Below are 72,089 nucleotides of genomic sequence, written 5' to 3' on the forward strand. Positions count from 1 at the left end.
GAGGTCAAGGAATAGACAATAGAGTTAGAACTTAGGAGCTGATCTTTGGATTTGACTGCAACCTTTGACTTTATTTGATCATTTCAGTAAAAACTAACGTTCATATTTCTCTTTTTGATTATAATACTGATGAACGTTCAAAACAAAGCACTTTGGCAACTTACCACATACCAACGTTTTAAAATGCTTAATAAGCACCGTAACTTTCATGATATAATTTATTGGTCATAATCGGTTGTTTCCGTGAACTGCCGACTGTTGTGTGACGGCAAATGCTGCGGCTGCAAGGCATTGTGGGTCAGCAGTTTCTCCTCTCCTTTCGGTGAGGGAGATCCAGTGGTTCCTAACCTAAAGGAGGTTATAAAGGAAGTTTGAAACCTCCTTTCCTATAATCTAGACTAAGGTTGCGTTCCGATAATCCAAAAATCAGCTCCTAAAGTCTAACCCTATCTCCTATTCCTTGACCTCTGAGTGAAACGTCATGGGGTTAAGGGATAGTGGATAGGAGAATTCAAAAGGACTGCGGTACTTTCGAGAATCCGAATGCACTTTCACTATCCGACGTGTTTATGATGCGCCAGCGGACGTCATGAATGTGCGTCTGCTGCTGTGGGGAAACTATGGAAACTACAGTTTTCTGAAGCGGACCACAACATGGATGTTTATTAAGAATGAGGGAGTACTGTAAACTCATCTAGAGACTCTGTACCGTGCTCTGATGCTGTTGTTTTATGCTTTATGAACGTGGACAACCGAGAAACATATTCTTCATGACCAAAGTTGGAATTGAAATAAAAAGGAAAGTGAAACTTTTATGCTCGTCACCCTCTCCCTCCGGTCCACATTAATACAAATGATCCCAATACGTATGATTGTATGAACTATGAAAAGATCTTAAAATCAATACAAATGTATTTATTATAAACGTTAGTCCTTAACACCTATCAATGTGTATATCACCATTCAAACATCTTTTAAAAGTTGAACAAACTCCACACAGCTCAGTAAAGACTGAAATGTTGACTTTATTTGATCATTTCAGTAAAAACTAACGTTCATATTTCTCTTTTTGATTATAATACTGATGAACGTTCAGAACAAAGCACTTTGGCAACTTACCATTAAAATGCTTAATAAGCACCGTAACGTTCATGATATCATTTCTCGGTCATAATCGGTTGTTTCCGTGAACGGTCGACTGTTGAGTGAGGCAAATGCTGCGGCTGCAATGCATTGTGGGGCAGCATTTTCTCCTCTCCTTTCCTCAAGGGAGGTTCAGTGGTTCCTATAAACTAAAGGAGGTTATAAAGGAAGTTTGAAACCTCCTTTCCTTTCATTTGGAGAATTCGAACGGCACTTATCATGGCTGCCACTGAGGGACTTCCGGGTCATTTCACTCGGTTAGGAAGGTTCTTAAGGCCCAAACCGCCCCCTACACCCTAGCCCAGTGGTCTGCAACCTTTTTGACCAAAAGAGCCATTTTGCTCCTTTTTCCCCAAACATTTTTTGTCTGGAGCCGCAAAACATATTTCATAGCTTGATAGCTAAGTTGTATTTATTGTTATATCAGACAAAAACTACAGTTTTTTTGCATTTATTAGGCTATTTATTACATTATATAAAACTGTTAACCTCTAATAAGAAACAAAGAACTCCTATAAGGAGAATTACAAATAATACACAGGCCTACTTTAAAATAAATTAAACACAGCACTTGGGGAGTCCTCTGCACATTTGAAGGAAAAAAAAATATTATTAAAATGGGCCCACTTTGAAATAAATAAAACATATAGCTGCACCCTAAAACGAGTTAAAGGTAGGGTAGGTAAGAATGGAGAAACCAGCTCGTGTGCGCTAGAATTTGAAGATACACAACCGGAAAAAATAGGCCTCTTCCTTCAGACTTTCTTACAGATTCCCTCCTCCAACACACACGAACGCGCATCATCAATGAGGCCACGAGATAAGTTTGTGCAATGTGCACAGATGGAAGGCTTACAGGCAGGTAGGCCATCCAGTTATTTTAGCCGGGTCGGCTAAAATGATTGGTCGTGCTTTTTACAGCGCTATGGCTTCCAGAGATACATTTTTGTATGTATTTATTGTCAAAGCATTTAATATATTCATTGCTATCGGGACGTTAAGAGCATTCCATGGAATATAACAAAAAGTGGTTTCTGAAATAAATTACATACCCCATTGAATTATGACTGAAGATTGTCAGCTGTCTTCCTCTCCCTTGTTGTTCCTCGATACGTAAAGGCTGCAGCACCGTTGACAACTTCTCTCTACATATCAAACATACCGGTAAACCAGCATCGTTTGCTGTGAAAGCATATAACTCTGTCCACACAGAATTAAATCCTGTGTTCCTCCGGTACTTTTCTTTGATTTATCCATAGTTCGCTCATCGAGCCGGGGTCCCCGCTTGAGCGCCTCCAAGAAAAGGCGCTCACGCAGGATGTGACGCATATTTTAGTTGACCTAATTAAAACCGTTTTGTTTTTTATTTATGTGTCACAGTATCACCTCAAAATACAAGATAAGAAACATTTCCAACCGTGCAACAAAATATAAATAGTCCTACAACTACTTTTATTTTATTTCCTTCTTATTTTTGTCTAAGCTCAAGGGAGCCAGAGCAGAGGGCTTAAAGGGCCGCATGCGGCCCGTGGGCTGCGGGTTGCCGACCCCTGCCCTAGCCCTACACCCTACTCCTACACCCGTTACGTCTACACTACAGGCATCAAAAAATGCTTTCAACGCTTCGCCCATTCACTTGAATGGGGTGACGTAGAAGATTTTTAATCTTCGCCGAACTGCATTGTGGGGAGCATGGCATGGCTTTGCAAGCATCACGAGCATCTATCGGCATCAAAAGTTGAACAATGTTCAACTTTTGAGGCTCGATGCTTGGCATCAGCCAATCAAATTCCGTTTATGCAAATCCCGCCAGTGCAAGCTCAGCCAATCCAACCGCGTGCAAGCTGGGAGAGCCAGACCGCAGTTCATTTCCTCATATTCCAAACGAGATATTACGGTAGCAAATCAGCCGGTTCTTTACGACCGGAACTATTTACCGGGATACAAACCGGAGGAACCAGGCATGGAGGGAGGTGGCAGAGACAGTGGGTGAAACTGATAGTTTTTCCGCCTGTTTGGAGAGTTTATATCCAGTTTACTTCGTTTTAACATTGCTATTGCTTTGTATGTCGGGGGCGGGAGATTCATGTGATTGGTTGCTCGCAAAAAATCGCCAAGCTTCAGACACGCCCAGCTTCAAGATTTTTTCATGCCTGTAGTGTAGATGGGCCGTAACGCTCCGTTTGCGTGTTCACGCGGAGGGTCCACCATATTGAGGGCTGTTCCAAACCAACGAGTGTGGAGCGGTATGGAGGGGGAGTGGGCTATCAAGCCCTCAAACAGCGAGTCTGCAGCGGTGCTGACTTGAGACCGGTCTCTACCTGAGCGGAGTCACGCTGTGTGTGTCCGTCAGGAAACACGCTGTTTACATGTTCCAGCAAACATCCACTGATAAACTCCAAAGTTAACAACCTCATGATAACCTCATATGTTTTAACTTAGGATCATACCTGTGTTTAGTCTAGAAAAAGGTAAATGTGTGCATTTTATTATAAAGTTGTGTATATTTACAGACTGTAGCAAAAACTAAGAAGCTTAGAAACATCAGGTTTAAAACTAAAAGAGCTTTACAAAAAAGCAACACAATGAAATATGTTTGGAGTTTTATTTGAGTTATTAATTTACATGTTTTGTCTAAGAGATGCTGATTTGAAACCGTTGTTACATACGGTTACGGCATTTCCTGTTTCTGCCGGAGATAGGGGAGTCCGTCCCAAAGCTTGCCGCTGTATTTACTCCCTCGATCTGACAGGAGGGAGCCTCGTTGAGCTCCGAGTGTGGCTACAGACGGAGTTCACTCCGTCACGGAGGGGTAGGGTCGAGGGAGTGGTTTCTTCTTCTTCTTCTTTTCTTTAATGGCGAATCGCTTCCACTTGGAGCATATATCAGCACCTACTGTTTAGTTACTAAATGTTCATACTAAATCCTTGTCCTCAGACCAGTGCTTTTGAGGAATTTGAAGATCAGCTTGTTTGCTTCATTTCTTGATTTACTTTCAAATATTGCCTTGAAATCCATGTCCTTGATGTTGAGTTGTTCCAGTGCAGTTTTCAGAATGAATCTTTGTCTGTTATAGTCCGGGCAGCTAAAAAATACATGATGTATTGTCTCTGGTTGTTGGCAACCATCACAATTGCCATTTGGATGTTTTCCAATCAGATGCAGTGATGAGTTTAGTCCAGAGTGTCCCAATTTTATCCTGCTGTTGATGCTCTGCTCTCTTCTACTACTACCCCACGTGCTTCCTGTTCCTACTTCCCTTTGTATCTGATATAAATGTCTTCCTTTGGTGTTACTGTCCCATAGTTTTTGCCATTGTTGCTTGATAACCACTTTAGTAAAAGATTTGACTTCTGCTCTACTGATGGGTACACTAATATCAATCTGGTTTGCTTTCAAACCACATTTTGCCAGTTGATCCACTACTTCATTCCCTCTAATGCCCACATGCGCTGGAACCCACACAAATTGAACAACAATTCCCAGATGAACTAACCTAAACATGCTTTGTAAAATTTCATGTAAAATATCCTGACGACATTCTGAAGAGAAGTTGTTTATACTCTCCAGAGCTGCACTGGAGTCAGAGCAAATGACCACTCGCATTGGCTGTATTTCCTCTACCCACTGAAGTGCTAGAGAGATAGCCATCATCTCTACTGTATATACTGCAATGTGATCACTTGTACGCTTTCCCACTTTGACTTTTAACTCAGGAACATAAAATGCACAACTCGTTAAACCATTTTCTGGATTTTTGGATCCATCAGTAAATATTTTTATAAAGTGCCCATATTGTTCATGTAGAACAGTGTTCACATAAGCCTGTACATTGAATTTGTTTTTCATTGAATGTACCCGTTTCAATAGTGATAAATCTACTATAGGTTGAGGTAGCAACCATGGTGGAACAGCTGATAACAACACCGTCGGACTAATATTCCATTCCTTAACTTTGAATTCCTTACATATTTCCGAAACACAAAAACAAAAACTTTCTTTTTTTATTTTGTTACTTTCCCAACTTGTTTGTACAGTTTGTTTAGTAGGGTGAGTATCTTTATGACCCTGTAGATTTGCCCAGTAATTAACAATTAACTGCTTTCTCCTCAAAGAAATAGGTACTTCTCCGACCTCTACCTGAAGTGCCGACACTGGTGTAGATCTGATTGCCCCACAGCATATCCTTAGTGCTTGTGCCTGGACTCTATCTAATTTTTGAAGAGAAGAGTATGCAGCTGACCCATACACTATTAGTCCGTATTCTATGGCTGATCTAATTAAGGCCGTGTATACGTTCCTCAAAGCAGCTTTATCAGCCCCCCACTTAGTGCCTGCCAAGCACCTCATAACATTTAAAACCCTTTTACATTTATCTACGACTTTATCAATGTGAGTACTCCATGTGACTCTCTCGTCCAACCATATTCCCAGAAATTTAAATGTCTTCACTTTCTTTAGATCTTGTCCATAAAGTTTTAACCTAACCTCCTCACCTATCCTTTTCCTCGTAAAAAATAAAGTTTCAGTTTTTTCCACCGACAATCTAAACCCCCATGTCAGAGACCAGCTTTCAATTTCCCTAATGGCTTCCTGAATCTTAGCTACAATATATTTTACATTTCTGCCCCTTTTCCAAATAGCTCCATCATCTGCAAAAAGTGACTTACCAATATCAGATCCTACTTGTGTATATACAGGACTGTCTCAGAAAATTAGAATATTGTGATAAAGTTCTTTATTTTCTGTAATGCAATTAAAAAAACAAAAATGTCATACATTCTGGATTCATTACAAATCAACTGAAATATTGCAAGCCTTTTATTATTTTAATATTGCTGATTATGGCATACAGCTTAAGAAAACTCAAAAATCCTATCTCAAAAAATTAGAATAGTTCCTCAGACCAAGTAAAAAAAAAAGATTTATAACAGCAAAACACAATCAAACATTTGAAAATGTCCATTAATGCACTCAGTACTTGGTTGGGAATCCTTTTGCACGGATTACTGCATCAATGCGGCGTGGCATGGAGGCAATCAGCCTGTGGCATTGCTGAGGTGTTATGGATGCCCAGGATGCTTCAATAGCGGCCTTTAGCTCATTAGCATTGTTGGGTCTGGTGTCTTTCAGCTTCTTCTTCACAATACCCCACATATTCTCTATGGGGTTCAGGTCAGGGGAATTTGCAGGCCAATCGAGGACAGTAATGCCATGGTCAGTACACCAGTTACTGGTGGTTTTGGCACTGTGGGCAGGTGCCAGATCATGCTGGAAAATGAATTCCTCATCTCCATAGAGCTTTTCAGCAGACGGAAGCATGTAGTGCTCTAAAATCTCTTGGTACACAGCTGCATTTACTCTGGGCTTGATGAAACACAGTGGACCAACACCAGCAGCTGACATGGCTCCCCAAACCATCGCTGACTGTGGGAACTTCACACTGGATTTCAAGCAACTTGGATTTTGCTCCTCTCCAGCCTTTCTCCAGACTCTGGCGCCTTGACTTCCAAATGAAATACAAAACTTGCTTTCGTCTGAAAAGAGGACTTTGGACCACTGTGCAACTGTCCAGTGCTTCTTTTCCTTAGCCCAAGTCAGACGCCTCTTCCGTTGTCTTGAGTTCAGAAGTGGCTTGACCATGGGAATACGGCTATTGTAGCCCATTTCCCGGACACGTCTGTGAACAGTGACTTTTGATACCTGGACTCCAGCTTCAGTCCACTGTCTTTGAAGCTCCCCCAAATTCTGGAAGCGACTCTTCTTCACAATGCTGTTAAGGCTGCGGTCATCTCTCTTGGTTGTGCAGCGTTTCCTGCCACATTTCCCCCTTCCAACAGACTTTTTGTGGATGTGCTTTGAAACTGCACTCTGTGAACAGCTTGCTCTTTGAGAAATTTCTTTTTGTGTCTTACCCTCCTGATGGAGGGTGTCAATGACGGTCCTCTGGACAGCAGTCAGATCAGCAGTCTTCCCCATACTTGTGATTTAGTTTACTGAACCAAGCTGAGTGTTTTTCAAGGCTCAGGAAACCCTTGCAGGTGTTTCGAGTTAATTAGACGATTCAAGTGATTCGTTGAACACCCTACTAGTATACTTTTTCATGATATTCTAATATTTAGAGATAGGATATTTGAGTTTTCTTAAGCTGTATGCCATAATCAGCAATATTAAAATAATAAAAGGCTTGCAATATTTCAGTTGATTTGTAATGAATCCAGAATGTATGACATTTTTGTTTGTTTTTTTAAATTGCATTACAGAAAATAAAGAACTTTATCACAATATTCTAATTTTCTGAGACAGTCCTGTATATCATTGATCATGATAGAAAATAAAAGAGGACTGATGACACTCCCCTGCGGGGTAAGAGGGAGTGGTTTGGGATTGGGCCTAAGCTAAATGGACTATTCGACTTCAGCCCCCGCCTCCAGTCCTTATTATACATCCATGGTGGAGATGGGAGAAATGTCTGAAACAAACTAGATTTGTCGAGAGGGAAAAGCGACAGATGAAGAGCTTTGGGTGGACATTATTCAAATAAATTCAAAGGCTTTAATGTCACAGTGTAGCTACAGTGTAGAAATGGCAACAAAACTGCCATTGACACGCCCTTACCAGTCAAAACTCCACACCACATTTTTCTAAACCAATGAGATGACTGATGAGCATGAGTGACATACATTTGGACCAATCTGGGAAATGGTAGAATTCTTTTGGAGCAATCGGGAAACGCTAAATTGCAACACTCCCGCCTCTCCGGTTAGTTCGTAGCTGGATCATTACAGAGTAACGTCTTTGTCTTTTTCGGTTGTTTGGAATTTTTTTATTCAACCAAAATGAGGGAAATTGTGCACCTCCAGGCAGGCCAGTGTGGAAATCAGATTGGCGCTAAGGTAATAGTAGTTTAGGTTTCAAAGTGAATTCTTAACTCATTCATAAAATGCGCGGATGTTTCATTTAGTTTGGGCGGGCCGGTTAGCATACTTAGCAAAAATGCTATCGATAGCTACATACTTGACAATCGAAGTCATGCAAATGATCAGGTAATTTGACCGTTGTTGTGTTTTATTCTCTTCTAGTTTTGGGAAGTCATAAGCGACGAGCATGGCATCGACCCGACTGGGTCATACTGTGGGGACAGCGACCTGCAGTTGGATCGCATCAACGTGTATTACAACGAGGCTTCAGGTTAGCTTTGCTTTAGCACCGAGCTATCTTTGGTAGCCATTTCCAGGATACGGCAAGAAGTCAACAAAACCTCAAGATAATAATACTGTCCCAAACAACAATGCAGCTTTAACTTATTATAATATACATGAATTAGCGAGTGACTTTGTTTGTATTCTGTTATTAATTGTAGCCGTTTGCTGTAAAAACACTGAACTGTATTAACATGCCTACAACAATTATTACATTACATGTCACTTGTTAAACGCTTTTTTCCAAAGCGACCTACATACTCAATACTGTGGACAATCCCCACAGGAGTATTTTGGGGTGAAGTGTCTTGCCCAGGGACACAACGACATGCTGACTCCAGTGGGGTTTTAACCTGTACACCAACGCACAACCCACTTTGCCTGACGCCTCCTGTGATTATTATGAAACAAATTATATAATAATTAAGCTTACAATATATTTTTTGCGGTGTCTGCTCATAATTTCAAAGGCAAAGTATGTTATTAAACATAAAATAAAGACGAACAGGGTTTTGTTTGAATAACAATGTAGCAATCGAAAAAGTACAAATGTTCAATTTAAATAAAAACAAAATAGGATAATTTGTCTCTCTTGTGTTTGGATCACCAGGTGGAAAGTATGTCCCCCGGGCAGTGCTGGTGGACTTGGAGCCTGGTACCATGGACTCAGTGAGGTCCGGTCCCTTTGGCCAGATCTTTAGACCAGACAACTTTGTCTTTGGTAAGGATGTAAAACAATTCTTGTTTTAACTTGGGTTGATAAAGTTGGATTTTGTTGGGAGAGTAGAACTTTAGAACTATCATTCCTTTCTTGTATTGCTTCCTTGTGTATGCACTGCTCACTGACATTAAATTGTGTTTGCAATTATAACGAAGCCCTAATATTTTGTAGATTTAGGATGTGTTACCACATGTTATAGAGTTGTGTGCTTGCATGTGACACAGGCCAGAGCGGAGCTGGTAATAACTGGGCTAAAGGTCACTACACTGAGGGAGCCGAGCTGGTGGACTCTGTCCTGGATGTGGTGAGGAAGGAGGCGGAGGGCTGCGACTGCCTGCAGGGCTTCCAGCTCACACACTCCCTGGGTGGAGGGACCGGTTCAGGCATGGGCACGCTGCTCATCAGCAAAATCCGAGAAGAGTATCCAGACCGCATCATGAACACTTTCAGCGTGGTGCCTTCGCCTAAGGTGCTTATAATACACCAAAATACTCCAACATTAACTATTTACCTCATCTTACTTATGCTTTAATGCTGCTCCCTCTTCCTCCTCTCACTCCAGGTTTCAGACACAGTGGTGGAGCCATACAACGCCACCCTCTCGGTCCACCAGCTGGTGGAGAACACAGATGAGACCTTCTGCATTGATAATGAGGCGCTGTATGACATCTGCTTCCGCACGCTGAAGCTCACCACGCCATCCTACGGAGACCTCAACCACCTCGTCTCAGCCACCATGAGCGGGGTGACCACCTGTCTGCGCTTCCCCGGCCAGCTCAATGCTGATCTTAGGAAACTGGCCGTCAACATGGTGCCCTTCCCCAGACTGCACTTCTTCATGCCCGGCTTCGCCCCCCTGACCAGCCGAGGCAGCCAGCAGTACAGGTAGAGAGACTGTCGGACCCTCAAGCTGTATTTTGACTGTCATTACATCATTTTTACATTATACTCTTGTACAATTCAATTTCGCAAAGGTTCTCTTGTTTCAGCAAATAAAACAAAAATATTTAATAGCTGTAATGATCACATATCCTTCAATTGTCCCACTGCGGCGGCTTTTGCAACGTGTCAACAGCTAATAGACCCACAATTTTAAATGGTAATATTTTTTAAAAACTGAGTAAAGGACATTTTTGCAAGTTTAAAGGTGACCTATCATGCAAAATGCACTTTTGTACGTCTTTTATACATGAATGTGTCCCAGGAAACGCACCAAGTGTCAGAAAACACAACCCTCTCTATTTCCCTCCATACCCAAATCTCTTAAAAAGGGTCTGCAACGGATCTGATACAGACTGATATAGATTTGAACACTTCTATGACGTCACAGAAGTGGCGCCACGGCTATTGGGCCAACTCCACCAATCAGGAGGAGACAGTCACGGACATTGCCGTTCGAAAGTGCTTGAGACGCTGTAGTACATATGCCAGGCCTGTAGATGGTGCTGTTCTCACAGAATCAGCCCATGCAAAGACATTGTTAAATTGAGCAAAATGAGGAATGGCTAAAATGCATGATCCGTTTGGTATTTTGAAAAATAAAAAGTATAAATATGCCTTGTATAGGTATGGTCCTACACTATACTATTCAAATATAGCATGATAGGTCCACTTTAACTCAACTCAAGTTTGACCTCAATTTCCTTCCGTAATTCCAGCAAGGATGTTTGGCTATGAATGGAATGCGAGTGAAAGGACTAACTGGCACATGCTACATGTATAACACTCACCCTTTTTTCATGCTTTTTCTTTATTACAACACCACACATGTTTTTGTTTTATACCCCCCTAAAATACATGTATATGCTAGTATTTTAAATGAGATTAAGGCAATTACTTTTTTGAATGGATTGACACCATTTAAATTAACACTTTTACTAATGCATTTAAAATAAACAATAATCGTATGGTCTGCCTTCCTACAGGTCGTTGACGGTTCCTGAGCTCACCCAGCAGATGTTCGACTCCAAGAACATGATGGCTGCCTGCGACCCGCGCCACGGCCGCTACCTCACAGTCGCCGCCATCTTCAGAGGCCGCATGTCCATGAAGGAAGTGGACGAGCAGATGTTGAACGTGCAGAACAAGAACAGCAGCTATTTTGTTGAATGGATCCCAAACAACGTGAAGACTGCCGTCTGCGACATTCCTCCCCGTGGCCTCAAGATGGCTGCCACCTTCATCGGCAACAGCACGGCCATCCAGGAGCTGTTCAAGCGCATCTCAGAGCAGTTCACCGCCATGTTCCGCCGCAAGGCCTTCCTCCACTGGTGAGTGATAGAGGGTTGACGGATTGATCACCTTAATTTTTTTTCAAGATGCATGGTTTGGCCAAATAAATGTCAAGAAAGATTGAAAGTTTTATGCAGTGAGTAATATTTCCTTGTTTCAGGTACACTGGCGAGGGCATGGATGAGATGGAGTTCACAGAGGCTGAGAGCAACATGAACGACCTGGTGTCTGAGTACCAGCAGTACCAGGACGCCACCGCTGAGGAGGAGGGCGAGTTTGAGGATGAAGGCGAAGAGGAGCTGGCATAGAAGCTAAGCCCAAAAGCATCAGTGTAGAATTATTGACAATTGGATTTTAATCAATAAAACTACAGTTTCAAGGAATCGCACAGTAGTTCCTCTGAATGTCGCACGATTATAACAGTTCTTGTCCAGCCTTGTTTTTTTAAATGTCTTTGTTTTGTTCTCAACCGTCTGTTCTTCCTTCCTGCTTTGGATATCAATGTTTTTATCTTGTCTTGTATTTTCTGTTCACTCTTTTCAAAGATGCAAGGTAACAAGATTTGTTATGAAGGAGAACGTAACAGTGCCCAGTTCAAGGCACTCATCAGACTCACATTCAGATGTGACAAATCCTATTTGATATGGAGCTTAATTGTTTTGAAGGAACTGGTCATTGTTACAATATTCCTAGTGTGCATGTACTGCGATGTTATTACAACAAAAGCAAAGATTAATTTCAATAAAATATCTATCTGGTACTACATTGTGGTGTTTCTGAACTGAACTATGACCAATGCTTTGTTTACTGAAATATAGTGATCTTATTTATTAGTGTTTAGTGACTATCTAAATAACCAACAATTTAGCCGCTGAGTGGCAACATACAGAGAGTTCTGTCCGTGAAAGGTCAGACAAGGAAGGTATTGATAGGATATGCCTCCATCAGTGGATTGGAAAGCATTAAACATGCATTCAGAAACAAGAAAAGACATAGTACTGGAAAGATCACAAGCACTTCAGAGAATCTCATTGGCATGAGTAGTCTCCTATTTCATCTGGATTTCTCCACATTGGGTTAGAGGGAAATTAGATAACAAATAAATATGCAAAGTTGGCGACATGGAAGAGACAAATGAGTATGAAGTTTAGCAAGGCTGAGATCACAAGCATCATCAAATCCCAAATGAAAAAGAAATGGCGGGATGAGTGGGATAGAGGAGTAAAGGGCAGACATTTTTATAATTTTCAAATGATAGTTGGAGAAACAAATGAAGTCAACAAGGCAGACAGGGCTAAATAGCACATTAGTCATTCAGGGGATGTGGCATACAGGGCAGTATTTAGGTTTTTCAAAAGGACGGAGTATATTCACACTCCACTCCACAAGGTGGCGGTAAAGGCACCTAAAGCAAGCTGTTTGCTAACCGCCATTGACACGCCCTAACCAGTCAAAACTCCACACCATATTTTCTAAACCAATGAGATGACTGATGAGCAAGAGTGACATACATTTGGACCAATCTGGGAAACGGTAGATTTATTTTTGGACGAATCGGGAACGGTAAATTGCAACACTCCCGCCTTTCCGGTTAGTTCCTAGCTGGATCACTCACTACAGAGTAACGCCTTTGTCTTTTTCGGTCGTTTGGAATTTTTTAATTCAACCAAAATGAGGGAAATTGTGCACCTCCAGGCAGGCCAGTGTGGAAATCAGATTGGTGCCAAGGTAATTATAGTTTATATGTAAAAGTGAATTATTAACTCATTCATAAAATGCATGGATGTTGCATTTAGTTTGGGCGGGCCGGTTAGCGGGCGGCCGGTTAGCGTACTTAGCAAAAATGCTAACGATAGCTACATACTTAGAAAGCTAAGTCATGCTATGTATCAGGTCATTTGACCGTTGTGTTTTATTCTCTTCTAGTTTTGGGAAGTCATAAGCGACGAACATGGCATCGACCCAACCGGGTCATACCACGGCGACAGCGACCTGCAGCTGGATCGCATCAACGTGTATTACAACGAGGCTTCAGGTTAGTTTTGCTTTAGCACATAGCTACCTTTGGTAGCTCCGCCCAGGGCCGGTCCTTAGCATTGGCGTTAAAGATGTTCGCCTAGGGCGCCAGATCTGGGGATGGGGCGCTGCGCTGGCAGCTCTGGGAGGGGGAAAAACATTTTTGACCGGTGTTGCTCATTCTAATTTTCGGCCTTGATGTAACAACAATCATAATTAAGTAAATTAAACACTCTTTTCACCCCGGTTATACTTTTCATTTTCCCTGTACGATGGGCGCTGTAACGGCCCGTCCACACAGCGGCGTGCGTTGAAGCTTCAACGCTTCTGCCCATTCACTTTGAATGGGGTGACGTCATGCTTCGCCGAACTGCATTGTGGGATCAAAGTGTAGCTTTTCTCGCGGTGCTCGCTGCAAAAGTTGAGCAATGTTCAACCTTTGAAGCTTCGACGGAAGCGTCAGCCAATCGAATCATATGCTAGTACAAGCTATAGCCCAGTGGTGGGGAACCTTTTTCCTCTCAAGGGCCATTTCAATTGTTTCAACATCCTCCGAGGGCCGTGCAAATGATTGACCTCTGCTTAAAAATACTAAAATCACAGCCCATTCATTTCGCCTTTCTTTCATGCTGTGCAAAAAACAACCTCTTAATCCAGATATCTTACCATGACTCGCGTATGCATTCACGTGCACGGTTGTGGCATGACCACCAAAACAGAAAGATATGGACACAAGATGTGTGCAACTGCAAATTTATTTAGTTTCCTATACATGTGAACATGATTTGAGTGGTGAATGTTAAAGTTAAAAGCATCAATCTGGTGCACTTTGAGAGCAAAATTAGGAGATCTATGGATACATCTCTCAACATCCATATGAAACAGAACTGTAAGCAGATATTTATTTTTCTTTATGGATATTTTACAAATCACTCCTTTCAAACTGTATTCTTGTTTATTAATAACAACTTTTACTGTCATAAAAAGGTTTCCCGCGGGGTCTTAAATTTGATAATCTGAATTTAAGGCCTTAAAAAGGTCTTAAATATGACCAAAAAAATAAGAAAGGTCTTAAATATGATTTAGAAGGTCTTAAAAATGATGGGATTTGAGAGGTACTTCTGTGTTGCGATCGCGTCTAAAATGTGGTTTGGAGAAAATGTCCGGGCTGCAAAGTAACCAGTACGGTAATAGCCTTTCAGTTCCCCCCAACACTTTCTATTGAAATAAATCAACATGGAACCAGTAATCACTGACTTTGTTTCCCCCGGCCCCTTATCGGAGAACACCCAGCTAGTAACCTAGCAACCAAGCTTCAGCTAGCGGCAGTCAGAAACTCATGTCTCTTCGAATCTACTTACAAATAAAATATGGGGAAGTGTAAGTTCAACCGTATTTGGTTGGAAAACTTCTAATTTAGTGCTTGGTTGAAACCAGTGGAGGGGAACGTGTTTGAAGCCCGCTGCACCTTTTGCAAAAGAAATTAGCGTGTGTTTTGCTAATGTAGCGTTAGCTAGTGCAGCGTTAGCTAGTGCAGCAGCTCCCGCAACAACACCGGGGGACCTCCAGCGACGTTTGGGTCTACGTCGTCAACCCTAAAAGTGGAGGTGATGCTAAATACAGTAGTTAAACACCAATCATACAACAGCAACAATGAAAGATTGTAGCCAAGGCAGCAGAGCTCTGAATATAGCTATTGTTACTCTCTCTCTCACACACACACACACACACACACACACACACACACACACACACACACACACACACACACACACACACACACACACACACACACACACACACTAGGGCTGCTCGATTATGGCAAAAATCATAATCACGATTATATTTGGTCAATAATTGATATCACGATTATTAAATAATTTGAACAGTATCTTTTTAACTGTTGACTACCCTGAATGTATAATTCAACTGAAAAACCAATACTAAATTAAATAACTTACATATTTAAATAAATAATATCAAAATAATAAACACCAATAAACAAGATCAACCAATGTTTTGGAGCGCACTTCCACAAGCTACTAAACATAAATAAATATGATAAATACAAATAAATGAGACTAAAATGAATTAGATCAAATGTGTTGTAGTGCACTGTCACAACCTAGCAAAGCTAAATAATAATTTTTTTCGATTATGTTGTTTTTGTAATTGTGGCAGGTCAAAATTGTAATTGCGATTTTAAAATATGATTAATTGCACAGCCCTAACACGCACACAGAGACACACACACTTTTTGGCACAGTTCTGTGCTGTTATGTTCAGTCATTGTTTTTATGTTGAACATGAATTCATTTACTTTGTAAGTAATTATGGGACGTATTTCTTCTTTCATAGCAATTTTCCTTCATACTTTCTTGCCGTGAAATAGGTCTTAAATTCTATTCAAAGTGGTCTTAAAAAGGTCTTAAAAAGTCTTAAATTTGAGTTGGCGAAACCTGCAGGAACCCTGCATATAGTATTTTATACCTGTTTACTTTATTCTCTTATTTTCTTATAATGATCATATAAAGATGTGCCTTTACCTCACTGGTTGTAGAAAAGGCTTCTTATATTTGTTAGCATAGCTAGCTAACCAGATGCTAATAACAACAAAGTTATGTATGACAGATGAACAGATTGCCACTGGGCTTTCAACTAAAGTCACAGCCACGCAAAAACAGCGGCATGTGTACGGCTCCTTATGGGTACTGCAATTTTTGGGAGTGGCGTTCTGGTGCTCTCCGTCAGAACTGCACCCCTATCAGCCGAGACATATACCACGTGATGACACGTTAGGCTCGTGTTGTGTTCAAGGACCCTGACCTTGACTAGGAAAAACAGGCACTTGCTTGTTTAACTTTTTTGCGGTCTAGATTTCTCTTTTTTCTTTTTTTTTGCGTGTGTTTATAAACTACCTCGAGGGCCGTACCAAATTATCTCGCGGGTCTGAGGTTCCCCACCCCTGCTCTAGCCAATCAAACCGCTGCTTGTGTGTCCGGGGCGGGAGATTCAGGTCAGTGTTTCCCACAGAATTTGACTCTATTTGTGAGGGCACCGCACCGCACCGCATTTGCTTGTGAGATAATGTGTGCTCATATTTATTTATTTATTTATTTATTTATTTATTTATAAAGCTCTCTCTCTCATATATATATAGCAAGGGGCAATAATGCAGATTTGTTTTGACTTTTTTACACTTTGTTATTCTCCTCCTTTCCTCCGCTCTTGTCTCTGATTGTGTGTGTGTGTGTGTGTGTGTGTGTGTGTGTGTGGGGGGGGGGGGAGAAGCGGAGCCCCGCCCTTCAGAAACAGAGCGGAGGCAGAATGTAAATACGCAAAGCAGTGGACACTGAAACATGCACATACAATGGATGAATAACAAAGGTGTTTAGTTTATTGAATAAAAGAGCACATGTTCATGTGAAAAGTGACCGCAGATAGATTACTTCAGTTGCAATTTGGTGCTATATATTTTTTTCTTTTTTTAAATAAAAAAAAACAACAAAAAAAACACTTTGAATTTCAGGCAGGGCGCGGGGCTCCGTTGGCAGGGCGCAGCGCCCCGTCAAGACAATGGTAGGGGAAACGCTGTATCCAGCCTGATCCAAATAAGGGCCGAGGCGGGACCTGCTGCTGAAGCACAAGGCGGGGCTCCAAGCTCCCGATCTAGCTGAAGCTACCAAGCTAGGCTAACATGCTCACATCCTCACATACTCATGCTCACTTAATAAGCCTTGTTCAACATAATTTATTTAGCTAATACTACAGTGGGCTGCAGGCGAACCAAGTCCGCGTTTCGCTGCATTCCTTGATCTCCAGTTATAAAGCCGGACTCCGGCTAATAATAATAAGTGGTGACCCTTTTTCATTTTTGATTGTTTATGTAGATTTGTAGTATTTGTGTTACTGGAATAGGCAACACAGGCGGTCGCCTAGGGCGCCAGATCTGGGGGGCGCTGCGCTGGTAGCTCTGGGAGGGAAAAAACATTTTTGACCGTTGGCGCTCATCCAAATGTTCGGCCTTGATGTAACAACATTCATAATTAAGTCAATGTAACACCCTTTTCACCCCGGTTACACGTTTAATTTGCCCTGTACGGTGGGCGCTTTAAGTGATGAAAGTTGGGGATGTTGGCTTATCAGGCGCCCGCAGCTCACAGCCAAAGTGCGAGCGTGGTAGCGAGAGAGCGAGCAAGGGAGAGGGCGCACCGGTACCGGCGCTGTTGTTATTAGAATCTGTTGCTAGCTGCGCTAACGGATATAAGAAGTAGATGTTTCTACAACCAGGGTGGAGGAGAGCTCTCCTGTCAGACTGAGAGGCTCAGTGAGGTTAAGGACTCTGAGTATTTAGATAGTTAATTTTAGTCTAAGTTATCTCAGTGGGTCTCAAACATTTTGACCACAAATTATGTAAACACATATTTCCAAGGCACTCCTTTTATAATTATTAGGATGAATAAAAACAAGTTTGAAATCATTCCAATGTATACTTAACCAAAAATATCGTTTAAAGTTGGAGAGATACAAAAATATGCATAAATAAATGTTAACTAGGTAGAATAAGATATGAATGAACAACAAAAATAAAATAAGCTACATTTATTTGTTATTGGCTATGGTAGGTTATTGGTTATGTTCAGATACTTATTTGATTATTAAAATGTAAACTGATCTTTTTCATATGGGCGTTTTAGAGTTGTACCCCCTAGATCAGGTCTCTAGTAATTGTGTGCTCAAAGTGCACCAGATTGAAGCATTTTACTGTGAAATGTTCACAAAAAAATATTCCCGGGGGGGCATACCCCGGACCCCCCTAGAGGATGTGACGTCCACCCCCCAATTCAAACATGTTCATACAATACTGAATACATTTGAAGCCATTTTGACGTCTATTACCTATGTCAATAAGTGTCTGTTTTTGCAGTGTTTTTGTCTTTTGTAGAGATTTTTCATTTATTCTTTACAAATAAAATGTCGCCTAAAATCTCACCTAGGGCAGCAAATTGTGTAGAACCGGCCCTGGTACTAGGCCTCAAGGGCCTTTCTTGTGCTGACACATGGCTGAGACATAGAAACAAATTGGCGGGGCGCACACACTAAAAAATTCCAGTTATGCTGGGCCCACGTGCCTTAGCCCCGCTGCTATGACTCCATCCTAGGGGAAACACTGTATATATATATTAGAGATGGGAACGAATATGAGAAGTTATTTTTATTTTTTGGGGAGGGATGCCGAAGTTGATTACATATTATCAAATTGAATAATTCAATGTATACGGCAGTGCCATAGCTAAATGTGTTAGGTGACGTCTAAAGGTGTGTTTTGCTCCGCTCACCGGTCCCTCACAGCGGGCAGAGCTGCAGGTGCTGATCTCTCTCTCTCTCTCTCTTTCGCGTCCGGTTATATACTTCACTCGCTTTTATGTTCAAATCCATCAGATCTAGCTAGTTCTAGCTAATGATATGGCTGCTGCCCCTCTCTACACGCAGATCACGCAAACTCAAACCTCATCTTATGCCCAAATGCGTTGCAAATGCGCTCCGCAGCCGTTGCAAGGTTCCAGCGCTAACAGTTCATGAGCGTGCTCCCCCGCCCCCTGTCACTTGCGACACATGAGTGGCCAGCCTAAACAATAAAAAGGGCTGCTTGGCAACTGTGTGTGGCGGCAAAGTACAATGACATTTTGACAGGAGAGATTTAGTTTTGCCGGTATTCAACATATTTTACCAGTCATAGTCCGGTAATTATTTACACTCTAAGAAGGGTCCTACACAACAGAAATGGCGTCAAAAAGGAATAATGTGTGGAAATATTTCGACCAGGTTAGTGAGTGCGGTATAGAGTGCAAACTATGCCAAATTAAACTTTATATACATATTATACCTTGCTATACCCGCAACCTCCATTCCAGGTGAGAGGGTCTTCTCTACAGCTGGCCTGATTGTGAATCGCCTCCGCACATGAAAGCTGTAGGCCTGGCTATAGTTGTCAAACTGTGATCACCAGTTCAATACATTTGAAAAATTCGACTTGGTTTCTATACTTATTTGAATATGTAATTATTTATTTCCAAAAGTTATTGGAAAAAAACTTTTTGAAAATAAATTTTATAATTTATATTTATTTTATTTATTATTTTATTTACCCAATTTTTTTTTATATAGGATATGTACATTTCGGTTAACCGTTTTTTGGGGGGTCGAATATTCGAATATACATTTGCTTTCAAATTCCCATCCCTTGTGTGTGTGTGTGTGTGTGTGTGTGTGTGTGTGTGTGTGTGTGTGTGTGTGTGTGTGTGTGTGTGTGTGTGTGTGTGTGTGTGTGTGTGTGTGTGTGTGTGTGTGTGTGTGTGTGTGTGTGTGTGTGTGTGTGTGTGTGTGTGTGTGTGTGTGTGTGTGTGTGTGTGTGTGTGTGTGTGTGTGTGTGTGTGTGTGTGTGTGTGTGTGTGTGTGTGTGTGTGTGTGTGTGTGTGTGTGTGTGTGTGTGTGTGTGTGTGTGTGTGTGTGTGTGTGTGTGTGTGTGTGTGTGTGTGTGTGTGTGTGTGTGTGTGTGTGTGTGTGTGTGTGTGTGTGGTTACGTCCTTAGCTGGCTTATAAGCTATATAACAAGCTAAGCTAACAAGCACACAAACACCTGCTAACATGTATAATATTGTCATTTTAGACTTCTTGGAAGTTCTGTTGGTATATTCAACCGCACAGCACGACATTTTAATTGTCTGGTATTTAATAATAATAGCTTGGATTTATATAGTGCCTTTCAAGGGACCCAAGGTCGCTTTACAAGTAATAGGGCAAAAAACAAACATAACAAAACAAAAAGTCAGACAGGCAAAACAACAGATCGATTTAGGGGCCGAAAGCCTTGGCAAACAGATGGGACTTGAGGGCCCTTTTGAAGGCGTCGAGTGGGGATGTTGCGAATCTCTGCAGGGAGAGCGTTCCAGAGGGTGGGGGCTGCCACACTGAAGGCTCTGTCCCCGAAGGTTCGTAGTTTGGTGCGGGGGGTGTTAAGAAGGCCAGAGTGAGGACCGCAGGTTCCGGGGTGGGGCATGTGGGTGAAGGATGTCCGATAGGTACTGGGGGGCAAGGGCATGGAGGGACTTGTAGGTGAGGAGGAGGACTTTGTAGGATATGCGGGACTTGACCGGCAACCAGTGTAGGTGGATGAGGGTGGGAGTGATATGCTGCCACGGCTTTGTGTGTGTGCAGGGCTCGACATTAAGGGCTGCCCGATGGCCCGGGGCCATCTAGTATTTAGCTCGGGCCATGAAGCCTCACCTGCTGGTTGCTAGGGCTGTAACGATACACTAATCTCACGATACGATACGATACACGATATTGAGCTCACGATATGATATATATCACGATATTCAGCCAACGATACGATTCGATATAATTCGATACACTTACATCATTTTCTGAAAGATTTTAAAGGGACAGTGTGATTTTGGTGACATCTTGTGAGTGTTCCATTGACTTGGATTGAATTAATTCAACTGAAAACTGAAAGCATCAATTATACAATATATGGCTCTGACTAGACAGAGAGTCTACAGCTTGCAAATGCTGGACAAAATGACTCAAAAGATGTGGTGAGAAAATTTGTTTCATTTATTGAAACAGTGCCAACTGTAGTTTACAAGCCTTTACGTAAGTACATAAAGTGCAGTATCACAATGGACAATGGAGAATTAAAAGGTGCAGCAGGTGGCCTGTTCTGAACAGATTCTTTTACAGCATTTTTAGCTTAACACAGAATATGAGGTAGCCAATAATTCAAGTCACTAAGAACAACATTTAATGTAAAATGTACCTGCCAATAATTCAAGTCCAAAGGAGTAACATTTAAGTCAAAAACACTAAACAGAAAGGCTCCTCTCTACATAACTGCATCTACATTCTCTTCAGATTTTTGTTCAGGAATATAATCTGATCAACGTGGTCTGGGAGAAGTGCACTTCTCTGAGCAGTGACGATGGCCCATTCCCAAACCGCCCCCTACACCCTACCCCTCCGTTTGCGTGTTCACGCGGAGGGTCCGCCTACGAGTGTGGAGCGGTGTGGAGGGGGAGTGGGCTATCAAGCCCTCAAACAGCGAGTCTGCAGCGGTGCTGACTTGAGACCGGTCTCTACCTGACCGGAGTCGCGCTGTGTATGTCCGCTGCTGTCAAGCTGTTAACAAGTAGTTCCAGCAAACATCCACTGATAAACTGCGATGTTAACAACCTCATGATAACCTCATATGTTTTAAGTTAGGATCATACCTGTGTTTAGTCTAGAAAAAGGTAAATGTATGCATTTTATTATAAAGTTGTGTATATTTACAGACCGTTGGAAAAACTAAGAAGCTTATAAACATCAGGTTTAAAACTAAAAGAGCTTTGAAACACAATGAAAGATGTTAGGAGTTTTATTTGAGTTATTAATTTAAACTTTTTGTCTAAGAGATGTTGATTTGAAACCGTTGTTACATACAGTTACGGCATTTTCAATTTCTGCCGGAGAGAGGGGAGGCCGTCCCAAAGCTTGCTGCTGTATTTACTCCCTCCATCTGACAGGAGGGAGCCTCGTTGAGCTGCGAGTGTGGCTACAGACGGAGTTCACTCCGTCGAGGGAGTGGTTTGGGATTGGGCCGATATCTCCGGCGGTAGAGAAGACCCTCTCCAGTGTGGTTAATGTTTGCCGCCATTCTCCTGAACCGCTTCGCACTCACTGCGAGAAGAAGACACCGGCGTCTGTGTATCTAGAAATGCTCTACAGCGACACTAGCGGCTCGGCTGGCTGACGTAACCGCTCTTCATGCAAAGCGAACGGGGGGGAATGGACAGCGAGCAGAGTGCCAGGCGGAACACGGGGGATTTGAATGGGAGTTAATGTATCGATACCCGCGGCTGAAATATCGATACTTTCTCGGGAAACAAAATATCGATATACAGGACTGTCTCAGAAAATTAGAATATTGTGATAAAGTTCTTTATTTTCTGTAATGCAATTTAAAAAAAAAAAAAAAAAAAAAAAAAAAAAATTTCATACATTCTGGATTCATTACAAATCAACTGAAATATTGCAAGCCTTTTATTATTTTAATATTGCTGATTATGGCATACAGCTTAAGAAAACTCAAATATCCTATCTCTAAATATTAGAATATCATGAAAAAGTATACTAGTAGGGTGTTCAACGAATCACTTGAATCGTCTAATTAACTCGAAACACCTGCAAGGGTTTCCTGAGCCTTGAAAAACACTCAGCTTGGTTCAGTAAACTAAATCACAAGTATGGGGAAGACTGCTGATCTGACTGCTGTCCAGAGGACCGTCATTGACACCCTCCATCAGGAGGGTAAGACACAAAAAGAAATTTCTCAAAGAGCAAGCTGTTCACAGAGTGCAGTTTCAAAGCACATCCACAAAAAGTCTGTTGGAAGGGGGAAATGTGGCAGGAAACGCTGCACAACCAAGAGAGATGACCGCAGCCTTAACAGCATTGTGAAGAAGAGTCGCTTCCAGAATTTGGGGGAGCTTCAAAGACAGTGGACTGAAGCTGGAGTCCAGGTATCAAAAGTCACTGTTCACAGACGTGTCCGGGAAATGGGCTACAATAGCCGTATTCCCATGGTCAAGCCACTTCTGAACTCAAGACAACGGAAGAGGCGTCTGACTTGGGCTAAGGAAAAGAAGCACTGGACAGTTGCACAGTGGTCCAAAGTCCTCTTTTCAGACGAAAGCAAGTTTTGTATTTCATTTGGAAGTCAAGGCGCCAGAGTCTGGAGAAAGGCTGGAGAGGAGCAAAATCCAAGTTGCTTGAAATCCAGTGTGATGTTCCCACAGTCAGCGATGGTTTGGGGAGCCATGTCAGCTGCTGGTGTTGGTCCACTGTGTTTCATCAAGCCCAGAGTAAATGCAGCTGTGTACCAAGAGATTTTAGAGCACTACATGCTTCCGTCTGCTGAAAAGCTCTATGGAGATGAGGAATTCATTTTCCAGCATGATCTGGCACCTGCCCACAGTGCCAAAACCACCAGTAACTGGTGTACTGACCATGGCATTACTGTCCTCGATTGGCCTGCAAATTCCCCTGACCTGAACCCCATAGAGAATATGTGGGGTATTGTGAAGAAGAAGCTGAAAGACACCAGACCCAACAATGCTAATGAGCTAAAGGCCGCTATTGAAGCATCCTGGGCATCCATAACACCTCAGCAATGCCACAGGCTGATTGCCTCCATGCCACGCCGCATTGATGCAGTAATCCGTGCAAAAGGATTCCCAACCAAGTACTGAGTGCATTAATGGACATTTTCAAATGTTTGATTGTGTTTTGCTGTTATAAATCTTTTTTTTTTACTTGGTCTGAGGAACTATTCTAATTTTTTGAGATAGGATTTTTGAGTTTTCTTAAGCTGTATGCCATAATCAGCAATATTAAAATAATAAAAGGCTTGCAATATTTCAGTTGATTTGTAATGAATCCAGAATGTATGACATTTTTGTTTTTTTAATTGCATTACAGAAAATAAAGAACTTTATCACAATATTCAAATTTTCTGAGACAGTCCTGTATATCGCAGGATCGATTAAATTGCACACCCCTACTGGTTGCCCGATCGGGCAATCTATTATACCAGTATCATGCAGCTCGCGGATGCAGTAATGAGTGACCTAAACATATCTATAACTAGTTTAGGTAGTTTGAGTCGTAATTAAAATAGCTAAGTGTGATATTCTAACCTGAAGTGTCTGTTTTTGTTCCGCTCACCGCTGCATGTGATCATGCAGAGCTGCGTGTCGACTCGTCAGCAGCAGCTGATCTCTCTCTCCCGTCAGATTAGACTTCACTCGCGTTTATGTCCATATCGATCAGATCCAGCTAGTTTTAGCTAATGATATGACTACCTGCTTATTAAAAGACACCCTGACCTAAACAATGCAACTGGGTGAGGCCACAAAGTATAGCGCAGCATTATGCATTTGTTTACATGCCCACCAGAACCCCGAGGCATTAGCAACAGATCAACGCACAATCAACCCATACAGCACATCTCTTTCTCCACATTAAGTGTTACACATTAGAATTGACTACTCTTGTCCGTCAGTCCGTCCGTCAGTCCGTCCGTTAGTCCGTCCGACTGACGGACAACTTCTCACTTCAAAAAAGAAGAAGAAGAAATCTAGATCGCGAAATAATTAAACAAGCGAGTGCCTGTTTTTCCTGGCCAAGGATAGGTTCCTTGAACACAACACGAGCATAACGTGTCTTCACGTCTGAAAGGAGTGTAGACTTTAGACTAGACTAGAGTGCTTACGGAGAGCACCGGAACGCCGCTCCAGCTCTTAAAATATTGCAGTACCCATAAGGAGCCGTACACATGCCGCAGTGTTTGCGTGGCTGTGTCTTTAGTTGTAAGCACAGTGGCGATCTGTTGTTATTAGCATCTGGTTAGCTAGCTATGCTAACGAATTTAAAGAGCTTTTCTACAACCAGGTGGAAGAGAGCTCTCCTGAGAGGCTCAAATAACCTCAGCTCAGTGAGGTTAAGGCACACCTTGATATGATCATTATAATTATTAATGAGACATTAGACTAAATGAAAAACAGGTATAAAATACTATATGACAGTAAAAAAAAGTTGTTAAAAATAACAAGAATAGAGTTTGAAAGGGGAGTGATTTGTAAAATATCCAAAAAGAAAAATCTGCTTACAGTTCTGTTTCATATGGGTGTTGAGATGTATCCATAGATCTCCTCATGTTGCTCTCAAAGTGCACCAGATTGATGCTTTTAACTTCAATATTTAAAAACAAATCTTTCCGGGGGAGCATGCCCCCGGACCTCCCTAGAGAAGGTTAGGTCCCCCCCACTTAAATCATGTTGACATGGATACTAAATACATTTGCACACATCTTGTGTCCATATCTTTCGGTTTTGGTGGTCATGCCACACCGTGCATGCATGCATGCGCGAGTCATGGTAAGATCTCTGGATTAAGAGGTTGCTTTTTCTTTGCACAGCATGAAAGAAAGGCCAAATTAATTGGCTGTGATTTTAGTTTTTTTAAGCAGAGGTTGAGTTCAATAATTTGTACGGCCCTCGGAGGATGTTGTAAAAATTGAAAGGAAAAAGGTTCCCCACCCCTGCTGTAAATAATAATAAAAACCCATGATTTATAACTTAACATCATTTTCTCTATTGATCTGAGTATATTATAAAGAATAGCCAGTTCATTGAAGCATTATAGCACAGGCCTTTGTCAGATGGTATATTACGCTGTTTTTTTTCCTGCTTCGAATAGTCCTCTCTGTTTTCACCATACCTGTGTTTGCATCACTGATTTTAACATGGGGGGTCTATAGAAATTCCTCCTTTCTGCAGTCATCGCCTATCGGCCAATAGATGAACTGCAGTTTGTGGCACTTCCTTATTGGCGTCCCAGCTCTGCCCCAGAGTTTGCCGCTTGGTTTGGTCCATCCCACCAGGGAAGCATGGAGAGACGCAAGGAATCTACGTTGTCCCCGTTGTTATCACAAACACCCCTGCCTCTGTTGGTACACATTTACTGACATAAACATTTGTATCATCTGTTGTAGACCCAAATACATTAAATAAAATAAGAAGTCATTCTCAAAAAAGTTCAACTTCATTCTTAAAATGTATAAACACGAACAATAGTTAGATTGATATTGATTTGAGTGCACAATAGACATAAAATAATTCAGAGAAGAGAAAGAGGTATGTTATCTATCAAAACCCAGTTAGATTAACATTCATTGGATTGCACACTTAGTTTGTTTGTGGGGAAATGTAGCAAATACTAAAAACGACTCCTTTTGAGTTATTATTTTACATTTGGATTTCAAAAGAGGTAGGCCTATGATAACTTAAAATTAATAATAATTATAACTAGGGATGCTCCGATCCCCAATTTTGGGGGCGATCGCCGGAATCAGTATCGGCAGATCCGATCGAGTGGGCGGGGCCTAAATGGAAGATTTAAACATCACTTTAAATCTTCCATTTAAAGTGATATTTAAAACTCAGTTAATGGGGCTCATTCACTGGAGCTTCCACAAACAACAATAAACTTGTTATTACATTCAAATGATGTACATTATTCAAGTTTACATTCACTTTGGATAATAACACGGGAGAAATGAGCGGAAGCGCTCTCTTTTCCTCTCTCCCTCTCCTGACAGCCTTTCAGTATCTCATGCAGCTCACTGATCCAGTAATGAGTGACCCGACAGTGAAGAATAAATATATGTATAACTAGTTTAGCTTGTTCCAGAGGTAGATAAAATAGCTAAGTGTGTTAGGTCTAACTCTTGTGTGTTTCGCTCCGCTCATCGGTCCATCACAGCGGGTGGAGCTGCAGGATTTCTGCTTCACACTCGTTGCATACCGCTATTTTACTGTCTTTTTCGGACACCCTAAAATAATGCCAGAGCGGTGAAGCCATTTTGGCGAGCTTGTTTTGCCGCGCACAGAGAAAAGTGTCATGTATTTTACGTCATGCGATCGGCTCTCGCGATCTGCATGTTTAGATAGCACTGATCAATCGGTAGAGTGAGTATCGACCGATCGATCGGAGCACCCCTAATTATAACAGACCAATCATTTTAAAGAGCAAAACTAAAATAAAACTATGATAGGCACATGTTAGTGTGACACATGTGCCTGCTTTTGGGAGCAGAGTCTCTTTATGCATGGGGGGATAGTGGATAGTGCAACACGGAGGTCCTGCTCCACTGACAGCCGGGGGCGGGTCTTGTTTTTCACATGATATGCGAGTGAGTAAACCGCCAGCTCGCACAAGTAGGAGGTTGGAAACGGTAAAAGCACGTTGATAAAACCCTGAGAGGGATGGATACTTGTGTCCCACAAGCAGCCAAAAGATATCCAGAAGTAGTTCAAAGTAGTCCCCCCCCCCCCCCGGAGAGTAAAAAAAAAAACCTCTTGCATTTGACCTAATTTGCACTTGTCAGTTTGAAGTAATTCCACGAGGAACTCTTTTTTCCTTTGTTCAACTTTAGTTGTGTTCTCACTCCCATAAATCAATCGCACGTGTGACGGGGGGGGCGGTGTGTAGCTGCGCAGAGTGCAGCAGCCTGCGCTGCTGGCTTCCTCCAAGTTTACAGTAAAACAAACTGGTGGTGTGACCAATGGCCATTTACAATTATTAATACTATTATTAGCATTAGTCTATATTTTGGTTGAAACTAAGCCAGAAAAAAAAAAGCATAAATAATAATAAAAGAATATATAAATAAAATCGAATTTTAAAAATAATTTTCGATTATGGAGACTGTAACGAATAATCGCTGGCATATCTACCTTTTTAACGGCTCGTTGTAGCTCCAATAGCTGCAGTCCCCACCCTCTCTGTGAGCCCAGTGTGCTCTGATTGGTCGGGACGTTGTGAATCGCGCTGAGCTCCGTGGAGGTGTGGTTTCCTTGTTTAGCGACAGCGAAACACAGCCAAACTCACCCTAAGCACACACAAAGTCACAGCCGAAGTAAAAACAATAAGTGTGGCTTGATATTGAGTAAGAAAAAGGTTGATAAACGCTGTGAGAATGGGTCTGCAGAGAGAATTTCGCCGCGATCCCAACTGTCTATCAGCCTGCAGCCAGGGAGGAGAGATCAGCAGAGCTGCCTGCACTGAGTGTATGTGTGAGGAAGTCCGTGGATTGGTCAATGTGGACCAATCAGCGGGGGCTTAACGTAACGGCTCCGCGGACGTAACGTAACGGCTCCACGGATTGGTCCATTTGGTTCAATGGACAGTGACGTATCTCCAACGAGGTGTTTTGGGGAGGTATTTTCTGTGTTAGAGTTTTACTCGCTACAGGGTGTACTTTGAGGGTTTTGAATCTGCAGACCATTTACATGCATAAAAACCTTCATAACACACAAGGGGACGGGTAATAACCGGAAAAGCATGACATGGGAACTTTAAGCAGTCGGTATTAAATATTTCTAAATCTGAGCAATTTGTTTTATTTGCAAAAATCTCGCCTAGAGCCGGCCCTGGCTCCACCGTTTTCAGGATACGGCAACAAGTCAACAACCTGTGGGCCATCTAAGCTAATTTACAGATGGCCCTGAGCCCAATAGAGATTGCCCTGAAAAATGCGCGCGGACGAAATGGCACGAAGGCCTCCCCCTAGAAAATGTAGATGTTTGCAGGTCTTACTGTAGATGCTGTCTGGTGCATTCTCTAGACCAGGGGTTTTCCAAGTGTGGGTAGGTGAGCCTCCCCTCAGAGAACATAAGAACAGCCGCGCCCCCCCTCCCAATTATTATTGCTGTTATTATTATTATTATTATTATTGTTGTTGTTAATATAATGCAGGGGTATTCAATTGTATTTCAAAGAGGTCCAGTAAGTGAAAATGTAATTTAAATGCTCTGTTTTCGCTGTCTACCTTCCGCCATTTGAAATTACTCCGACTGTTTCTCTCCTCTTGTATCGTCTCTGTGTGTGTGTGTGTGTGTGTTTGAATCTATAGTGCTGACTGCACCGATTTGATTGGCTGAGTAGCGTCACCTCCTTAAAACATTAAAGAATAACTTTTTAAAACCTTTTTATTTTTATGTTTTAAACATATTGTATAAAACTCCCCCACTACTTGGGCTATTCCTTGCACCCCTTTAGAATAAGCCCGAATGGTCTCAACCATATTGCATCAGTAACGTGCACTTGTTATTATAACAAGATCGCAAGGACACTGGTAGCGATCAGAAAATTGAGTGTTGTTCAGTTTGTGTGTTGTGGAACATGCGTGTCCGTGCATGAAAATATACCACACACCCAATTACAATTGCATGTTCAATTCAATACCCTGGAAGTTAATACAGTTGTTAAAGTTGGAACAGCCTGTGGACAGCCGTTCTTCCTTGCATGTCAATCGCCGACACCTTCTTACAGAGGACAGGCACATCTAGCTGCAGCACGACCCGTATATTTCCGCACGCCGTGTTCTCAAGACATATATATTTTTTTAACATTTTCAACATGGTGGATAAATCCTTATATGCTCCCGGCAACATACTGAACGTCAACTTCGCCTCCTTATTACACTCACCCCTACTTTAGTGGGAACAATGAGTCTGCGTCTTTGATGCACACAGGAATAAACGCAGATCATACTCTGGCTGCAGCCTTTACCGGTACTTGCTTTTGATCAAAGTCAATGCGGAAAACCTGCACTCACACGGGTAGGTGGAGGTGAAGGGAATGAGCACTTTTACAGCCGTTTTGGCGAGGTGGGGGAACTCGGTCTCCACAGACAGCCACAAGTGGGCAAGTGTCACTTTACTCGTCTTTTTCTCGTTCTTTTGTGTCTCACGCTGCGCCTCCCCTGAAGCTCTCTGGCGCCCCCCCAGGGGAGGCGCGCCTTACACTTTGAAAACCGCTGCTCTAGACTGAATTATAAGATGAACCACCACAATATTATATTGTACAATTTCAATTTTATCCTTCATTTCACTTGTTTGTTTGTTCTTGTTTGTGTTTGCCCGCTTGCATGCCCTGCATAGCTATAAGAAATACTTAAGTTGTTGGTCAAGACACTTTTCATCTGATGAAGGCAAATGCCTTCCCAGATGTAAACAAGTAGAAAACATTACTTTCAGTTGTAACTGCCAAAACAAACATTATTTACACTATTATGGCCCCTGTTAAAAATGTTTGTAATGTTATCTACTGTAAGTTGGTCGGATGAATGCCTCCTCATCCGGAAACTGACCAAGCAGCAGTCGAGAGGAGCGGAGCGCATCCGCGAAGCACACAAAATGGCGACGTCAGAGTTCCCGTTAGCCGGCAAATCTAAATCTCTTCCGTCAAAATAATTTCCCTTTAGCGCAATACCGCTTCAGTTGCGCCACTTATATGACAGACAAGAAGAGTATGTGACAGACAAGAATAGTCAATTCTAATGTCTAACACTTAATGTGGAGAAAGAGATGTCCTGTGTGGGTTGATCGTGCGTTGATCTGTTGGTATTGCCTCGGGGTTCCGGTGGGCATGTAAACAAATCAGGAAACAAATGCATAATGCTGCGCTATACTTTGTGGCCTCACCTAGTTGCATAGCGACACTTATTGTTTAGGTGTCTTTTAATAAGCAGGTAGTCATATCATTAGCTAGAACTAGCTAGATCTGATCGATATGGACATAAACGCGAGTGAAGTCTAATCTGACGGGAGAGAGAGATCAGCTGCTGCTGACGAGGCGACACGCAGCTCTGCATGATCACATGCAGCGGTGAGCGGACAAAACACACACTTCAGGTTAGAATATCAAACGTAGCTATTTTAATTACCTCTCAAACTACCTAAACTAGTTATAGATATGTTTAGTTTTACTGTCGGGTCACTCATTACTGGATCCTCGAGCTGCATGATACTGGCATAATAGATTGTCCGATCGGGCAACCAGCAGGTGAGGCTTCATTGCCCGAGCTAAATACTAGATGGCCCCGGGCCATCGGGCAGTCCTTAATGTCGAGCCCTGCGCCTTTAACGTATTATAATATACAAGAATTAGCGAGTAACTTCGTTTTTATTCTGTTATTAGGTGTAACTGTCTGCTGTAAGAACACTGGACTGTATTAACATGCCCACACATTTCTTTTAAATTATATAATTTAGCTTACAATGTGCTTTTTGCTGTGTATGCTCATGATTTCATAGGCAAAGTATGTTATTAAACTTAACATGAAGACGAACAGGGGTTTGCTTGAGTCATAATGCAGCGATAAAATAAAAATAATGCTTATCATGCTATTTTTAGGCAATAGCATAGGTCTCAGATATATAGCCTACAAATATATAAAAAAACATGTCTATGAATTGTTTTGCTCAAAATACCAAACAGATCACCCATTGTAGCCATGCCTCATATCCCTCCATTTCACTTCCTGTTTCAAGAGTGCGAGTGGCGAAGTCCCTCCCTTTCCAGGGGAGCTCCATGGGACCTTATTTTGGAAACAATTATGTATTGAAGTCAATGGAGAGAGAAAGATTATCTTTCGATCCCAATTGAATTGTGCCACGAATTACAAATATGATGTTTGTCAATTTAAAAGATAATTTTGCAAGTCAAAAAAATACAAATGTGTCGTAAAACTGTGTAGTAACACATTTTTTTGTGTGAAACGCTTAATGAACTACATCTCTGGTCTCGCAGACTCTCACAACAACACACGTCACCAAGATGGCCGTCACTACTGTCTTGTCAACAAAGCGATTGACTACCCTCACTATCACCACAATGAAACACGTCCAGAAGAATGTCATGCAAAGCTGCTTGCCTGCCTGCCTTCCTTTGATTCTCTCTGAACTCTCTGGTCTTTTTAATGTTTAATGTCAACCATTTGTGCAGATAGCATGAAGTAGAACAGATCGCGGGTGCTAATGTAACGTTAGCATTTCTCCCCCGGGCGTAATTGGTGTATTATAGAATGATCAGTGTGTGACAGTACTCTTCAAAGGGTTCACGAATTATGACTACTACTCTTACTGTTTAACATTTTGGGTTACTTAATGTCACTTCATATTAAGGCTAATAAAAATGACAAGGCTAAGACTGTAATGCTAACTAACGTCCTTGCTACTAGCTAAATAGCTAACTTGATCCAGCCATTCCTGGTCCTTTCATCAGAAGGGAATCGAAAGAACGAGCAAGACCCATTGCTGGTATGATAACAACCTGGTACTAAGCACACAGGCATCTTGTTAAAGTTATCTTATCTGTCTCTTATATTTAGCGGAGGAAAACAATTGTGACATCAGTTATGACATCACTTACACAACTCTGGGATTTGTAGTCTTTGTAGTTGCGTATTTTTCATAGTCTTATATTTCAACAGTTTTACGACAAACTGACTTTTTTGACATGGAAATGATTTAAGATTGACAAAAATGTTTAATTCGTGACAAAATTCTAACGGGATTGAAAGATAAGTTTTCTCTCCATTTTTCCAAAATAAGGTCCCATGGACCGAAAGTAGATGGGCGTGACTTCGCCACTAGGGATGGGTACCGAGCCCCGGTGTTAAACGGGCCCCGGGGCTGAATTATTGAAGACCGTGGTACCGTTAAGCTCCGACGTTAGCTGTCTTTTTATCGGTACTGGAGACATGTACAAAATATGTTATATGTTTTATTGCTACACAAACATATTGCAGTTTTAGTGTCGCCAACTCCCGTTTCTAACATGCAAAAAGACTGCAAAAATGCTTCTATGATTATTTTTTGTATTTTTGATCTCTCTTCCCCGCCTGCTTGCGAGGGGGCGGGGCAGTTTACACACAGGCAGCTGCTACATGCAGCAACACACACACGGAGGAGACGGCGGAGAGAACGCGCTCCGAGGTGTGGTTAAACTTTACCCGTCTAAAGTGCAATAAGGGTTTAAGCATGTAAGGGCGGTAACACGAGCAATTTGTTGAAACATTTAGCAAAAGTGAACCACATTCAGACGGAGAAATGCATCGGGTTCGACTGTCTTTCTAGTAGCTCTGTAGCACCATCCACAAGTAACGTTTCCACGTCAGGTATGTATGCTAGCAGCAACACACGGAGTTAACTACATTATACAAACATGGGTTAATGATTAGAGGAAACTGAGTTATTTATTTTGTTAGTTTTGTTCACAATTTGTTTAGTTAGTTTACCTTATTTTTTTCTCCAAAAGAACCGATAAAAGTAACGTTAAAAGACCGGACCGATAAGCGGTATCGATAAAAGTAGTAGTACCGTTAAAACCTTAACGATACCCATCCCTATTCGTCACTCTATAAAGCTTTTTTTTTTTAAAGGAGGGGGCTGAGCTCACGATGCAGCTACTGTCTAAAGGGAATACTGCCTTGATGAAACGCCATATCATGGATTATCAAGGATTATTTCTAAAACATTATGGAGCTCAAAGGCTTTGTCTCTTGCCGGTGAGTTCCCTTTTTATTTCCTGCTTCTTCACACACATGCTCTGTGCCGTACAGGTTAGCTCTGAGTGTTAGCGATGCTAATGTAAACACTGACCATATTACGTCCAAAACAATCGGGCATTGTTTCTGATATCAACGTTTCTGATAGGTTCGTGGGTGTAAAGCCAGCCTACATTTCCGATATTACGTTATATCGGACGCAAATCTGGATCCGCTCCGTTGTACCCCCGTTTTTAGAGATTGGGTACAGAGGAAAAGAGAGAGGGTTTTATTTTCTGACGCTGCGTGAGTTCCCTGACACACAGGGGACACATTTATGTATAAAAGACATCAAAAAGTGCATTTTGCATGATAGGTCCCCTTTAACTTAAATAAAACAATACGGAATAATTTGTTTCTTTGTGTTTGGATCACCAGGTGGAAAGTATGTCCCCCGGGCAGTGCTGGTGGACTTGGAGCCTGGCACCATGGACTCAGTGAGGTCCGGTCCCTTTGGCCAGATCTTTAGACCAGACAACTTTGTCTTTGGTAAGGATGTAAAACAATTCTTGTTTTAACTTGGGTTGATAAAGTTGGATTTTGTTGGGAGAGTAGAACTTTAGAACTGCTCACTGACATTAAATTGTGTTTGCAATTATAACAAAGACATCCTTTTTTGTAGATTTAGGACGTGTTGCCACATGTTATAGACTTGTGTGTTTGCATGTGACATAGGCCAGAGCGGAGCTGGTAATAACTGGGCTAAAGGTCACTACACTGAGGGAGCCGAGCTGGTGGACTCGGTCCTGGATGTGGTGAGGAAGGAGGCGGAGGGCTGCGACTGCCTGCAGGGCTTCCAGCTCACACACTCCCTGGGTGGAGGGACCGGTTCAGGCATGGGCACGCTGCTCATCAGCAAAATCCGAGAAGAGTTTCCAGACCGCATCATGAACACTTTCAGCGTGGTGCCTTCGCCTAAGGTGCTTATAATACACCAAAATACTCCAACATTAACCATTACCTCATCTTGCTTCTGCTTTAATGCTGCTCCCTCTTCCTCCTCTCACTCCAGGTTTCAGACACAGTGGTGGAGCCATACAACGCCACCCTCTCGGTCCACCAGCTGGTGGAGAACACAGATGAGACCTTCTGCATTGATAATGAGGCGCTGTATGACATCTGCTTCCGCACGCTGAAGCTCACCACGCCATCCTACGGAGACCTCAACCACCTCGTTTCAGCCACCATGAGCGGGGTGACCACCTGTCTGCGCTTCCCCGGCCAGCTCAATGCTGATCTGAGGAAACTGGCCGTCAACATGGTGCCCTTCCCCAGACTGCACTTCTTCATGCCCGGCTTCGCCCCCCTGACCAGCCGAGGCAGCCAGCAGTACAGGTAGAGAGACTGTCGGACCCTCAAGCTGTATTTTGACTGTCATTACATCATTTTTACATTATACTCTGGTACAATTCAATTTCATAAGCGTTCTCTTGTTTCAGCAAATAGAACAAAAATATTGAATTGCTGTAATGATCACATATCCTTCAATTGTCCCGCTGCGGGGGCTTTTACAATGTGTCAACAGCAAATGGACTCACAATTTGAAATAGTCATATATTTTTTTAATACAATTAACGGACATTTTTGCAACCCCCTAAAATACATGTGTATATATGCTAGTATTTTAAACGCGATTTAGGCAATTACTTTTTTGAATGGATTGACACCATTTAAAATTAACACTTACTGATGGTCGTTCTTCCTACAGGTCGTTGACGGTTCCTGAGCTCACCCAGCAGATGTTCGACTCCAAGAACATGATGGCAGCCTGCGACCCGCGCCATGGCCGCTACCTCACGGTAGCCGCCATCTTCAGAGGCCCCATGTCCATGAAGGAAGTGGACGAGCAGATGCTGAACGTGCAGAACAAGAACAGCAGCTACTTTGTTGAGTGGATCCCAAACAACGTGAAGACTGCCGTCTGCGACATTCCTCCACGGGGCCTCAAGATGGCCGCCACCTTCATCGGCAACAGCACGGCCATCCAGGAGCTGTTCAAGCGCATCTCAGAGCAGTTCACCGCCATGTTCCGCCGCAAGGCCTTCCTCCACTGGTGAGTGATGGAGGGTTTACGTATTTCAAGATTAATCGTTTGGACAATAAATGTCAGGAAAGAGTCAAAGTTATATGCATTTAAGTAACATTTCCTTGTTTCAGGTACACCGGCGAGGGCATGGATGAGATGGAGTTCACAGAGGCTGAGAGCAACATGAACGACCTGGTGTCTGAGTACCAGCAGTACCAGGACGCCACCGCTGAAGAGGAGGGCGAGTTTGAAGACGAAGGCGAAGAGGACCTGGCCTAGACGCTCAGCCCAACGTTGTCTCCCCCTATGCGACAGTTAGTTGGGGGCTCGGACCGTATGCTAGAAACGCATCATTGTAGAATTATTGACAATTGGCTTTTAATCAATACAACTACTGTTTTAAAGAATCCCACAGTAATTCCTCTGAATGTCGCACAGTGATAGCAGTTCTTGTCCATCTTTCCTTTTTTCATAAATTGTTATTGTTTTTTTCTCATTTTTTTTCTTCCTTCCTGCTTTGGATATGAATGTTTTTATCTTGTGTTTTCTGTTTTTCAAGGTTTATTTGTTATAAAATAGAACGTAACTGAACAGTTCAAAGCACTTATCGCTGAACTTGACTAATGCCGTTCGATATGGTGTTGAATTATTTTGCTAAACAGCTTACACCGAAAGCTATAAATCGTTTCATTCATTGTTCAAATATTCCTAGTGTGCGTGTACTGGGATGTAATAACATAAAATGTGAAGATGGATTTGAATAAAATAATTATGATTTGATGCTACATTGAGTTGTTACTTTTGGCTGAACTGAACTATGACCAATGTTTTATTCACTGAAATTATGTAGTGCTCTTATTTATTAACTTAATATAACCTGTATGGAAGCCCATTTCTGCCACTCAGGACAAAAAATATCCTGTTAGTCGTGTTGAGAAACTAAATAATCACTTGGCATGTTTAAATAGTGAGACCGTTTCTCAATATATATGTATGATGGTAATTACATTACATGTCATTTGTTGGACGTTTCAATCCAAAGTGACTTGCATACATTCAGTACTGTGGGCAATCCCCACAGGAGCAATTTGGGGTGAAGTGTCTCGCCCAGGGACACAACGACATGCTGACTCTAGTGGGACTCGAACTTACTACCCCCTGAGTCGAAGTCCAGAACTCTAGGAACTCTTGCTAGGACATAAACTTAAATAGCCGTTATCATTAGGGCCTATAAGTTGTAAAATACACCAAACGCAAAGCGGAGGCCGTATATGACTAGAAAATGCGTGCGAATGCTGTAAACTGAACATTTGTGGCTGAAAATGCAGAAAAAGCTGAATATGTTATTAGCTGAATGTTAGCTGCTTTTAGCTACAAAAACCAAGTAAGTGTGTTGCTGAACTTAGCGGAAAAATGCAGAAAAGTGAAATGATTTGAATCAAATTGTTACAGCTCAAATGCATTGCAATGACTGTTGAAAACTTGAAAGTGAATTGTTAAACTGGAAGAGTAGGAACAATAGTGAAGAAGCTCAATGTTTAAAAGACAAGGTTTTAAAAAAAGGTATAAACAACATGTATAGCCTCAATGTCCTGAAATAGCTGAATAATGTAATAGTTTAATAGTTTGTGCAGCTGAAGGAGTTACATATAAGATGTAATTAGTAGGGAATGAAAGTGTATTAGGAAGAGAAAATAACGTAAAAAGGCTTAGGAAAGCAGCAGAATATTTTAATAATATTTTAATTGTAGTAACTTTTCGACTAAAACCATACATCAAAACAATAATTTATAAAATATGCAGCTCCGCCGATTTCTCCTGTGTGTGTGTGTGTGTGTGTGTGTGTGTGTGTGTGTGTGTGTGTGTTCGGGCTAGGTTTCGCTGTCTCGCAGGCGGCCAATGGGCTCACAGCGAGCGGGGGGGTCAGGAGCTCCAAAAAGCCGTTTAGGGCAGAGTGAATACCGATACTATGCAGACATGCTGTATGAGAAACCAATGTAAGTTTGGAAAATTGCACAATATAAATCTATTTTAGTATTCCTCAACAATGGAATTATGATCAGTAGAAATGGCCATGACATGGGACCTTTAAAGTCCAGTGTGTTTGTCAGTGTTTGTTTCTGTGCTGAGCACCTAATCATAACAAATATAAAACCTGTGTGAGCCCAAAGATCTGAAGTTACCTACTGAAACTCCAGCTTCTATGAGTAAATGGCGTAGTAGCCCTCTAAGGCTATCGCAATTGGGTAATCCCCCTGCGCCCCGCGCAGCACTGAAACACTTGTAGTCCACGCCCACCCGCAAGGTGGGCCCCACTCTCGGGCTCCATTCCGGTATAAATAGGAAGGAGGCCCGACAATCTGCTCCCATACAAAATAACCTTTCTTCAGCTATTCGTGGAGCCAGTGGGGCCCAGCACTTAGAGGGCTACGCCATTTACTCATAGAAGCTGGAGTTACAGTAGGTAACTTCAGTTCTATTTCGTATATGGCTTCGCCCTCTAAGGCTATCGCTATTGGGTTAAGGGCGAAGAATGATGTAGTCTGCGCCGCACTGGGTCCGCCCGGCACTAGAAGCACAGACACGGTCTGCTCAATAACACCCCATGCCTGTTGTGCCATGCGTAATGGCGCATCACCGTCCCTGGAACATAGCAAAACATGCCTATCTTCCCTGAAGGGATGAAGGCTGGGAACAATACATACCAGCCGCTGTGAGAAAGTAGAGACGAAGGTCCCACCTTGCCCAGCGACCATAGAGGGGGAACAGCAGCTCTCTGCGTGTCAGACAGTTAGGAGAGCGCCCAGCTGGATCCCTGACGTCACTCACTCTGACCAGGCACTCCGTACAAAGTGTGTCAGAGGAAAAAGGAACATCCCTCTCATAAGAGGGAACAAGGAGGCTCTCTCCTCATGCCGAAGGCAGGCGAGAGGCGCACAGCTGGATCCCTGACGTCACTCACTCTGACAGGACACCCAGTACAGGGTGTGTCAGAGAGGAATGGGAGACATCCCTCAAATAAAAATGAATAAATGAACAGGGGGAAGACCAAGATGCAGCAGTGCAAATGTCTTCCACTGACATTCCTCCGTGCAAAGCCGCGGAGGAGGAAATTCCTCTGGTGGAGTGCGCATTGATGTTCTCCGGGGGCCCCACCCCAGAGGAGACATATGCCTGTGACACAGCCTCACACAGCCAGTGTGACAGCTGTTGTGCAGACAGAGGTTGCCCGATCGAGCGCTCTCTATAATGCACAAACAGGCGCTGAGAACGGCGCCAGGCAGCCGTGCGCGCCACATAGCAGGATAGCGCGCGCACAGGACAGAGGAGATGAGATGTGGCTTCTTCCTCCGACCTGTGAGGAGGCGGAAAAAACCCATCCAAGGTGATCACTCTTGACCTAAAAGAGCTTGTGATGACCTTTGGCATAAAGGCCGGGTTAGGGCGTAACACAGCCAAACTGCCATCTCCTTGGATCCGGAGGCATGACGGAGCCACAGAGAGAGCAGACAAATCACTCACCCTTTTCGCTGATGTTAGAGCCAAAAGCAGTACTACTTTGGCTGATAACATTTTAAGGGGAACCTGCTCTAAAGGTTCAAATGGGGCTTTGCTTAGTGCTCGTAATCCAAAGCCAAATCCCACTGAGGCACCAGTGCGCGTGATACTGGTCTGAGTCTTCGTACTCCTCGCAGAAAACGTTTCGTCAGGGGGTGACTGAACAACGTCCCGACCCGGAAACCCACGTGACAAGATGATATGGCAGCCGCATAGCCTATACCTTGATTGTGTTTGTTAAGCTTGGGTGCACATGAATCGCGTATGAACAATAAGTAAATCAGACTCGGTATTCTCTTCAGCATGTCTCCGGTAAGTTTATTCACAGACTGACAACAGTCAACGTAGTGACGTCACATTAGGACGTACCTTCATACAAGAACAGAATAACAGTGCGACTGCTACCGTAGTACACAGACTAAGGGCGTCATCAAATAATAATACTTAACACCCCCACTCGCTCTTAGCTTACTGGGTTACCTGAGAACAAAACAAAATAAGGCTTCTTTTTCTTTTACCTTAACTATGTTAACTCTTTGCCCTTCTAGGTGCCAAACATATCCTGAGCAAACCTCTTTAGCTTTATTTTGGTGGCTGGTTTTGTCATCACATCAGCGATCATTTGCTCAGTAGGACAGTATTCCAAAATTACCTTTCCACTATTTACAGTCTCCCTTATGAAATGGTACTTAATATCAATGTGCTTGCACCTTTGCCTGTTTACTGGGTTTCTGGCTAGTGCTATAGTACCTTGGTTGTCTTCGTACACCTTTGTTTGTGCATATTTGTATTTGTCTATACCTCTGAGTAATTGTTCTAAGTAGATGTATTCCTGTATGGCTGATGCTAAGGCCATGTACTCTGCCTCGCAGGTAGATAGTGCAACCGTAGGTTGTTTCCTTGCCTTCCATGAGATCAAGGAGCTTCCTTCACTGAGACTGGCACAATATCCTGATGTACTACGTCTGTCTGTTACGTCTGATGCCCAGTCAGCATCACTGTACACTCTCAGACCTAGTCTATCTGTGTCATTTCTCTTAAAGCATAACCCCTGTTCTGCTGTACCTTTAAGGTATCTGAACACATGTTTTACTGTGTTCCAGTGCTCTTCAGTTGGTTCAGCAAAGTGCTGAGATAGTTTACTGACCACAAAACATATATCTGGTCGAGTGCATGTGGACAAGTAGATTAAACTTCCTACTGCCTCCCTGTACTTTCTTGGCTCTTTAATGTTTTCAGCGTCTGCTGTGTATTCTAGTTTTGGCTCACATGGTGTGTCTCTGGACTTGCAATCCTGCATTTCAAATCTCTCCAGTATTTTGCTCACATATCTCTTTTGAGACATTTTGACTTGACCTTCTGTTTGCTCAAAATCTATACCTAAGAAATATTTCAACTTTCCCAGGTTTTTCATTTTGAACCTTTCAGTGAGCATCCCCTTTACACTTTCCAATACACCCTCGTTGCTGGCTGCTATAATGAGATCGTCAACCCATATTATTAGGATTACCTTTTCGCTGTGCTTTTCTCTTGTATACACACAGTGATCAGCGGGGTTTTGTACAAAACCATTTTCAGTCAAACATGTATGTAACATAGCATTCCAGTTTCTGCCTGACTGCTTTAAACCATAGAGAGATTTGTGCAACTTGCATACTAACTCTTCACCTGTTTTTGACTGTTTCTCATAACCTTCTGGTTGTGTCATATATATTTCACAATCAATGGGTGCATGTAAATAGGCTGTTTTAACATCCATTTGGTGTAAGATTAAGTTCTCCTGTGCTGCCTTTTGCATGAGTACTCTTACACTTGTCATATCAGCTGTGGGTGAGAATGTCTCATCATAGTCGATTCCTGGTTTCTGACTGTAGCCTTTAGCTACAAATCGCGCCTTGTACTTGTCTGACCCATCAATGTCACTCTTGAGTGCGTAGACCCATTTACCCCCCACTGCCCGTTTGCCTGGTGGCAATTGGGTGAGGTTGAAGGTCTCGTTCTCCTCCAGTGATCTCATCTCCTCGTTCATGGCATTTTTCCACTGCCTTGATTTGGGTGACGCTATGGCGTCCTGGAAGGTTTGAGGAATGTCGCATACTGCTCTGTAACAAAAATCCATGCATGTTTGCAGTTTGTCCTCCGTATAGTCAGTCTCAAACTCCTGTAGGTGAGCTGGTCTCCTCCTGGTTCTGGGTGGGTTTTTTCTGTTTGGAGTCTCGGTGACTTTACCCGGCTGTGTACGTTCAGTCTGTTCAGGTAAAGTCCCAGAAGCACCACTTTGAGTATCTTGACCTGGCACATTTCCCACATCACATTCATCAACAACATTTTCATCGCTGTCCTTGACCCTGGGATGTACATCACTATCACCATATTCATTGTATGACTCTGGTGTTTGTGTTTCCTTTTCTTTATCCCCCTTTGTTGTGAATTTTACCAATCTGTGCTTTTGGACCCTCTCTGTGTCTGGATAATACACCAGGTAAGCTGGGCTATTTTTATCATAGCCTATGAAAACACCTTGCTCACACCTAGGGTCGAGCTTTCCCTTCTCTTGTTTGTAAGCAAAACACACTGACCCAAATTTCTGAAGTTTGGATATATTTGGTTCTTTGCCTGTGAACAGCTCGTATGGCGTTTTCTTTGTGCGCCTACTGTAACACCTGTTCCTTACATAAGCTGCTGTCTGTATGGCGTAGTTCCATAGTTTATTTGGTAACTTGCTTTCTATCAGTAAGCATCTGCCCATATCATAGAGAGTTCGCCAACCTCTCTCTGCTGTACCATTTTGGTGGGGTGAATAGGGTGCAGACGTCTCGTGTCTAATCCTATTTTTGGTTAACAGTGCCTGGAAGTCTCGGCTTGTAAACTCAGTGCCGTTATCTGAACGGATACACTCAACTTCTCCGTAAGGTGCTATGTCTGCTAAGAACCTTTCTGTGGCCTGCACTGTATCACTCTTGGACCTTAGAAAATACACAAAAATAGTACCAGAGTAGTCGTCTGTAAAAGACTGTGTATATCTGTGCCCTTCTATGCTTGGTGTTGACATGGGACCGGCTAAGTCTGTGTGGACTAGTTCTAAGGGCATCTTAGCCTTTTTGTCTGGCTCCCTATTTCTCGTTTGGGTGAACTTGCCCTGTGTACACACTTCACACAACTGAGCTGGTTTGACTGCACTTCCTCTTATCTCCATGCCTTTCACTACACCTTGTAAATTTTGTACATCTTCGTAATTGCAATGACCCAAAATTTCATGCCAAGTTTGCATGTCGTGACACCCTTTACATTGGTCAACATTCCCCTCAACAGTTGGTAAGTAATACAAATTTACACTTTCATGGATGTCAAACCTGCTGCCGTCTTTGGTAACCATGTGACTGTCCCCTTTCTTGAAGGTGATTGTCGCCCCTCCGTTTGTTGCTCTTGCCACCGAAAAGATGTCATGTGGGTATGAGGGCATGTACAGTGCATCCCGTAGCTGTGCTCTGTGTTGTCGTCCGGCGTCGTCTAATAGACATATCACCGCCGTTCCTCTTCTCTGTGCTGTTCCATTGCACTTGGTCCCGTCAGCTAACTCCACTGAATGAGACTCGGGCTGGAATGAATCGTCGAAGCTTTTAAACTTTCCGATGTCGTTCACGATGTGGGATGTCGCTCCTGCGTCCACCATGATGCCTTTCATCTTCACGTTGTCTGGTGGTTTCCCGCTCTTTGTGTGCTTGGCCTTGAAGAGATGGTCTTGGTCGCCATTCTGTTCCTCTGCGACTTTTCTGGCACCATCTTCTCCCCCCTTTTTCTTACAGAGTGATTCATCGTGTGTATTCCTTTTGCAGTAACCGCACCACACTTTTCGAAAAAAAATTCTTGATATGTGTCCTTTTATTCCACACTTGTAGCACGTCACATTGGCATCTTCATCTCTTCTGTTGCTAGCGTGCGTCTTGGTGCCTCGGCCTTGCCTTGCACATGTTTTCATCACATTATCTGTGGATTCTGCTGTGTTCATTTTCTCCGACTCTTCATAGACCCTTAATCTTCTTCTAAAGTCTGTGAACGTAACGTTATCTTCGTTCTGTGTTACATGGACGGCGAATGGCTTGAAGGAGTCTGGTAACCCATTTAGTATCATGGCTATGGTCAGTCCATCACTCATGGTCTCGCCTGCATCTCTCAGGGCTGTAATCACGTTCTCTGCCCTTATCATGTAGTCGGTAACACTCTCGTTGTCTGCCATGTGCAGCCTCGTTAACGACGTGTATAAGTTTATTATCCTCGGCTTGCTTTTCCCTGAATAATGTTCTTTCAGTATTTTCAGAGCCTTCCTGCCGTCATCTGCGGCCTCATGTCTTATTAGCGACAGGCTCTTATCATCTATCAGCCTTATTAGCTCAGCATAGCAATCAGCATTCTTCCTTCTATCTGCATCTAGCTGTTCTTGATCAGCACCGGTGGGCTCATGTAAGATAGTCTCTTTTAGCCTCAGAGTATGTAAGCAGCCTAGGAATCTTGTTTCCCAAAGGTCATACTTATCTTCACATCCTTTGAATAAGAGCTGCGGTGCCAGGAGACCTGTTGCTCTGCTTGCCATTTTTGCGCGCCAACTTTACCGCGAGGGCTACTAGCTTGCTAATATACTTCACTTGCTAAGCTAGCTTGTTAGCTTAATTGGCTAACGCGTAATACGTCGCGTAACACTTCTTCCGATAATCTAACTCACTTATCTCCAAGTCGGTTTGTGTCCAACTCTGCCTGGGCCCATAACCTGTTAAGCTTGGGTGCACATGAATCGCGTATGAACAATAAGTAAATCAGACTCGGTATTCTCTTCAGCATGTCTCCGGTAAGTTTATTCACAGACTGACAACAGTCAACGTAGTGACGTCACATTAGGACGTACCTTCATACAAGAACAGAATAACAGTGCGACTGCTACCGTAGTACACAGACTAAGGGCGTCATCAAATAATAATACTTAACAGTGTTGAAAGCCAAATTCCTGTCCAACAACAGCTGGAGGAATGACAGCACGTGAGGCAGGGGGCACGTAATGGGGTCCAGGCTTCTTTCTACACACCAACGCTGGAACGCTGCCCACTTGGCTGTGTAGGACGCTCTGGTAGACGCGGCACTGGCTCCCTGAATGGTACGTACAACATCTTGAGAGAGACCCAACCCCTCTAAGTTTTCCTGTTCAGGGGCCATGCCCATAAGTGCTGGTCTATCACTGGGTGACTGGTGATCGCTGACCTGCGAGAGAGCGTCCCCGCGCCATGGAATTTCCCACGGCCTGCCTGACAGCGTACGCTGTAGGCATGAAAACCAGGAAGCGCCCGTGCGCTCCAGGGCAATTAGGATCAATGACAACCGCTCCTCCTGCACTCAGTCCAGGAACCGAGGGATCAGCGGGACTGGTGGGAAAGCGTACAACAGTCCCCTGGGCCATGGACGATGTGCGAACGCGTCCACCCCCAGAGGGTGCGGCGAACAGATCCACCTCTGCCCTCCCGAACCGGCTCCAAACCTGGCTGTGTTCAGAAGCTGCGCTGAGCGTACTACGCCCTGGCGATTGATGTAGGCTGCTGCGGCTCTGTTGTCTGTGCGAATCAATACATGCTGATTCTGCAGCAACGGGGCAAAATGCTGAATTACTCTCCGTAGGAGAGCAATTCCAGCACGTTTATGTGGAGGGACATGTGAGCCGGCCACTGTCCCCCCACTGCCTGCGACATACACGTTCCTCCCCACCCTGAGAGAGATGCGTCTGTGAACACCGAGATGTGTGACGTAACTCTGCCCAGGGCCACACCCGCTGACAGGACGTGGGGACTTTTCCAATAGGTTAAGTCTGAACCCACGGAAGGAGGGATGGCCACCATGTGCCTCTTCTGTTGCACGGGGTCGATGCGTAGGCGAATAAACCACCTCTGGAGTCTCCTCATGTGAAGGAGACCCAGGGGAATCACCACGTGACCGGCTGCCATCATGCCAAGCAGCTGCATCATGGAGAGGGCTGTCACCACGCTGCGGGGTGTGACGCGTCGAAGGAGAGCTGTCAGCGTCTCCACTCTCTGACGTGAGAGTCGCGCTCTCATGCGGGCTGAGTTTAATTCCACACCCAGGTAAACAATACTCTGGGAGGGAAGAGGGCAGCTCTTTTTCCAGTTTATCACGAAACCCAGCTTTGACAGATGCGATATGAGCTGTACCGTCTGTAAAGCCACTTCCTCCCTGGAGCGAGCCATCAGCAGCAGGTCGTCTAGGTAAAACAGTACTCTCACCCCTCCTCTGTGTAGCGGCTGCAGCGCCGTCTCTACACACTTCGAAAAGGTGCGAGGAGCCAGGGAATAACCGAACGGCAGACGGTTGTACTGGTACGATATTCCCTGGAGTGAAAACCGCAGGAATTTCCTGTGTAGTGGGATGATGGGTACGTGGAAGTATGCATCCTTTAGGTCTATAGAGGTGAACCAGTCTCCCTGGTGAACACACTCTAGCACCCTTTTGGTCGTCAGCATGTGAAAAGGCCTTGTCATTATCGCCTCGTTGAAAGCTGATAGATCGAGGATGGGTCTCATTCCCCCCGTCTTTTTCGGGATAAGAACATAGCGGGAGTAATACCCCTGCTTTTCTTCCCCTTGAGGAACGCTGGAAATAGCCTCTTTCAACAGGAGTTCCTGTAGCTCTGACTGGAGCACAAGACACTGTTCCCGGGATGACAGGCGTGTCTCCTGTATCCCATTGAACTGTGGGGGGGGGGGGAAGCGAACTGCAGGGTGTACCCTCTGCTGATCAGCCTGCTCATCCATCTGTCTATCAGACACACGCGCTGCCACTCCGAGAAACACTCTGAGAGTGGGCGCACATGCTCGAGATGTGTTGTGGTCGTCATGACGACGAGCCACGCCAGAGCCCTCGCCGCCGCTGCCCGTGAGGCAACCCAAGGTGAGCCTAGAGTGAAAGGGCTGTGAGGAAGCCTCCACATGCTGCGTTTCACTCCGAACATCATCATGAGGCGCGTACATGCTCAGGGGATGAGTGAAGGTGTGTGCAGTGACGTCCACATGAGGCGTTACAACGGCGCTCATGGGCTTATTGTGACTGTGTGTTTGCGAGCCCTGCTGCCTACTAAACAACAGATTGGAGGCAGCTGGCTTAGTTACCGAGCTCTGCAGCTTATTAACCGATAGATTAAAAACTGCAGGCTCTTGTAACGAACCCTGCTGGCTATTAACCGATAGGTTATAGGCAGCTGGTTTACACAGAGTGGGGGATATGTGAGACACATTTGATACTGATGACTCAGACAAAAGGTTGGAAAATGAGCTTTTATTATCTTCCTCACAATCCCCCGCAACCCGTCAAGACCGGCTCTGCTTCCTCGGAGGCTCTCGTGGAGCAGACGACGAGCGGGAATACCTCACTCCCCGTTGACCCACCGCTGGCGGGACGGCGGAGACGCGAGACGGCGCCCCTGTGACCTCGATGCAGACTGGAGCCAGCCAACGTGCTGGCAGATGTCGTCCGCCTGCTCCGCCGCCGCCTTCATGGAATCCACCATGGCTAGGAACTGGGGTCCGAACAGCCCGTCCGGGCTGATCGGATGGTCCAGCAAAACCTTTCTGGCTGGCTCTGTGACAGCCGCTTGCTTCAGCCAGAGGCGGCGCTGGATATGCGTCATCCACGCAGCGTACCTCGCCTGGGAGACAGCAAAGGACGCGCACAGCGTGAGCGCCGTGCTGGCCGCCTTACCGATCTCCTCCGCCTCCTCTGGTGCCAAGGTGGCGGATCACTCCACCAGCGTCACCACTGAGTTGGACAGCAACGCGATATTGTTCGCCGCCGCAGACGCCTGAAAAGCACACTGATGCGCCCGGTCAGCCTGGCGGGCGACATACTGGTCCTTGGGTGAGGCCAACGTAGGACGCCGTCCGGCGATCATGTTGGCCTGCCTAACCCCAAAGAACGTCGTCAGGCTCGGCTTCAGAGAGGGGGTGGTTGGGAAACCATCCTCCGTGAATCCCTCCACCTTAGTGAAGGGAACAAAGGTGGACACCGGAGCCCTCAGGGTCCTCGGGTTCGCCGCCGCCCCCTCCTGATACCTCCTAATGGCGGGGAAGCGCGGCCAGACCGGATCACTCCTGCCCGTCTGAACCTGGGAAAAAACTCCGGCCATGTCATCCAGAGCCACCCTCTCCCGACCTAGGGGAACGGGGAGACCTCTGCAGGCGGCCGCCCTGCAGATGATGTCCGGCAGCTCCACCATGATGCCACCTAACGCCGGCAGCGCTGTGGCAACGGAGAAGGGGACCGCGTGCTCGGCCGCCAAACTAGCACCCTGCTCCGACTCTGTCTCCCCCGTCCGGGGGAGAGGAGGGAGGGGAGAATCCCACGGTGAACCATGGAGGGAGACGGGGTAGGAGTCGTCTGACTCCTGCCCGGCACTCGGCTCCAGGGACATGCTGCCGTCCACGTGCTCCTGGACGGGCCAATCGTCCTCCTCGGCCGCAGCAGCTAGAGCGTCCGCTCTTCGCTTCCTGTCGGCTGATGGGAGACGGGCACAATGTGAGCAAGCGACCTGCTGGCTGAGAGCCGTGTCCGCGTGCTCTGGCCCCAGGCAGGATTCGCACATTGCGTGCTGGTCATAGCTCATGATATATCCTGAGCCACATGATGGACAATCTCGGACGCAGTTGTTGCTCATGATGATTAATTTTGTTCTGTGCTTCAGTAACTTAACTGCGTGGTTTGCTGAAGAAAAGAGGGAGCAGGTTGTCGGGCCTCCTTCCTATTTATACCGGAAGGGAGCCCGAGAGTGGGGCCCACCTTGCGGGTGGGCGTGGACTACAAGTGTTTCAGTGCTGCGCGGGGGCGCAGGGGGATTACCCAATAGCGATAGCCTTAGAGGGCGAAGCCATATACGAAATAGAACAAAGATTTCAATCTGCCCAGCAACATCATGGCAACCAACTGCAGCACTGAGTCCCATTAAGAATGCATTGAGGATTATATCTGACAATTTTGCCACCTGTTCAAAAACTATGACTCCTATAAAAAAAAATACCAGACAGTGAGCATCAGGGAACCCCAATGAACTGATATATGGTTTGTTTTGGGTTTTGTGTGGTAAATGTGAAGATGGGAGCAGTTTGTCTAATTGTACTTCTCTCTGTTCTGAAGAAAGATCCGGAAATTGTTTACATGGGGGTCTAATGGGAATATTTGACACGTTTTTGTCTCTTCATGCCCTCAAGAGGCATTTTGTTTAATTTCATTTTTATTTTTCAATGTAGGAGAGGTTTTCCTACGTTTTTCGGGGAAAATTATGTCTCAGGAGTGTAGGGTTTGGGAATTATGGCAGGTTTAAAACATTTTTGGGGGCGAATTTCAAGCACCCCTCCACTCTGTTTTGAGATCAAAGCACTCTAGACTTGAGCTGCTCAATACATACTAATGTTAGAATCTGATGAAGGCCTCTCTACCAAGCTCCAAACTAAGTTAAATATCTCAAAAGGTGTAAAATATATCATCAATTTGAATAAGAATTGAATAGCTGAAGGTCTTGTGATCATTTTAAAGTTGGAATGAAGTCTCTAGCTGAAAGTATGTGGAAGGAGAAGAATTTGGTGCAAGGTAGGCAAAAGAGGATTTGAAGGTTCCTCCCATTGACTTCCATGTTAAAAAAAGAGTTTAAAAAGCTGAATATTTCAAAAAGTATGAAATATTTTGAAAAGTTGAATGTTTTCCATCGATTGCTGAAAAGGCTGAATAGTTAAAAGGGCCAAGGTCATGCTTTTCCGGTTATTACCCGTCCCCTTGTGTGTTATTATGTACTTTCTTTGGACCAGCGGGAGATTCAGGTACACAACCTGTAAGTATTCATTGTTGTTTGTGTATTTATGATGTTTAAAACAAACAAGGTATCTACCACGACTGTTTAAATGGGTAAACGTTTTTCGGGCTGCTAAGTTGGGATAGCGGAGAAATGCTCTCCGCAGACCCATTCTCACAGCGTTATAAACCTTTTTTTTACTCAATATCAAGCCACACTTATTGTTTTTACTTCGGCTGTGAGTGTTTGTGTGTGCTCAGGATGAGTTTTGCTTGTTCTCGCTCAGGGGCGGATCTAGAAAAATATTTGTGTGGTGGCAAGAGGGCGGCAGGAGATTTTGAGGGGTGGCATACTCTGGCAGAATTATATGTTGATTTAATCGCAGTCATATCAATCAATGTTAACTTGGAAAGCCACACTATGGATATTTTAACTCAATAACATAGGTGACATTATTGTGGCACATCAGTAAAGCCTTACATATAAAGTCCAATATAAGGTGGCAGACATAATATAATGAATTTTAACTGAACAATAACTGAATGAGTTTGTTTCACTCTTACGGCCCGTCCACACAGCGGCGTGCGTTGTCGCTTACAGGCGGGCGGGTCTGAAACTCGACCAACAACCAATCACATGAATCTCCCGCCCCTGACACACAAGCAGCGGTTTGATTGGCTAGAGCTTGTACTGGTATATGATTTGATTGGCTGACGCTTCTGCCGAGGCTTCAAAACTTGAACATTGCCCACAATGCAGTTCGGCGAAAAGTGACTTCACCCCATTCAAAGTGAATGGTGAAGCGTCAACGTACGCCGCTGTGTGGACGGGCCGTTAGACCAGCAGGTCTACCAAATATATGCAGACTGCTGCAATAAGTACATTAATTAACTGTCTCATCGATGTTTGTCTGAATGAATATGATAATATTAAAAATCATATCATTCCTATCAGCTGTCAATCACTTTTATGATTCACATATTCAGTGTTATTATTAAATAAACTATATTTTTTGGAGGAGTTAATGATGAACGTTCCTCAAGATGCTTGCTCACCCTCCTTCAAATTTGAAAGACAAGTAATTACTATCATATATCAAAATTCAAAAGATTCAAAAGAACAGTTCAGCGCCCCACGACTTTACTGCAAACAGTTACAACCTTGACTTTACATCAGAAAGAACAAACATTAAAGAAGTGACTAACTGCATCAGTTGGGCTTAAAACACGTGTATTCAGCTAAAACATATACATTGCTGCAGTTATTATCCAGTGGAAAGTCCTTACCTATTCGCCTAGTTAAATCAAAGTGGTTACTTTCTTTTGGCTGGGCAGTGTAGTTTTACACACCGTCTTATTTGACTTTCTCAGGACTTAAATATTATTTTTGTTGGCAGACCCCCACAAAGAAAAAAAAAAATACACATATACAATGTCATAATTTTAACAGTTTTGTATGCTCATCGAGTCATCAGTGAGCAGGGCATCATGTTGGCATGCCTATTAGACTACAGCTGAATGCGGCGATTACCATGTTGTTCAGCAAAACGCCTCACAAACGGATTAAGATCCAAAGCTTTAGTGCGCTTTAATTCAATGCTGAGTACAGCCAAAATTTGACAGTCTCTTCTCTGTCATTGGAGAGCGCAAATACCTCATTCCTTGTTCGAATGCTTCTCGTTTTGCGCCGTCCTGTTCACATGAAATCGCCGCCAATCATATTTCCACGCTCGCGCTAGGGCCAGGGGGAGGGGTTGCAAGACTCGCGTCTGCATTCACTTGCACTCAGACATTAGAGATTTTTTCTCATAAATGTCCCATGAGCCATAACTTTTCTTTCAAAACAAAGCTGCCAACTGGGGTGGCAGCTGGGGTGGCAAGGCTATTTTCATTCAGCGAGAACAGGAGCGGATCTACCAGGGTGGCTGGTAGATCCGCTCCTGTTCTCGCTGTATCGCCGACCCGGAAGCCTGTCCGCTCCTCGCAGCAGATCGCAGCAACGAGTCTATGGCGTTATATTTGTGCCTCTATCCTGAGCACGCAATGAAACATGTTGAGCATAGAAAATGCTATTGAGCGCGCACTTGAACATTTTTGAGCGTAGAGAAATATATTTTCTCTCATAAAACTCCTGCTCCGTGCGCAAGCAGACCGCTGCACGCGCTCTCTCTCCCTCGCTCGCTCGACCTCTCCAGCCTGTGCGAGCTCAGCTTAGCCTGGGCTCGCTCAAGTTGTCACAGCGTTACAAATGTGCCACAAAACCAACCAATCGGAGAACTCGAGAAGGTCAAGACAGTGGAAGTCCAAAATGCTTGATCGTCACGTGGTTCAGAGAGACTCAGAAAGTTCCCGGAAGTTTGTGGCGGGCCATTTGAATCACGATTTGAATTAATCAATAACAGGATAGAAATGCAATTTTTGGTAATTAGTGGTCAATAAAGGTTTTGATTTGCAATATTTATACAATATATCGATATGTGTATGTAGTTACATCAATATGTTTTTGTTTTTTAAAAGTCAAATGGGCTAATATTTGAGGATTAAGATAAAATAAGAAGTACTTTATTTATACCAATTGGGGAAATGTTTACGCTGCAGCAGCAAAAGACAAGGCATTGTACATTAAACAATGAAAAGACTAGAATTAAACAATCGAAAATGTAAACATCTTAAATAGAAATAACATAGCATTACAAAAAGTAAAAAATATACATAGATAATGTGAACAGCTATCTTACCTGTTAACATACATGTTGGTTGCATTAGTTACAGACTCTGTTGCTGTTGTTTATTGCTTTGAATTCTTTAAAACAAATATTATCTTCTTAAACCTGTATGGTAGTCAAGAACATCACATCCTAATGTTTATTGATATATTTAGAGGGAGGGAAGGAAGGTTTCAAAATTCAGATTAGAATAATTTCCACCATTTCTTTAATTCATGGTGGGTTCAGTAATCCCATGGTAATTGAGGACATAAGTAATCTAAATGAGTAATGTCATTTTTATTACTTTCAGAAAGGACAGGAGACCCACAGGTGCCTATCAATGATTTTCAACTGACAGCACAATGAGTCAAAGGACTAGCAACAGCAGCATGATGATGTTAAATTTGTTGTTTTAGGAACATAGATGTAAATAAATGGAATTCAATAAACATTGAATAGCATGTCATGGAGTTTGTCTGTGCCTTTTCCTCCGTTTTCTGGCATATAGTCTCCCCCATGGTTTGCTGTGCTGCCTGGGGATGCTCCAATCGCTCAGAGAAAGGAGTATGAATGTAAGGTTTCCCCACTGACACAGAGAGGAGGAAAGATTGGCTGGCTCAAGTCAGCAGGAGCAATTTAACTATCACAAAAGACAACAACAGCAACAAAACATGTGAGGTAATCATATTTTTCCCCAAACGAAGACCACACCATTGGGAAGCTTAATGTCTGTTTAATCAAAAATAAGGAACAGGGAGAGGCTTGCAAAACTCTGGGAGTTGAGACTCGAAAACCAGTCAGTATCTGGTGTGAGGGTTAGGGTTAGGGTAATGTTGTGAATCGAGTGGCCTGTGTTCATCGTCCATAACATACGCCTGCCCATACCATAACCCCACCACCACCATGGGCCACTCGATTCACAACATTACCCTAACCCTAACCCTAATCCTAACCCTCACACCAGATACTGACTGGTTTTCGGACCCCCCCAATAAAGCAAAACTGCACGTTTCAGAGTGGCCTTTTATTGTGGCAAACCTAAGGCACACCTGTGCAATAATCATGCTGTCTAATCAGCATCTTGATATGCCACACCTGTGAGGTGGGATGGATTATCTCGGCAAAGGAGAAGTGCTCACTATCACAGATTTTTTCAGATTTGTGAACAATATTTAAGAGAAATGTTTTAGATCTTTGAGTTCATCTCATGAAAAATGGGAGCAAAAACAAAAGTGTTGCGTTTATATTTTTGTTCAGTGTATATTGAAAATCAAAGAGAAACTCTAGAAATGAGGAAAAGGTTTTCTTGACAAAAAAAAGCATTTTGTTTGGACAATTTAAATTACCTGACTTTTATTTTCTAACAACTCACTCAAATGATGACACAGCACATTGTCTGTAATTCCCTCCGGGATGACAAATACTGGTGATATCTGATCTATCGGCAGGCTGTTATCCAGTTTCAGTGTCTACAAAAACCCAAATAAATGACTTCTTTGTCATACTTAAAAAATGTCAATACTTTGTCCTCGGGTTAGTATTATATTTCTAACGCTCACATGCTTACAAGCCTCCACCAGAGCAGCACTGGAGTGGTGTCCTTCTACAATATCTTATTGAACAAATTATATTATACTGTAAAATGATGTAACGTTCTAACTGAAACTATGAAATACGTAAAGTATGTGGTGTGTTTTTTTTGTTTCAATCTTGTAGCAAGGGTATTGCCAGCACCCATGATTTCTTTGTTGCCACTTTGCATATGACTGTATTTTGTACAAGCACCAATAACAAACATTTTTGACATGAACTCTAAGTCCTGGTTCCTCCTTTAGAAAGCCATCATGACTTCCATCATGACTTCCAAAATGGTCATCAGCCAGCCTCAGCGTGTGGTGGACACCGGGAACTCTGATGAGTGGGGATCAGGGATCTGTGACTGCTTTCAAAATGTGCCTGAGTGTAAGTATCTGCACTTCTTTTCTTTATGAGAGAAGTTACAAGTATAGTTTATATTTGTATCTCTTTTGCACAGTCATGCTATGATTATGTGACAAGAGGGCATTGTTTGCTTACTCATAGGACGTTGTTCATTTTTATTCTGTAGTTTTCAAATATATTAATCTTTCATATTTCGATATTAGCTGCATCATAAAAACACAAAGGATTGCAGTACATTTAGTCATTTCCTTACTGATTTAATGTGTCATTTTTTGCAACAAACCTACCAATCTTATGTGTCGATTTGAACTCAATACTTCAAAATAATAATGTTAGATACTCATCCATGTTTTATGAAATAACAGCAAAAATACACAGCCAAATCTAATGTAAGAAAAGTTAACCTGAAATATTTTTTTAATAAAGGAAAGGTAATTTACTTACTCTAATTATTTATTAGTATCTTAAAGGTCCCATGTCATGGCCATTTCTACTGATCACAATTCCATTGTTGAGGTCTACTAGAATAGATTTACATTGTTCCAAAATCACATTGGTTTCTCATACAGCATCTCTGTATAGTATGTGTATTCACTCTCTGTCCTACGCACCTTGTTGGAGCTCCGCGGATTGGTCCATTTGGACTTTGTTATGTCAATAGGACCCAAAAGGAAAAAAGAGAAAAAGAGAAATCTCCAACGAGGCGTTTTGGGGCAGCATGGACACGTATTTTCTGTGTTAGAGTTGTACTTGCTATAGGGTGTACTTTGAGGGTTTGTGACTTTGCAGACCGTTTACATGCAGAAAAAGCTACATAACACACAAGGGGACAATAACCAGAAAAGCATATGATGGGACCTTTAAATGATTGTGTGCATATTTGTGTTTTTTTTGTCTCTGGGATCTTACATGTATTGGTCATTTTTACAATAGGTGTGTTTATCGGTTGCTTATCTGGTATTTGTTTATTTCTGGTAAAGGTTGTTGTGCTTACTGGTGCTATCCCTGCTTCGCATTGAGACTTAGACATGTCAAATTGCATGATTTTAACTTGTAAAGCAAATGTCCAGAAAGTGTTAACAATCACGAGTGTCTGATTCGATAAAGATTTTTAAGATTTTCAACAGTTCAACAAACAACAATTTTATTAAGGGTTAGGAAAATGTGTGTGTTTTTTTGTATTCCTACTGACACAATAAAGGTCCACACAATAAACTCTTTGTTAGAGTTGGGAGGAAATCATGGCTTGGGTTTAGAAGGCAACTTTTTGAAGGTTTTGTGAACCTTTGGTAAAAGAAAAAAAAAAAACTCAGTCCTGGAAGAAAAGTGTTGCTATTTCAGGGTTTTCATATCCCTACTTTTCAAAAAATTACTTTAGAAAGGTAAACCAAATGAATAATTATCAGAATCAATGATGCAGTAAATCCTATTTTTCACCTGACTGTATTTCCTGCAGGACACCATGTGTAGGGACTGTCTGTTTGCCACCTTCTGTCCGCCCTGCAGCTGGGTGCAGATGTCCAGCGAGATGAGGAGGACAAACCATTAAGTCGTCCTAGTCAGTGCCAAGAACATGAGTTCTCTCCTGCCTCCTGACCACCACCAATTTAAAAAAATGTCTAGTATGTAGATATATAATTTTGTTTATTTGTGTGGGTATTATATACTGATTTATTTATAATTTTTTCATCCTGAAACTGGATGGCTAACAGGAGGGCTATTTCCTTTATAAGCAATGCTTTCTGCCCTCCCACTTCTACATATTTGTTTGTTTGTCGGTTTCATAAATTGTCTCTACTAATATTAAATTTAAAAAATATTGTAAGACACTGATATTTCATACACACACTCTCAACGTCCGATTTTAAATGAAAAGAAGGGAATAAGATGATTTTTTAACACTTTATGGAAATACAGCATTTTGTGCATGACGATAGAATCTGAGTGTGTGGTTTAAGAAATATCATTTACAGAACTCTTAGATTGGAATCTTATAATCAGTCCCCATCGGCAATGTAATACAAAGCTTTGTTATCAAACATGAGTTAAATGTTGAGGCAAAAAAGCATTACAAGAAACACGCTGTTACCACATAGCATTGTGGGTAGTCAAGTCATTATGACCATAAAAAAAAAGGACAAATTAACTATTTAGTATTAAAAATCTAGAATTCTGAACCACTCATGAAAGGAAAATTAAAAAAAGGTTAAAACTATTTTGGAAATTAGTGATTATCCAAATTATGATCCAAAAGTCTATGATATCAAATGGACATTACAAGATGTAAAGGTGTTCATGTTCAGTACATCCTGACAGGTTTGGGAACATTTTGTCCATGTTTCCATCTATATATGCCATTTAAAAAACAAAGATCAGAATCTTTTCAAAATGAGAGTTCTATTGCAGCTGTTATCTGCAGCAGACATCCATTTCAGATGGATAGATGAATAAAAAAGGGCACATTTTAGGCAAATCGTCATAATATTGTTTTAATTGTAAGTATGGCCAACACAAGCCATACAATACCATAAACCATTAACACAATTTGTTATAATACAGCGGGATAGAAAAAATAACTTGTCTGCTGCTCATCCAAATTTTATTTTTCAAATTATGGAACAAATGGAATGGAAGAACAAAAAAAAGAGGAGAAAATAATATTGGGGGAGTAGAGTATAGGTCCCATTGTAGTTATCATTATAATAATTGTATTTGGAAATATCCCAAATCAATCAAGGTGGTCTGTAAATACCTACATTGACTATTTTGATTAAATTCACTGAAATAAAGTGGATGTGGGTCATGAGCCACTTTTTACTTTATCTCCAGAGGAAAGAATTGAGGAAAAAAAGAAGAAATAAGGCCACACGGGATGTCAAATAAAAAAAAAGTAATATCACATAAGTAGATAATAATAAAACAAATATGAGAGGCACTATGAGTATCCTCTCTTATTACAAGGAGGGTGACACTGATATACAGATTACTAACTTAAATTAGACATTTAAAGAGGACATATTCTGCAGGTTTTGGGTTCATATTTGTATATTGTGCCTCTACTGTTTCCATGCTTTAATGTTAAAAAATATCTTTATTTTTCTCATTCTGCCAACTCTTTTCATGCCCTGTCTGCTCTGATTGGTTAGCTGGAGGGCTCTGTTGTGATTGGATAACAACTTAGAGACCCCCCTTATCACGCATTATGTGTTAGAGCGTTAGCCAATAGAAGCGCGAATGTTACATATTGGTGTCATTATGTTACGGAAGTAAAGTCCAATGGAGGTGTTTCAGCCAGGAGGGGGGGAGGAGGTGTGTGGGAGAGAAACTCCCTCTGGGAACACAGGGATTTTAGCCTTTGCAGACCATTACATACCATACAAACCTACAGAACACACTATGGGAAGGGGAACCCACAAAAGCAGAATAGGTCCTCTTTGAATGCAATCCTTAAATACCAGTACCAAGATCTTTCATTTTTCTTCTTTCTACGATGTTTTATTCGCCAGCTAGTCCTGTTGTGAACCCGGAAATGTTAGGTACCCCAAAGTGTTACGTTAGAAATGTTTAGTAGGGGTCCCCAGCACATAGAAACTGGGAGTACAAATATGGCCACTTTCTGGTTAAAACTGCCATTTTATAACTATTGTTTACATAGGCTATAATGCCATATATCTAAATTAAAGAAACTTATGCTTACTGTGTTCCCAACATATGCAAGTTAGCATCCGGCTGTTTCTATGTGCTGGGGACCCGTACTTTACATTTCTATCATAAAACCTAGGGTACTACATTTTCGGTTTTCACTATGCTGGCAACTAGACTATAATGCAAGTAGGGGCAATAACGATAAAGTATCAATTTTAAACTCTGTAATAAAGAGATGATTCAGCGTATACACTCTTGTCTGTTTGTTGCTCGCACAGTCTAGAATAGAGTGGTGCAGTGACGAGTCCTAAAACCCGGAAGTGAGTTAGCATTTTGCCACTTCTGGTTCCCTCGTCTCAGAGTCAATGGGATTTTCCCATAGGATTTTGGAAAATAGCTATCCTATGGAGAAATCCCATTGCTTTTTTGTCGAAGGAACCCATATGCAGTTTATTTCCGGGTCGGCCTACAAAAATACGTCATCCCTGCACCACTCTATTGCTGATCTGACAGGCTCAGCATGGACCTTAACTGACTGTAAAATTAACTGCCATATGTACTAATGAGGGCCTTAATTATTACTGTGACACAATAAAAGAAGGAGACAGTGTTAACAATGTATCCTTTTGTCAGAGTTATGACAAAGTATGTAAACTCATATACAGTTGGGCAAAAAAGTATTTAGTCAGCCACCAATTTTGCAAGTTCTCCCACTTAAAAAGATGAGAGAGGCCTGTAATTTTCATCCTAGGTACACTTCAACTATGAGAGACAGAATGGGGGGAAATAATCCAGGAAATCACATTGTAGGATTTTTAATGAATTAATTGGTAAATTCCTCAGTAAAATAAGTATTTGGTCACCTACAAACAAACAAGATTTCTGGCTCTCACAGACCTGTAACTTCTTCTTTAAGAGCCTCCTCTGTCCTCCACTTGTTAACTGTATTAATGGCACCTGTTTGAACTCGTTATCAGTATAAAAGACACCTGTCCACAACCTCAAACAGTCACACTCCAAACTCCACTATGGCTAAGACCAAAGAGCTGTCAAAGGACACCAGAAACAAAATTGTAGACCTGCACCAGGCTGGGAAGACTGAATCTGCAATAGGTAAGCAGCTTGGTGTGAAGAAATCAACTGTGGGAGCAATTATTAGAAGATGGAAGACAAACAAGACCACTGATAATCTCCCTCGATCTGGGGCTCCACGCAAGATTTCACCCCGTGGGGTCAAAATGATCACAAGAACGGTGAGCAAAAATCCCAGAACCACACGGGGGGACCTACTCAATGACCTGCAGGGAGCTGGGACCAAAGTAACAAAGGCTACCATCGGTAACACACTACGCCGCCAGGGACTCAAATCCTGCAGTGCCAGACGTGTCCCCCTGCTTAAGCCAGTACATGTCCAGGTCCGTCTGAAGTTTGCTAGAGAGCATATAGATGATCCAGAAGAGGATTGGGAGAATGTCAGATGAAACCAAAATAGAACTTTTTGGTCAAAACTCAACTAGACGTGTTTGGAGGAGAAAGAATGCTGAGTTGCATCCAAAGAACACCATACCTACTGTGAAACATGGGGGTGGAAACATCATGCTTTGGGGCTGTTTTTCTGCAAAGGGACCAGGACGACTGATCCGTGTAAAGGAAATAATGAATCGGGCCATGTATAGTGAGATTTTGAGTGACAACCTCCTTCCATCAGCAAGGGCATTGAAGATGAAACGTGGCTGGGTCTTTCAGCATGACAATGATCCCAAACACACCGCCCGGGCAACGAAGGAGTGGCTTCGTAAGAAGTATTTCAAGGTCCTGGAGTGGCCTAGCCAGTCTCCAGATCTCAACCCCATAGAAAATCTTTGGAGGGAGTTGAAAGTCCGTGTTGCCCAGCGACAGCCCCAAAACATCACTGCTCTAGAGGAGATCTGCATGGAGGAATGGGCCAAAATAACAGCAACAGTGTGTGAAAACCTTGTGAAGACTTACAGAAAACGTTTGACCTCTGTCATTGCCAACAAAGGGTATATAACAAAGTATTGAGATGAACTTTTGTTATTGACCAAATACTTATTTTCCACCATAATTTGCAAATAAAGTCTTTAAAAATCAGACAATGGGATTTTTTTTTCTCTCATTTTGTCATAGTTGAGGTATACCTGGGATGAAAATTACAGGCCTCTTATCTTTTTAAGTGGGAGAACTTGCACAATTGGTGGCTGACAAAATACTTTTTTGCCCCACTGTATGTGGGGAGGGAATGAAAACTGAGGAAAGTAAACACAATGATCCCGTATGAAATGTTCTTCAAATGTGTCTTGATTGTCTTTCTCTTCTGTGTGCCCAGTTCAAACACCTGTCAGTCTTTGTCTGAATAAAGGGGGCTGGGTCACCAGTGATTCCCTTTAACCTGAACGTCAGTGGAGAATATCACAGGCAGAGCCCCCTCTCACGGCAAAGCGTCGTCATCAGCGGGGGCCGAGGCTGCTCCGTGCCCCTGGTTCACCTCTCTGACGGCTAAGATGCGAGACAGCATGCTCTGCAGAGTGGCGCCCTCCAGTGGCTGACAGCTGTACCACAGGGAACTGCAGGGTCAGAAATAGACATTACATAAAAATAAGAAAATTCCCCTAAGCAAAATTCTGACTGTGTGACTGGCGATTGGTGCTGGTTCGGATGCATATATTGCCAGAGACAACTAGGTAATGATAGTAGAAGCTGTAGTGTTGCTTTTTGTAGCTTTTATAGAGTTGTTTATAAACAACCTCATCATGGGCTTTCTGTAAGGATAGAGCTAGCCCATAGGGGTTATTTATATGGAATAACTAGCCTTATATTGGTTCCTTATTATTCAAAATCCACTTTTTCCTGTCTTTTATGCATCAACATGTGTCCCCTCTGTGTAAAGAGATTTATATCAAAACCTGTCTGAAAATGAGCTGATCAGATTTTGGCCACTTTGTGATGTCACAATGTTTTTAGGTGGTGCAACCATTAACCCATCACCAACAGGTAACACCTTATCACGTGGAACCCCTTCCTAGACCTCCATTGTGTTTTTTTAACAAATCATCTCTCAGAGGGGCGTGGCCAGCAGCAGCTCATTAGCATTTAAAGCTACAGACAGAGAATCAGCACTTTTGAAACAGGGCTGAAACAGAGGGATTTATGGGATGCTGCAATGATGTTTGGTATTTCGAGCCAAACTTTACATGTCATTTTTTGTTAGATAATTTTTATCCAAAGCGACTTACATACTCAATACTGTGGACAATCCCCACAGGAGCAATTTGGGGTGAAGTGTCTCAGGGACACAACGACTTGCTGACTGCATTTTGACTCGAACTTGCTACCCACTGATTCGAAGTCCAGCACTATATCCACTTAGCCACAGCCACCCCAAACACTTTAGAGACATGTTTTGTATTTATCTGAGACCTATGATCTATTGTTGAAAAACAGTATAGGGAACCTTTTTTTCTCTGCTGTTAAACATAGTGGCAGATCATTTTGACCCTAAAGCCATAACATCATATTACGGTACAAATATAAACAGTATGAATAAAATGGCGGGTAGAAAACGCCCTGGCGATAAAGTGACAGACTCATGTGTCACTCGTGTGTTTCTTTAATGTTGGAGCACACACTGACCTGTGAGTGTGCACAACCTCCTCCGGCTGCAAGAAAAACACGTCGCTTCTCGTCTGCACCGACTCCGGGCTGTCAGAGAGCAGAGAGGATCATCATAAAAATAATAACAATAACAATCATAAAAATAAGCTTTATTTGTATAGCACTTTTCATACACAGGTGCAGATCAGAGCGCTTTAACAACATAACACAAATCATACATGCAGCATTACAATATAAAACAACGCAAGGGAACAAGGGAAGTAAAAGGTGGAATAAGTCAAATAAAATAAATAATCATCTCTCTCTTTAAAATAAAGCTAGACATAAGACAAAATGATTAAATAAGATAAATACATTAAATAAATACAATAATTACAATTTATCATTATTATAATAATAAAAAACAGGAAAAAAACAATAAAAGACCATTTTAAGAAGGGGATGTCGCTAATAAAACAATAAAAGAAAGAAAGAAAGAAAACAATATCAAAAATAAATAATAAGAATAATAAAGATTAAAAGAGCAGTTAAATGGGGTTGTTGCTAATAAAAAACGAATCTAAATAGATGTGTTTTCAGTGTGTGTGTGTGTGTGTGTGTGTGTGTGTGCGTGCGTGCGTGCGTGCGTGCGTGCGTGCGTGCGTGCGTGCGTGTGCGTGCGTGCGTGCGTGCGTGCGTGCGTGCGTGTGTGTGTGTGTGTGTGTGTCTCACCATCTGGAGAGGTAGAACTCGTAAAGCCTGACAGGACAGTGTAGAGGGTTGGCAACATTTTCAAGCATCTCCAGCATCTCTTCCTCTCCCTGCCTTTTTCTATATCGTTCTGGAAACAAAGAAAGTACCACAACTCAGGCAGTCATACTAACAATTACGGATACCTGATATTTTACACCACACGCAGTCAGATTAAGAATTTCAGCAGGATAAAAAAAAAACTCTACTTCTACTGTGGGTGGGTGGTGGTTGTTTGTTTGATCAGTATGAGTGGGATGCAATACTATTTGATGACAACCATTTTTCATCAACCTTGTTATTCTTTATCTTTTTGAGAATTGTTAGTTTCATGTTGACATTTGAATTGTTATGCAATTAAACCCCAACTCATTCAGTAAAACCAAAATTATACAAAAAGAAGAAAAAACCTCTACTTTAGTGTACCTGTGCTGTGGGGGTCCTTGCTGCTCCGCTGGTATCGGAGGTAGAGGACTTTTCCGGCTTTGTTGCAGGGTTTGGAGAGTCGGGTGAAGTTGGTGAAGGAGACGCTCTGGTGCTGCTCCAGAGTGGTGAAGCCGAAGTTCTTGGTGCAGAAGAAGAGCAGCGTGTTGAGCAGCACGATGGGGGAGTAGGCGCCCAGCTGCTTACACTCCCACAGGTAGGACTCCACCACCCTGGAGGAGACAGCAGCACCTGGAGGAGGGCGGAGAATAAATACGGAGTTTAGTGGCGTTTAGAGTTCAGCAGGATTTTACCAAGCTTAGCTCTGCATGTTTCTCTGATAACTTGATCCAGGCATTCGATGAATACAATCCGTAATATGGGTAAAATATAAAATTGAAAATGACCAAGTTCTGAAATGTTTATTAGATTAAAACTGAAAAAAAAATATAACTATAATAAACCAAGTGAAGCGCACCTTGAGAGGAAATGACAGATTTCAATAGGTTTTTGTACATTTCACCTAATATACCTTTAAATATCTTAAATCAAAACTAAAATATGTAAATAGTTGAGTGTTTAAAATTATTTTTTAAAAGCATAAAAAAGAGTTGGGAGAATCTTCTTATATTTAAAACCATTCATATTTTCTTTGGCCACCTCTGGCCAGTAGAACACGCTGTAAACACTACATGTTATCAACTTATAAATTGGATATGGCGAAGCTGTTATCAAAGTAATCTGTAATTACACGTACAGCTTTAAAGTTGTATATAATCTGAATCTAAATAAAACATTTTATACAGAGAGGACATTTAGAAATGAAAATGCATTGACTGGTTATTTCAGAAAATAGACATGATTAAACTGTGGTGTGATTTGATGAATATCTCCACTATGACTTTATGATATTACCACTCGGTACTAGTAGTTTAGGTTTCCAGAGTTGCAGCATCCCGCTGATCTTGGTGGTAAACTGACTGTAGAGCTCGTCAGTGAAGATGTTCTCTATGCGGCCCTTTGAGAACAGATACTGTCCAAAGAGAAGAAAAAAAGAAGGGGAAATCAATGGGTGCTGCAGGAAGTCCTAATATCTTGAAATGAGTTAGCATTAGTAAGCATGACTTAGCATAGCATGTGTATTTGGTTAGATGCCTAAAATAAGAGCTTTGGTTAAATATAAGATAGTTCTCTGACATAAAATACAGTTAATACCCCACTGGTGAATGTCTGAAGCTTCTATGCGTCAGAAAAACTGCAGTTGCTAACACATCGCTTAATTAAACTACTAAACTTCATCACGCCGAACATTAGCTGCCTTTAGCTTAGCGCCATTTAACCGTCATGTAGTTTGTTTATAGCCTAGCATTACCTTATTTACTTCTGGCTGTTGCATTGACGATTCAACTTTTATAAAAGGTTTGTTAATATGTGGAGATGATCCTGCAGAAAAAAATGTGTAAGTATCATAAACGTGTTTTTGCCTCATAGCTTAGTTTTTATTCAATATTCCAAAATCCAATGGAGAATTCTGAATGCCGTTTATAATGGGAGCCCTTGCGATGCTAACTTCTCTGCACTTCTGCCTAAAAGAAATACGGAAATCAAGATGGAAACTAATGAAACAATATAATGTGTGTGTTGGTGTGTGTGTGTTGGTGTGTGTGTGTGTGTGTGTGTGTGTGTGTGTGTGTGTGTGTGTGTGTGTGTGTGTGTGTGTGTGTGTGTGTGTGTGTGTGTGTGTGTGTGTGTGTGTGCACCTGCTGTATCCCCAGGCAGAGGTAGAAGATGCTGTCTGGGCTGTAGGTCTCTCCATTGGGCCGTCTCACATCAGTGATGAAGTGAGATAGAGCGAAGCTGAGCTCAGCAGAGTCACACTGAAGCACGTCTTCTTTAACATCCACCATGTTGGCTGCAGGGGGAGGGACCAGAAAACACAACTAGTGTAGAATAAAACAGTTTAAAACGGAACAAATCATTGGGTTAGATGTTGATAACGAAGTCTTACATCTTGTGGGCTGTTGGTTCTGTTGTTGGACCCAGCTTCTCCAGGCTTTAACCCCGTACACGTGGTTCAGTTTGGAGGCGGGGGGAGTCCGCACTGCACTGTGGTTCAAGGGGCCAGTACGCCTTCGACTCTGGATGGATTCAAATGCAATGAAAGATTGACTTTGAGCACAAAATGCATGGTGGGCGTAATTGAAACATTTTGTTATGAACACTTGTAATATATTACATAACATCCAAGGAATATGATGGGGCTTTGGTAGGTAAAACATTCTTATGGAGCCAGGGGAGATAATATCAGAGAAAGGATAAGTAAAAACAAAAGTGACTATTCTCTTCTCATGGAAAAGTTCACGAATGTACAAAAAACTTGAATATTGTCTATTGTCTATGCTGCCATAATACTTGAACTATAAATATAATATGTAAACTAACTGTGAGGTGTTATCCACTTTTTCTGCCATATCAACCAGCAAACAATCAACAGTCCATAATATACAATAAAACAATGATCTGGAACTCCTGCCTCTTGTGCTCATCTGTAAACCAATGACCTTTTTTAATCCCTAAACCAATCCTTACCAAGCTAAATGTTCTTGTGGCAAATGTTACTGATATGAAATTTTTTGCTGATCTCAGCAGAATCTCACCCGTTTCCGGCTGCTGTAAGGGTCTCTAGATCGCTTCACTCCTCTCTGTGGAGCAGCTGGCTTCTGATCCAACGACTCTGCAGAAACAAACAAAAGTTGTAGCAGCATAAAATCCAGTTTTTACCCCAACAAACCCATTTATGTGAAGTAGTAGGATGTCTCACCAGTTGGGATATCAGTCTCCAGGTCCATCAATGGAGAGGAGGGAGGTTGAAGCTCAGCACTGGTGGTAGGAGGCTCGCTAGTTATCGTAGTAAACTCTGACTGGGTGCTTAGTTGGGGATCAGATGACTCCGTGCTTCTCTCTGAACTCACAGTTAGCGGCAGGTCCGCCTGTACTGTTTTTTCATTCTCTTCAACTTCACGGATCATGGGGGCGACCACCTCTGACTCCATGTCCCCACTATGAGGACTTCTCTGGTCTGTAGCGCACACACAGAGAAACATGGAGGAAAATACATTGGTGACTTTGCTTTTGATTATTACATTACATTACATTTCACTTGTTAGATGCTTTTATCCAAAGCAATTTTGGGTGAAGTGTCTTGCCCACGGACACAACGACATGCTGACTGCAGTGGGGTTTGAACCTTTTTTTCTTGGGGGGTTCCCCCTCCTGTAGTGTGTTATATAGGTTTGTGTGCATGTAAATGGTCTGCAAAGGCTAAAATTCCAAAGTTCACTCCAGAGAGTTGGTCTCCCACACACTCCCCCCCCTGCCTGAAACACCCCCATTTGTTCAATTCCTGGGTTATACTGCACTCCATTTGTTTAATTCTGAACATAGTGACATCACTTTGTAACAGTCGCGCTTCTATTGGTTAGCACTCCAACATATTGTAGAAGGAGTGGGACATCTCTAAGCGGTTGACCAATCACAACAGAGCCGGCCAGCTAACCAATCAGAGCAGACTGGGCTCTGGTTTCAGACAGAGGGGGAAAAGAGGTGCTGCAGCACAGGCAGTATGAGGAAAAGAAAGAGCTTTCTGAACATTAAAGCATGGAGACATGTCACAATAGAGACATGACATACAAATGTGAACCGGAACATTTGCATAATAAGTCCTCTTTAAAAAAAGAAAAGAAACTGAAGATAGCAAATCTACATCAAACATCTGCTTGTAAACCATCATGTGCTTTTTAATACACTTCTCAATTATCCGGTCATATGTTCACTTCTTCCCCAACACATATTCACTGAAACTAGTTCAAAAGTAATGTTTTAGCAACAATGATTGTTTTCAGGAAGTAGTGAGCATACTACTGTTCAAATGATGCTTGGATTATACTGCATTAGTTTGGTTGGAGTTTGTAAACAGATGTTTTTACATTGTTTGGCTTTTGTTTAGTACATTGAGGTGAATTCCCAAAGACCTTTCTCCATTCTTGGATTCTTTGTTCATGATGGAGTCATGTGAGAAAAAATTGATTCTTTTATGATTTGAGTAATTGATAAAAAACGAATCGTTTTGGTGTCCTTTGAAGACATAAAAACCTGGACAAAAGCAGCCTCACCTGCACACAACAAAGTGAATCTTCTATCAACATACATTTAAAAGATAAAAAGCATTTTTTAAGAACTCACATTGCTTGCCCGAGATTTCCACTTCGAATCTATTAACCTTTTTTTTCTTAAAATGTACAATTTTAATCTCGTCAAATCAGAGTTTTCCTGAATATTACCACTGTATCCAGATTGAAATGGTTGTAATACACCAAGTTAGGACAGGGACTCTTTTCTGCTCACCTGCAGTGGAAACATCTCTCTGTTTTTCTTCCGTCACAGCCTGAGGCTCTGACTGCACTGCAGCATCTCTCGTCTCCTTCTTCTGTGGTGGCACTACTATAGGTACTGGAACCTGGGAGGAACACGTTTACATCAAATTTGCTGCAGAAAAACCCCCAATTTTCTTAGAATATATAAGGACGTACGGGCACAGGCATCGCCATTGGAAAAGGTGTGTACTGGGAGTACATGCTCATGGGCACTGGGATGAAGACAGGCACTGGGACTGGGACTGGCACCAGCAACACCCTCACATTCTCCCCCCCTACTGAGACACTCATTGAGGGGGGAAGCACACCTGGAGGAGGAGGTGAGGGAGATCAGGAGGAAGAGACATAGAGATTGAAAGGGAGACAGAAATAATCAAATTGAATTAATACAATTGGGAAAATAAACAGTAAGACAAATAAGGAGGAAATATAAAAATAAACATAAAAAAACTGTTTCACAAAAATTGAAGGGGAACATTTTTTATTAAAAGAGGAATCAGTTTGTTTCAAATTACGTTTTTATTTAATACAACTTCAAAGGTTTTATTAAATAAAGTATACTGTTAAAATCACGATCACTATATTTGTACTGATTAAAATACATAGATATCACATTTAAATGTACAATATCACAGATCATTTTCTTATAATGCAGAAATTAAAGGAAAAACAAATGAGAGAAATGTTGCTATCTTTTAATTTTTTTTAACAATTGACAACATATTTAAGTGTGTCTTTATTCCAGCCAAAAACTCCTAATAAAACACATTTTGAAAACATCTATACCGTTTATTTATCATCAGCACACTGTGTCGTTTTGATGAACATGAGGTAATCTGTCATTTCACGTTTGGAGCACAACTTTTTCTACTGATATTTCCTACGAATAAGTGTAATGATGCTTAACTGTAAGTGAGTTTAAGTCTTGTGTTACGTGCCGTGGTATGTTTGTTTGTCTCCCCCCGCCCCGATTGTCTCCCTCCAGGTCCATAAAGGGCTGAGGAATGCTGATCTCTCTCTCCCTCCTCCTGTGAGCTGCATGGCAGTCAGTGTGTGACCTGTGCAGATTGTGAAGTGTGTTGTGTGGGACGTGGTTAGTAGTTTAACTAGTGTTAGTTCATATTTTGTTACATCCCTTTTGCCCTAGACAACAAGGGAACGTAATATCTTGCATAAATCCATGATTACGACAGCAATTATTTCCAAGGTCAAAGTGAAATACTTCTTGGTAGTTTGGTTTGGACTAATGTGTCTCCCCTTGGTTTTGTGTTAGCAGCATTTCATTAACAGTTAGGATGAACTCTGGGCTTTGGGCAGAAGAAATCTGTGAAATAAGACACCGGACAAAACTAACTTTTACTCACAAATTCAATTTATTGAAACGTAGAAAAGTTAATTGCCTTGATCGAAACCATCATTTCAAGGCGTGGACAATAAGAAAAAAAAAGAGAAGCAAATTAATGCGTTCACAGACTGATCCATGTAATCATAAAAAGAAAATAAGGAATAAAAAAAAATAAAGAAATCACTGTTACATTTGAGAAGCTACAAACATAACAGAAAGTTGAAAAACGTGTGAAAAATAAAATTGTTAATTAAAGATACAGATGGATGAGTAGAAGTCAACCTTGGTTACCATTACTGCATGAGGTACAGAAAGGAATGGAACTTACATCACACATTCATAATAAACGTCAATATGTAGTGTAACAGTTCAAATAAGACAACTGAAAATCAAAACCGGCTGTATAATTCACTCACGGACACACTTCAAAATATTCAAATTATTTCAGATTTGGGCCTCATGCCTGAATCCAACTCAATGAACCTGTGTTTCCTTGTTTAGCACATTTTCTGTGTCATTTTAAGCATGGGTTTTCCCTGCTGTACATGACATACATTAGGAACTCATTTCAAAATGTGAAAGTGTATTTGGCCTAAAAAGCTCAGAAACAGCCCCCCCCCCCCCAGCAGGTTAAATTGCCCCAGTTTTGCTAAATTTCTGTATGCCTCTCGGATAATAATTATATTATGTGATCCTCTGAATACTTTATAGAGTGCAATACTGCAATCTGACACCACTTCACATCAAATGTATTTAGACTCCTGGAAAGTGGGAAAGCACCTCCAAACTTTATATTGTTTCTCGGGACTATTAAACCAAACAACCCACTTTTAGGCCTTTTTATGAATTTTTTTGGATGGTTAATGATACATTTTTGCATTTTCATTCATTGAGCCCCCCCAAGGAAATCTTGCCTCCCACTTAAAAACATCCAATCTTAATTCTTTACAGTGACCAATTTGTTTAGCATCTAGGCAAAAGTGATCTTAATAAATGTAAGGATCAGATGGCATGATGCATCTCTGCTGCTTTAGTGAGACAGTGAAAGACTAATGTCAAGTGGGGTGTGAAAACACATCAGGGGGCAATGGTTGTTGTAAAAACATACTTGTTTGTGTTTTTGTGGAAATAAAGTGGAAATACTGTCCATTAACAAACCATACACAACTCACTTAATAAAGAAATGACAGGTTTTAAGACACTTGACACATGTTCTAAGATCAGCTTTAATAACAGGGTCAAGTATTGTGGCAGATTGAGGTAAAAATTTACTTTAATAAGAGAACATCTTGTAAGTCATTGAAGCACTTGAGGAACTTTTATCATCCATAGTGTTAGAATAAAAACACAGAATAAATACCCTTTATTGGAAGAGGAAACAGAAAGCCAAGATGATCTGTACTTCATAAATAATGCAATCTCCATCTTAAAAATGTTGCCAAATTCATGTGAATGCTGGAAAACATGGATTTCTGTCTTTGCAGGGGTGGATTTAGACAGGCACAAACATGGGTGTAGAGGACAGCAAAGGAGTGAAGGTGTGAACCCGTTAATCCTGGAGAGGTTTATTCTTTGTCGAGGGGCTCGGGTTGGGGTGGGGGGCGACGACTTCTCCTGCAGCAGGTCAGGAGGCTGTGGAGAGAAAGACCCGGGTGATGCACTCGACCCTCTTAGGAAGTCAATTCAATTGACTTGGAAAGAAGACACAGAGATGTCAACAGATTGTGTCAGAGCATTGTTGCTTCTAGGATTGACATTGCATTGAAAGGGACAGTTCACAGCAAAAATCTAAATTCACATTTTTCCCCTTAACTGTAGTGCTATTTCTTTTAAATTAAGATTACGATTTTTCTATATAATGTTGCTTCAGAATTTGTTTTTATATGTAAAATCTCAGAAAATATATGTTAAAACAAAAAATAAATAAATAATGTTTATTAAAATCATGTCTCAAAAAGACATGACACAATCAACACACTTTTTTCACAACAGTTTGATTAAGGAACTACCAATTAACCCCAGTCAATGGTATCGCCCCGCACCAGGAAGTGTGCATCTTCGCCGCTAGCTAACGTCATCGGTAATCAGAGAAGGACACCATTAATGTTTAATATCCAGAAGGTTAGGGTCTGGAAAAAGACGATTATGTTGAGTATGTCAAATGAAACATTTTTTGGCTTTGAGCGCCACAACCTGAGTGCAGTTTAGTTTAATTATATAGACATATCTATGGCTAATAGCTCTGACACTCAGAAACAATACAGATGAATAAATAGCTCTAGAGGTAAGAGGGAAAATATGTGAGTTGGATGTGAACTGTCCCTTGAAATTGGAATCCTTAAATCATATACAGCTGTCCAAATGATAACTTAAAAAGGAAACTATTTCATGGCGTTCTCATGAGAAAGTATTCATGCGGTGTGGGACTCAGAAGGCTCACCTTGTGCTTCCAGTCCAGGAGCCGTTTTGTAGATCAGTCTGGTGTGGTAGAGTTCAAAACAGGGGACAGGACAGAGGCTGGGCTCCCCTGAACACGTCTTACAGAAATACCACGTCTTCCTCCTCAAAGTCCCGTCCTCCTGCTCACAAAGCTTCACCTCTGAGTGTTCCTGCTCTTTGTTCTCGCCGTTGTTCTCATCCTTTACTCCCTCATCCGGTTCTATTTCTGTTTTCCTCTCCGTCCCCTCATCCTCCTCAATCTTCTGCTTCTTCTCCTCCTGCTGCTGCTGCTGCTGCTGCTCTTCTTCTTCCTCCACCCTCTTCCTCTTGTGTTGGGAGCAGACCTTGCAGTCAGAGTCCGTCTCCCTTCTGCCCAGGAAATGGCGTCCGGTTAGTCGTGCAGGCACGGCGTCGCTCGGCTGAGTGTCTTCCTGAGGTTTGGGTGATGGAGATGGAGATGTGGAAGCTTCCGCAGATGTCTGGTCGGGTTGAGAGGAGCTATCTAGCAGAGCTGCTGCAACTATCGAAACAGCTAGTTGTGAACATCGAATGATTGATAGCACCAAAAGAATGAATGAAACTGAATTAGATGGTGGGTAGGGTTGTGACAAACACCCAACAAAAAGGCACACCAGCCATGGCCCAGAGGAAAGGCTCTACCTCTATGAGTGCTATCATAACAATTATTCATGAATTTTAAACAAATAGTATATAAGAATTTGGATACTACTGATAAGCTCAGGCGATGACTAAATGTATCTGTGGAGTAAGTATTTTAAATCATGGTGTATGGAGAGAATAACCATTGCAAAGTCAGAGAGTAATTCCTTCTGTCTTTTTCCCCCGTTTTTTATAAATCAATGTAGCCGGCCCCCTGAGAAAGCTATTTTTTAACGGCCAGCTACATTGATCTTTTACAAAATAGAGGTAAAACAGACAAAAGGCATTTCTGTCCGTTCTAACCTGTTAGCGTGCGTTTGTCAGTAAAAATCGTTCACAAATACTCCAGAGGAAGCAGATTTTACACATTAAGTGTACATTTACCCATTGGGGTGAAAGTATATTAAGTTACTGTTGTGAAAGAGGATAGTACAAGCAGAAAAGGAATACGTTTTGTCTCTGAATAAAAACCTGTTTTGTCTTTTCATCTGATAATAATTAATCAACCAAAGTAATAATCAGCAGATTATTGGATTTTTGACATAGTTGTTAGTTCTGTATCCTGTGTGAGTGAGGTGGGACAGGGCTACCCAAATGTGTGTGTGTGTTCTGTAGTTACCTGCTGACTCAGCAGAGGGGGAGAGCAGCTGGCACATGCTCTCCTGGTCCATAGTGAAGGGCCGACACAGAACTGACTTGTTCTTCATTTGACGGCGACGGGACGAAGGGCCTTGCATGGCGTCAGTCTGAGTGCTGGCCTGGAAATTACAAATTGAAAAATGGCTAAATTAAGATATGATCTAGTTCTTAATAAGTCACATGCTGCAGGGGACAATAGTTTTATTTCTGACCAGATCAAACATTTTCAGAAAAAGAAATGTGGGCACTGACTTTGGTTCTAATATTATTATCAATAGTGTAACATTTTTTAGCCATGACACGCACACCCAGGGTACCTACGTGGTCTAGATTCTTGCCGTCAATGTTGGTGGTTGGAAGTGTTCCTAAGAAAGAGAAAATACAAATAAATCACCACTGCATCAGACCCCACTGTGACATATGCATATTACAAAAAGTGTTGTGGCTTTAAATAAAGCTGTACCAAATGCTTTAAAATGTTAACATTGTTATATACCGTAATTTTCAGACTATAAGGCGCACCTGAATATAAGCCGCAGCAGCTAAATTGAATGATGTGTACATATATAAGCCGCACTGGACTATAAGCCGCAGGTGTTTTAATGTTTAATTACCATATGTAAAGGTTCGTGCACAGAGGGGATTGTCGGGAAAGAGATGGCTGTTTGAGGAAGCTTCCATTTATTAACATTTCAACAAACAAGTTGCATATTTGCATAACGTATTCAAGTGTTATCATTTAGTGCAATAGTAGCTACAGAACATGTAC

At 42.3% G+C, this 72,089-nt stretch overlaps 3 protein-coding genes across 3 annotated transcripts in view; 2 read left to right on the forward strand and 1 right to left on the reverse strand.

The window, feature by feature from the left end:
• The first annotated feature begins 7,880 nt into the window (after positions 1-7,880).
• Positions 7,881-12,058, forward strand: LOC307047047 (tubulin beta-1 chain-like). Its single transcript, XM_079693761.1, has 7 exons — positions 7,881-8,039; positions 8,226-8,334; positions 8,956-9,066; positions 9,291-9,535; positions 9,629-9,951; positions 10,992-11,336; positions 11,459-12,058. Exons 1-7 carry the CDS (start codon positions 7,983-7,985, stop codon positions 11,604-11,606), a joined length of 1,338 nt encoding a protein of 445 aa, XP_079549887.1. The 5' UTR covers positions 7,881-7,982; the 3' UTR covers positions 11,607-12,058.
• Positions 12,059-12,867: 809 nt separating this feature from the next.
• Positions 12,868-36,121, forward strand: LOC307047048 (tubulin beta-1 chain-like). Its single transcript, XM_079693762.1, has 7 exons — positions 12,868-13,026; positions 13,225-13,333; positions 33,689-33,799; positions 33,986-34,230; positions 34,323-34,645; positions 35,019-35,363; positions 35,468-36,121. Exons 1-7 carry the CDS (start codon positions 12,970-12,972, stop codon positions 35,613-35,615), a joined length of 1,338 nt encoding a protein of 445 aa, XP_079549888.1. The 5' UTR covers positions 12,868-12,969; the 3' UTR covers positions 35,616-36,121.
• A 19,726-nt stretch (positions 36,122-55,847) lies between these two features.
• LOC307046425 (uncharacterized protein) overlaps positions 55,848-72,089 on the reverse strand; it is a 45,256-nt gene continuing 29,014 nt past the window's right edge. The window contains exons 19-32 of the mRNA XM_079692819.1: positions 71,642-71,685; positions 71,301-71,439; positions 70,023-70,553; positions 66,394-66,545; positions 66,209-66,320; positions 64,626-64,883; positions 64,462-64,538; positions 63,813-63,942; positions 63,565-63,716; positions 62,720-62,837; positions 61,808-62,056; positions 61,364-61,472; positions 60,671-60,739; positions 55,848-59,604 (exon numbers count right to left, since the gene is read on the reverse strand). Coding sequence (XP_079548945.1) covers positions 59,469-59,604; positions 60,671-60,739; positions 61,364-61,472; positions 61,808-62,056; positions 62,720-62,837; positions 63,565-63,716; positions 63,813-63,942; positions 64,462-64,538; positions 64,626-64,883; positions 66,209-66,320; positions 66,394-66,545; positions 70,023-70,553; positions 71,301-71,439; positions 71,642-71,685 — 2,276 coding nt within the window. The 3' untranslated portion in view covers positions 55,848-59,468. The remainder of the gene's footprint in view (positions 59,605-60,670; positions 60,740-61,363; positions 61,473-61,807; positions 62,057-62,719; positions 62,838-63,564; positions 63,717-63,812; positions 63,943-64,461; positions 64,539-64,625; positions 64,884-66,208; positions 66,321-66,393; positions 66,546-70,022; positions 70,554-71,300; positions 71,440-71,641; positions 71,686-72,089) is intronic.

Source organism: Notothenia rossii, assembly GCF_949606895.1.
Source record: "Notothenia rossii genome assembly, chromosome: 7".
NCBI lineage: Eukaryota > Metazoa > Chordata > Actinopteri > Perciformes > Nototheniidae > Notothenia > Notothenia rossii.

Excerpts from the sequence above, each read along its gene's own strand:
- LOC307047047 (XM_079693761.1), top strand. The coding sequence starts at position 7,983 with ATGAGGGAAATTGTGCACCTCCAGGCAGGCCAGTGTGGAAATCAGATT. Across the intron at positions 9,536-9,628 it reads GCGTGGTGCCTTCGCCTAAG|GTTTCAGACACAGTGGTGGA; the intron begins GTGCTTATAATA and ends CTCTCACTCCAG. Across the intron at positions 11,337-11,458 it reads CGCAAGGCCTTCCTCCACTG|GTACACTGGCGAGGGCATGG; the intron begins GTGAGTGATAGA and ends TCCTTGTTTCAG.
- LOC307047048 (XM_079693762.1), top strand. The coding sequence starts at position 12,970 with ATGAGGGAAATTGTGCACCTCCAGGCAGGCCAGTGTGGAAATCAGATT. Across the intron at positions 33,800-33,985 it reads ACCAGACAACTTTGTCTTTG|GCCAGAGCGGAGCTGGTAAT; the intron begins GTAAGGATGTAA and ends CATGTGACATAG. Across the intron at positions 35,364-35,467 it reads CGCAAGGCCTTCCTCCACTG|GTACACCGGCGAGGGCATGG; the intron begins GTGAGTGATGGA and ends TCCTTGTTTCAG.